The sequence below is a fragment of the Henckelia pumila genome, chromosome 4, assembly GCF_033568475.1.
Source record: "Henckelia pumila isolate YLH828 chromosome 4, ASM3356847v2, whole genome shotgun sequence".
NCBI classification, from domain to species: domain Eukaryota; kingdom Viridiplantae; phylum Streptophyta; class Magnoliopsida; order Lamiales; family Gesneriaceae; genus Henckelia; species Henckelia pumila.
Window position 1 is genome coordinate 151,660,518 of NC_133123.1, and position 52,553 is coordinate 151,713,070.

The 52,553-nt window shown below is 33.2% G+C and overlaps 6 protein-coding genes and 1 long non-coding RNA gene across 15 annotated transcripts; 1 reads left to right on the forward strand and 6 right to left on the reverse strand.

Annotated features, from left to right (window-relative positions):
• Positions 1 to 9,997: 9,997 nt before the first annotated feature.
• LOC140867728 (uncharacterized) lies at positions 9,998 to 11,099 on the reverse strand. The gene is made up of 4 exons (XR_012145248.1): positions 10,937 to 11,099; positions 10,819 to 10,850; positions 10,594 to 10,659; positions 9,998 to 10,510 (listed from the first exon to the last, which is right to left on the reverse strand). It is a non-coding gene; the product is annotated as an uncharacterized lncRNA (long non-coding RNA).
• Positions 11,100 to 20,358: 9,259 nt separating this feature from the next.
• LOC140864158 (bidirectional sugar transporter SWEET14-like) lies at positions 20,359 to 22,153 on the forward strand. The gene is made up of 6 exons (XM_073268111.1): positions 20,359 to 20,493; positions 20,725 to 20,761; positions 20,851 to 21,061; positions 21,144 to 21,305; positions 21,448 to 21,567; positions 21,648 to 22,153. The coding sequence occupies exons 1-6, from the start codon at positions 20,460 to 20,462 to the stop codon at positions 21,927 to 21,929; spliced, it is 846 nt and encodes a 281-aa protein (XP_073124212.1). The 5' UTR covers positions 20,359 to 20,459; the 3' UTR covers positions 21,930 to 22,153.
• Positions 22,154 to 22,955: 802 nt separating this feature from the next.
• On the reverse strand, positions 22,956 to 28,835 carry LOC140862989 (RNA pseudouridine synthase 7). 8 transcript variants are annotated; one of them, XM_073266059.1, is made up of 15 exons: positions 28,674 to 28,835; positions 28,517 to 28,560; positions 28,350 to 28,427; positions 28,082 to 28,182; positions 27,827 to 27,914; positions 26,951 to 27,029; positions 26,206 to 26,288; positions 25,796 to 25,861; positions 25,616 to 25,672; positions 25,310 to 25,438; positions 24,864 to 25,102; positions 24,475 to 24,588; positions 24,192 to 24,264; positions 23,805 to 23,923; positions 22,956 to 23,262 (listed from the first exon to the last, which is right to left on the reverse strand). In XM_073266059.1, the coding sequence occupies exons 1-12, from the start codon at positions 28,777 to 28,779 to the stop codon at positions 24,486 to 24,488; spliced, it is 1,173 nt and encodes a 390-aa protein (XP_073122160.1). In that variant the 5' UTR covers positions 28,780 to 28,835; the 3' UTR covers positions 22,956 to 23,262; positions 23,805 to 23,923; positions 24,192 to 24,264; positions 24,475 to 24,485. The 8 variants fall into 8 exon arrangements, with proteins under 8 accessions (XP_073122160.1, XP_073122159.1, XP_073122157.1 ...); XM_073266058.1 differs by lacking the exon at positions 24,192 to 24,264; XM_073266056.1 differs by having other exon boundaries at positions 23,805 to 24,264.
• Positions 28,836 to 30,929: 2,094 nt separating this feature from the next.
• Positions 30,930 to 34,136, reverse strand: LOC140864161 (protein TAPETUM DETERMINANT 1). Of its 2 annotated transcripts, none has more exons than XM_073268113.1 (4): positions 34,036 to 34,136; positions 32,970 to 33,362; positions 32,682 to 32,786; positions 30,930 to 31,465 (listed from the first exon to the last, which is right to left on the reverse strand). In XM_073268113.1, the coding sequence occupies exons 2-4, from the start codon at positions 33,064 to 33,066 to the stop codon at positions 31,110 to 31,112; spliced, it is 558 nt and encodes a 185-aa protein (XP_073124214.1). In that variant the 5' UTR covers positions 33,067 to 33,362; positions 34,036 to 34,136; the 3' UTR covers positions 30,930 to 31,109. The 2 variants fall into 2 exon arrangements, with proteins under 2 accessions (XP_073124214.1, XP_073124213.1); XM_073268112.1 differs by lacking the exon at positions 34,036 to 34,136 and adding an exon at positions 33,502 to 33,582.
• Positions 34,137 to 37,590: 3,454 nt separating this feature from the next.
• LOC140865454 (omega-hydroxypalmitate O-feruloyl transferase-like) lies at positions 37,591 to 39,525 on the reverse strand. Its single transcript, XM_073270109.1, has 2 exons — positions 39,076 to 39,525; positions 37,591 to 38,463 (listed from the first exon to the last, which is right to left on the reverse strand). The coding sequence occupies exons 1-2, from the start codon at positions 39,523 to 39,525 to the stop codon at positions 37,591 to 37,593; spliced, it is 1,323 nt and encodes a 440-aa protein (XP_073126210.1).
• Positions 39,526 to 42,468: 2,943 nt separating this feature from the next.
• On the reverse strand, positions 42,469 to 43,977 carry LOC140862078 (omega-hydroxypalmitate O-feruloyl transferase-like). Its single transcript, XM_073265081.1, has 2 exons — positions 43,531 to 43,977; positions 42,469 to 43,338 (listed from the first exon to the last, which is right to left on the reverse strand). Exons 1-2 carry the CDS (start codon positions 43,975 to 43,977, stop codon positions 42,469 to 42,471), a joined length of 1,317 nt encoding a protein of 438 aa, XP_073121182.1.
• A 1,941-nt stretch (positions 43,978 to 45,918) lies between these two features.
• LOC140866027 (omega-hydroxypalmitate O-feruloyl transferase-like) lies at positions 45,919 to 49,678 on the reverse strand. Its single transcript, XM_073270884.1, has 3 exons — positions 49,394 to 49,678; positions 48,812 to 49,271; positions 45,919 to 46,920 (listed from the first exon to the last, which is right to left on the reverse strand). The coding sequence occupies exons 1-3, from the start codon at positions 49,438 to 49,440 to the stop codon at positions 46,054 to 46,056; spliced, it is 1,374 nt and encodes a 457-aa protein (XP_073126985.1). The 5' UTR covers positions 49,441 to 49,678; the 3' UTR covers positions 45,919 to 46,053.
• Positions 49,679 to 52,553: the final 2,875 nt, after the last annotated feature.

The following is a 52,553-nucleotide window of genomic DNA, read 5'->3' on the forward strand; positions in this document are numbered from 1 at the left end:
AAGTTAAAGCATATTTTCGTTCGTTGAAGTTCGTGATATTTGCAGTGCTGCTATATCACGATCGAAAGTCGTTGTATCTTAGAGACGATTGCCGCTAACGTTTAGCACTTGGAACGGGCAATTTCGTCTTACGGATAGAGAGTTTCTCTCGTCTCGACTGTGTTGATCATTTTCGTTGCTGTTGATTGCTTCCGACATTGAAGTTTTCAGAATTCAGAATACAAATTACTAACAAGCGCAAGATGAAATTTTGTATTTCTCGGATTCTGAAGATGTCTACCGTTTCATTCACTCCGCTCGCTTCTGCCCCTGCACATGGAGAAAAGCCGCCAAAGTTTTCTGGTGCCGACTTCAAACGTTGGCAGCAGAAAATGCTCTTTTATCTTACAACATTGAATCTATCTAGATTCCTGAAGGAGGATCCCCCCGTCGTCGTTGAAGGCGATTCTGACACCCAAAGGAGGACCGCTGTTGATGCATGGAACCACATCGATTTTTTGTGCAGAAACTATATTTTGAATGGCCTTGATGACACTCTCTATAGTGTCTATTCATCAGTCAAGACGGCCAAGGAACTCTGGGATTCCTTGGAAAAGAAATACAAAACTGAAGATGCCGGTATAAAGAAGTTCGTGGTTGGCAAATTTCTGGACTTCAAAATGATAGACTCAAAAACTGTAATGAGTCAAGTGCAAGATATACAAATCATCTTGCATGACTTATTGGCCGAAGGGATGGAAATCAATGAACCATTCCAAGTCGCGTCTATCATTGAGAAGTTACCTCCTATGTGGAAAGACTTCAAAAACTACCTGAAGCACAAACGTAAGGAGTTAAAACTTGAAGATCTTATAGTGCGACTTCGCATTGAGGAGGACAACAGGAATACTGAGGCCAAGTCAAGTAAAAAGATGATGGAAATCGAGCCCAAAGCAAATCTGGCGGAGTCTAGTACGAGTCAAAAGAGGAAGCGCCCCCATGATGAAAAGCAAAAGGGAAAAGCAAAGAAATTCCAAGGAAGTTGCTACAACTGTGGCAAACCGAATCATATGGCAAGGGACTGCCGACTTCCAAAGAAAAATAACAAAAATCATAAACCAAGGCAAGTGAACATGGTTCAAGAAAGGTATGTACCTTTAGCACTTTCTGATATTGATCTTAGTGTTGTTATATGTGAGACCAACATGGTGGATGATCCAAGAGGATGGTGGATCGATACCGACTCTACGAGTCACGTGTGTGCCGAGAAAGACATGTATTCCACCTATGCCACCGTTGGGGATCGAAAGTTGTTCATGGGAAACTCCGCAACGTCTGAAGTTGTGGGAGTGGGAAATGTGGTGTTGAAGATGACCTCGGGTAAAGAGGTGACGCTCAAAAATGTGCTGCATGTGCCAGACATTCGGAAGAACTTAGTTTCTGGTTCACTCTTGAGCAAGGCTGGATTTAGAATGGTATTTGAATCTGATAAATTTGTGTTAACTAAATCTGGTGTATTTGTTAGGAAAGGGTACCAAGATAGTGGTCTCTTTAAGTTAAATGTAATGAATGTTTCCCGCCTTGAGGCAAAGAATAAAGTTATTGGTTCTGCTTACTTGACTGAAAGTTATGATATATGGCATGAACGATTAGGACATGTTAACTTCAACACGTTGCAAAGACTTGCAAATTTAAATGTAATACCTATGTTTAAAAGAAATCCACAAAACAAGTGTGAGATATGTGTTGAAGCGAAAATGGTTAAAGCTCCATTTCATAATGTCACGAGAAGTACTACGCCACTTGAATTAATACATACTGATGTATGTGATTTAAAAATGGTACAAACACGAGGTGGAAATAAGTACTTTATAACATTCATTGATGATTGCACCAGATTTTGTTATGTATATTTATTGAAAAGCAAAGATGAAGCGATCAACGCTTTCAAGAAATATAAAACTGAGATTGAAAATCAACGAAGTTCAAAAATTAAAATAATTCGAAGTGATCGAGGTGGAGAGTATGTGGCTCCTTTTGAAGAATTTTGCTCAACTTCGGGTATCATTCATCAAACGACAGCCCCTTACTCACCTCAATCTAATGGTTTTTGCAGAACGCAAAAATCGAACATTAAAGGAAATGATGAACGCGTTGTTAATAAATTTTGGCTTACCTCAAAATATGTGGGGTGAAGCGATTCTCTCAGCAACTCACATTCTAAACCGGATTCCAATCAAAGGAAAAGATGAAACACCATATGAACAATGGAAAGGTCGTAAACCTTCTTACCAATACCTCAAAGTGTGGGGGTGTTTGGCGAAAGTAGAAGTACCTAAGCCAAAACAAATAAAATTGGGCCTAAAACGGTTGACTGTATATTTATTGGTTATGCATACAATAGTAGTGCATATCGATTTTTAGTACATAAGTCAACGAATCCTGATATACATGAAGGCACAATTATGGAGTCAAGGAATGCTGTATTCTTTGAAAATATCTTTCCATGTAAAGACAAGAAAGAAATAAGTTCGAACAAGCGAACTCATGAAAACACAATTGAAACTCCACAAAACAACGTGGAACCACGACGCAGCAAGCGTGCAAGAGTTGAAAAATCGTTTGGTCCTGATTTTCTAACATACATGTTAGATAATGAACCAAGAACTCTTCAAGAGGCTTTATCAAATCCTGAGGCTCCTTTTTGGAAGGAAGCCATACAAAATGAAATAGATTCCATAATGCATAATCATACATAGGAGTTGGTTGATCTCCCTCCGGGATGTAAACCTTTAGGATCCAAGTGGATTCTTAAAAGAAAATACAAAGAAGATGGATCTATAGATAAATATAAAGCTCGACTCGTGGTTCAAGGTTTTAGACAAAAAGAGGGATATGATTTCTTCGATACCTACTCTCCGATTTCTAGAATAACATCCATTCGTGTTCTCATAGCTATTGCAGCATTGCATGATCTTGAGATTCATCAAATGGATGTTAAAACTGCGTTTTTGAACGGAGAATTGGATGAAGAAATATATATATAAAACAACCAGAAGGGTTTGTTGTACCCGGAAAAGAACAAAAGGTGTGTAAACTTGTCAAGTCATTGTATGGACTTAAACAAGCACCTAACAGTGGCATCAAAAGTTTGACACTGCAATGTTGTCAAATGGTTTCACAATAAATGAATGTGATAAATGTGTCTACATTAAAGGTACTACAAATGCATATGTAATTGTTTGTCTTTATGTAGATGGCATATTAATCATGGGTAGCAACCATGAATTGATTGTGAAAACCAAGAAAATGTTGAGACAATATTTTGATATGAAGGATTTGGGATTGTGTGATATAATTCTAGGGATTAAAGTCTCTAGACATCCTGCTGGAATTATGTTATCCCAAACTCATTATGTATAAAAGGTTCTTGAACGATTTAATGCCACAAATCATCCTATAGCTAGAACACCTATGGAATTGGGTACACATTTAGCCAAAAATAGAGGAGAACCTGTTTCACAAGTGGAATATGCAAGGGTGATAGGAAGTTTAATGTATTTAACTAACTGTACCCGTCCTGATCTTGCATATATCGTAAATAAGCTAAGTCGATTCACAAGTAATCCAAGTAAGGATCATTGGAAAGCACTAATGAGAGTGCTTGGATATTTGAAATACACTTTGAGTTATGGAATAGTGTATACAAAATATCTTGCGGTCCTAGAAGGATATTGTGATGCAAATTGGATTTCTGACACAAAAGACTCCAAGTCTACGAGTGGATATGTGTTCACTATCGGTGGAGGAGCGGTGTCATAGAGATCCTCTAAACAAACTTGTATAGCTCGGTCAACTATGGAGTCCGAGTTTATTGCTCTAGATAAAGCTGGAGAAGAAGCCGAGTGGCTTCGAAACTTTCTCGAAGATATTCCATGTTGGAATAAACCGGTGTCTTCCATTACGATTTATTGTGACAGTCAGTCAGCAATAGGAAGAGCATAAAGTAGTATGTACAATGGTAAATCTCGACATATTCGTCGAAAACATAATATCATAAGACAATTGATCTCGAACGGGGTTATTTCGGTTGACTATGTGAAGTCAAAGGAAAACCTTGCGGATCCGCTTACAAAAAGTATAAATAGAGATCAAATGTACAAACTACTTGGAGGAATGGGTTTAAAATCCACAAAATAAAATGTTTGTAGCGGTAACCCAACCTTGAGAATTGGAGATCCCAAAACCTTGGTTCAATGGGACAACTAAGTTATAAATATTAGTTTGAGTACTTGGAAAAATTACTTACTCATTCCTGGAACATCCAAGTTGAAATAACCTGCAAAATGTGGTGAGGTTAAGTTTTTCTTTTAATGATTCCTATACCTATGAGGTGGAGTAACGCAGGATACTCTTGATAGGAGATCACCTATATAAGTGCAAAGTATTGGCCGCTTTGATTGCAATACTTATGAATCTAAGATATGGTCCAGGGCCAAAATGGACACAACGTGAGAACAAAATATGTAAGAGTATTGTTATGTAAGTACTATTGTCTTGGTTTACACAAACGGTTGACTAGTTCAAAACATCGTGTCACTATGCAACTAGTAAATCCGATAGTATTTTACTACGGTAGGTTCAAAGCCACAAGCTACCTATCCTAATGTAACAATAACTCAAAATGATTTTCTAGTGAGAATGCTACTATACGTGAAATTCATTCATGTGGGGGATTGTTGGAAATATTGAATGAATTGTGATTGGGCTTGAAAGGGAATGAAATGATTGACCCAAATAGGCTTTGAAGCCTTGTAAAGCTTTGTCCAAATTATTGAAAAATTCAAAAATTTGGTGAAATAAATTGGAGGGAAATGGAGAAATGGTTGTCCCACATTGGAACAACTCAAATTTGTTGTTCACCTTAAATAACCCATGTTTGGTTTATGGGATTGGGCCCTTAGGGCACCTGATGTTTTGTAAAGGGGCAAGACGCTAATCGATGCAACAAACACACGCGCGCGCGGCCGGCTCGGCGAGGCGTGGTGTGGTCTTCTGATCCGATTATTCTTTTTGAATAAAATTTAGACACAGAAACATCTGATAACGTAGATTTCTGATTTCTGATTTCTCAAAATCTCTCCCTCACTTTCTCAAAAGAAAATTTAAAGCATATTTTCGTTCGTTGAAGTTCGTGATATTTGCAGTGCTGCTATATCACGATCGAAAGTCGTTGTATCTTAGAGACGATTGCCGCTAACGTTTAGCACTTGGAACGGCCAATTTCGTCTTGCGGATAGAGAGTTTCTCTCGCCTCGACTGTGTTGATCATTTTCGTTGATGTTGATTGCTTCCGACATTGAAGTTTTCAGAATTCAGAATACAACTTACTAACAGTCTCTAGGTGAGAAAATTGAAGGAATTTGGATGCTAAGAATTGGAAGACTTTCACTAGATTGATGGTCCATTGTAGAGACTGTAGAAATTGAAGTGTTTTCACTAGTTTGATGACCTCTCTTCTTAAAAAAAAAAAGAAGACATCGATGTCTTTTTTTAACAGCAGTTTGATGCTCTATTTTAAAATAATTCAATTTATATCCCTAAACAAATAATAACATAAAAATCAAGCAAGTAACAATAAATTTATCACCCGTATCCCTGAACTTTTTTTTTTTTTCAAAAAAAAAAAATCATCATAGAGTATAAGTTTACATTATGTGTTGATAAAAAAATAATCTTATTGTTTAGATTTTATGATAATGTATTGAACTGTTCATTTTTTATCTACAAAAAAAAATAGATCGAGTATGAACTTTAGGTACCCTAAGTGTGCACAACTTCATTTTTTGAAAATTTTTAAAAGTGAAAAACCCAAGACGTAAATTTATCAATACATATGGAGTCTAACATTTTCTAAGTGAATCCCTCGTATGTGTCGATTAATTTTTACACGTACTATTTATACAAATAGGTTGAAATGATGTGAATATTTGGCCGAACAAGATGGAATAATAAAAAAAAGGGAAATTAGATTAATGTATGTAGTGAATAAACGTACAAATGAAAGGACGTTATAAATTTCCCTATTGAGATTTTGTCATCTCGGCAATTTCTTGAAGAGGAAGACAAAAATTTCACAAAACAAATCTAAAATTTTTTTGAAGAGAGGCATAATTTTTTATTTTTTTTTTGCGTGTGTTAAATAATTGTGTGTGAAGAATCTAGATTGTAACATTCTTTAATGTTAGAACTACGAGTGTTATACGATCATTTAAAAATTCAAAATTACAAACAAAGAAAAATAAATATCTTTTTACAATATCTTAGTCATAAATAAGATATATTTACGTATATAATTTTTTTTATCATCTTAAAGTAATCTTTATTTTAAAATATTCAATCTTATCCTTGTCGATAGTTTCCTTAGCTTAATTACTATAACAAAAACTCAAATGTTTATATATTGAGATGAGATGAGATTAATCTAAGGAAACAGGCTTAGAAACAGAAAAATCTCCTGCAGGTAGATTTTATTCCGATGCAGGGCTCCGCCGCCGCCGCCGCACCTTCTCATAATTCCGACTACATTGTCCGCCCCAATTACTTCAACGCCAACTTACGCAAAAACTTAGAAATTCTGGTAATATTAATCGCCTGTGCCACTGTGGTAGTATCCGCGATCGTCGTCACGTCGTTGATGGATAGATGGACACATCAGTGGCCCTATTTCACGGTAGATTCCTTCTCCCTCTCGAATTTCACCTTCATCGCCAACGGATCCCGCCTGTTCATGGACTCCGAAGTCCGGCTCAAGGTGAAAAATCCCAACGTGAATTATTCTTTGAGCTACGAAAACACCGTGGCCTCCGTGTATTACAATTACGAGTTTCTTTCCCAAAGAGGGATCCCCCGATTCTCTCACGAGGCCGGGAACAAGACATCGCTGGTGATCAAGTTTGCTGCAGATGGGAATATTGTGGATCAATGGGTGGCAGATGGGATCCAAGGGGAGATTGGGAGGAGTGGGAACGTGAGATTCAACTTGTGGTTCATTTCTCGGATAGTGTGGGGTCATCATTCGTCGGAAGACGGTACTTACAGGGTTCTTTGCCGGGATTTGGTCGTCCGGGTTCCGAGCGACGGAAGCTCCGGCGGGCTAGCCAATGAACCGGATTATTGTGTGATTGAGAGAGAAAGCTATTTCATTGAATTCAATTGGGTTTAATTTGGTGCATGCATCAACTTTACTATGTAATTGGAAGCGAGATTTTTGTGTAGGTGAACTTTTTGACACGATTGACTGATCATCTCGTTTAAAAACGAATATTTTGGATCATTTAGTACCTTTTTTCTTCTTCTTTTTTTCTTTCTTTTTTTCAGATAAGACGATGATCGAAATATACTTGACTACATTTGTAAAAATTAAATAAATAATATAATTATACCTTCGTCTATACAATAATAATAATCAGGATGAGACACACATGCACTTGCTACATATATGACATAACATATAGATATTATATATGACATAAACTTAGGGCATCCACAATAGTAAAAAGCTTCGGACAGCTTTTTCGTGCTTCTCACTCCGCCACATCAACGCCACCTCAAAAGCAAACGAGTAATGCTTGCTACATGTACAACCAAATTTGTACAATAATTTTTACACCACAAAAAATTCAATACAAAATTTTAATTTATCAAATCTCACAATACATTGAATGCAAAATCTCACGATATCATATCAAAATCTCACAAGATAATAGCAAAATATCACGACATAATTGTTGTAAATATCGTTGTACGATATATTGATTGTACATCTAGCATTATTCAAAACATAAACCCTCATTCAATTTTTCACTATAACAAAAAAAACTCAATTAACTCTTTTATGGACCCCGCACTCTTCAAATATCTCAAATATCAATTTATTTTATATATTTATATATACATAATTTATATAAATAGTTTATTTTATAAATATTTAATAATTTTATTTCATAACAAATGAATATAATTTTAATTCAATTTCAAAATCTTTGTAACGTTAAATAAATATTTTTATTTTTATAAAACAACTACAAATTTATTTTTTACATTTAATTATTACAAATAAGTCATATTATTCAAAATATGATAGTGAAAATATTCAACGAATCAACATTAATAATAATAATAATTATTATTAAATTATGTATAAATATATATATATATATATATATATATATATACATATAACGGTAATATACTATATATTATTAAATAATATATTAAAATTAATTTTTTTAAAAAAAGTAAAGTGCAAATGGCGCTCCGAACAGTCAGAGCGCCCTTTGCACTGAGGATGCCCTTAACACATTTATATTTTTAAAGTATTTTCTTATAAATGATCTTAAATATTAAAGACTAAAAATCTCAAATATTATAATTTTTTAAAAATCCTGTATATGATATTTAAATAGGTTTTTTAAAAAAAATTAATATTTTTTTATGTTAAATAAGAAGTATTCATTTGAAAATTCAAAAGTGTAGATAACGATAAAAAAAAATATTTGGTTAGATGTGATGGTTTTAGATAAATAAAAAAATTGACGGTAATAGGTTTTTGTGAGATTTTTTTATTAAATTACGATGAAATGTTTTTGTATTTTTATAATTAATTTTTTTGTACTTTAATCTATAATAATTATCATATCTTATCTGCCTTTTAATTTTTTGTAATTAGTAAATATTAGGGAAAACTGCAAATTTGGTCATGTATGTTTTCACATTGCAATTTTGATTTTTTATTTTTCATATTTTAGTTTTAGTCCTGCATATTCTGATTTTTGGCAATTTCGGTTTTTTTTATTCGAAAATGCTGACGTTGCACGTCAGCTCCACATCAGCACTGAATTGGTGTCACGCCGGAAAATGGACTAAAATTGCCAAAAAAATTAAAGATAGCGGACTAAAACTGAAATCTAAAAATATAAAGGAATGAAATCACAAAGTGACAAATATACAGGACCAAAAAAACAATTTTTCCTAAATATTATTTTGTTCAAAAACGTGTGCATGCCGCGACACAAAGTAGATGGTCAAAATATGCCTGAACTACTGAGATATTTATTGTTGCCAATGAAATGCAAAAAGAGATCACTTCAATACTTTTTGAGGAGTGGATAATGGATTCTAAATAAAAAAAAACCACTCCAGAGTGAGTAACCAAAAGGTACTGGTGCTAATAGTCGTTCATGTCAGCAACACGGTGTCTTATACAAGGATTAAATAGCTGAAAATAAGAATCCACAAGCATGTTTCAATGGCAAGCAAAAACCTAACAGGACCAAAAGAAAAATAACATTAAAAGCCTTACATGGAACTAAGCTAAGATTCATAAAAGAAGAAGTTACAATTAAGTCGCCACAATATTTAATTTAATGGGCCTAATATGGGCACTAATTAATATAAAGAAATTTAGATGGATCACTATTTCAAGGGGCCAACATATATGATGGAGAGCAGCAATTGTAGAGTTAGTGGCCAGAGAGTCATGTTTGCTTTCCTATTGACGTCCATATTTTTTTGCTGTTGGAATGGGAGGGAAATTTCTGTAGCAACCCTTGCGAGTTGGAGCTTGAGCTAGGGGCAAGAAGATCTTCTTCTCTGTTTTATTTATTGTTGTATTGCAGTCTTGCAATTACGATTGAGGTTTCATTATATAAAATCTAATATAAATTCTTCTCTTGTCGATTTATTCTTTGTGGGTCGTATCAATGCGAGGATATACGTAGCTGGGATTTGAAATGAAATCAAACCAACTTGATTTTTCATCCAAAAGGAGTGGATTTGGGTTGTGGATATCATCCCGAATCCCTCCTTCCAACCAAATGCACCTTTAGATCATTACAGAACATGGTTGGCAACCAGAATCAGGGGCTACCAATAATGTGACAAATGATTTAGCCAATAATATGGTTAAGTAATCAATAATAGGGATATTGCACAATTTTCCATTCTCTCTGTTTTTCTAACTCCTCACAGCCTACGCACTGTTTCTAAGATGCATTCCTCGATTCAAGACGCCAATGGAATGATGAGCAAAGAGAATATCATAGAATCACTGTGCAAAACTAAAACATCCTGGACAAATCTTGTTAGAGTTTAAAAAGGGTAGACTGTGATTATCATTAGGAGTTAAAAGTTGGAGTCATGCACCCACAAACAAAATTGATATCATCACAGGCCAATTTTTGACTTGACTATGAACTCTCCTTGAAACTTATTGATCAAGCTGATAGGTATATCATGTTAAGCCTATCTTTCTTTCCAGTGTATCAAATTTGTCAAGTTTAACAGATAATGAAATTATAGGCAATTGTCAATCGATGACTGAGTAGTATTGAGATAATAAATACAAAGAAATTCTAATGAAAAAACTAAAAGATATCATGATGTTATACAACAGATAGCATGGTGTAACCTCAACATAACGATCACCAACCTCATATTTTCCTTGATCTTTTCATGTCTTCTTTCAAAGCTATAAAAATTAAAGATGCATTACGTCATATCAAATCAGATAATATCATCACACATAAGAGAAGATTTACAGCACCTACCTACCTTACTTGGCTAAAAAACAACCTATGGTGGCACTGACAAACACGATACCGACACCGATCATTATTCCTGAAATGGGTAATTATATAAAAATAACCTCTGAGTTTTTCATTCGACTTCAAATATTTAAAATAACCAGGTGAAGCCAATATCATTTTCAAGTTTTATTATTAAACAATAATACTTGTATTGCTAAACAAATAATTGGCCATAAATTCCATAGCTGACCTGCGACAGCACCATTTACTTCTTTCCTCCTCCTGAGCAAACAAACAAACAACCCGTCAAAAAAAAAAAAAAAGAGCATATAATAAATCAATAAATGTTGAAAAAAATAAACCACCACCGTGCACGCTCACTGAGGAGAAGACTCATCCTTTCGTGTGGTCGTGCGAGTAAAATCCTCCGACGGAGAATCCTACGAGAAGAAGAGCGAGTTTTGGAGGACGAGACGCCTGCGATCATGGTGGTGGCTGGCTGGCTTGGGGGAAAAGCAACTCGAGGGATGAGTTTTTATTAAGGCTTTGAGCTGGGCCGGGCCGAACCCGGCCCAGATGAATCGATGATAGATTTTTATATACCAAAAAAATGTTTATATATCGAAAAAAAATTCGGTACGATATCCCGAAAAAGCGGTATTTTGGTTCGGTATCCAGCTTTCATCAAAATTCTCTCTCTATATATAATATATAAGTACTATATACATATATAGTGTGTATATATTAAAATTTTCAGCTGTTCAACCAATGATGTCCAACTCATCCCCGACAACTAAAACTCGGTAGTGGGTTTTAGTGATACAAAATTTTTTTTAAAAAACAACTAAAACCCGGTAGCGGATTTTAGTGGTCGGGGACGAGTTGGGCAGGAATGGTTGCGCTGCTGAAAATTACTCATATATATATATATATATATATATATATACATTTTCGAGGATAGTATTTTATATTTTCCGTTTCGTGTAAGTTACACAAATGCCTCTTTTCTACAATACATCCGTTTGTTATTATTATTTTCAATAACATGGTGCAAAGGTGATTTTTGAATTATGGGACATAAATGACTATTGGAATTATTAAATTTGAAGATACTAATAAAGAATAATTAAATGGAATAAAAAAAAAAGGGGAACTACGATTAATGTAGTGAATACTGAATAAACGTTGGCTTATTTTGGTTTAGGTCATGTAAGTTGGTTTGTTTTTTTATTTTCGTCATGTATGTTATTATATTTTGGAATTTAGAAGTTGATCTCTAATTATTTTTGTAATAAATATTTTTTATTCTTTCATGTTTTATCTGCTTATTGGTTTGAGATAATTACAACTAACTAATAAAAAAATATTTTTTACGCTTACACTTTTTTTAATCTAAATAATTTAATAAAATCTAAAATATGTTAGTTTAATGTATTAAATGTAACATACTTTTGTTCTTTTAAAAAGTAACAAACAAACATTTATTTATATCGTTCTCAATTGTAACTTCGATTTTTTTATTTATTTGGCACTAAGTGTTCGCCCACTTAGCACCTATTAATGATCATATAAATAAGTTTCAACCTAAATTAACAAAATTAGCTAAAACACTAAAAATATATTTTAAACATACTTTTGTTCTTTTAAAAAGTAACACTCTAATATATATTTTTATCGTTCTCAACTATGGTTGACTTTTTTTGTTTCGCTTTTTTCGAAAGCAGAGCTTTTTAGGTATGTTTCACTTTTATCACGCTTAATCGCCGCTTAAGTGTGCTTTTTAGAACACTACAAATAAGCAAAATTTTGCTGCTCCCTCCAGTTTCGGCGACGGAGGAAAAATACAAAAAAAAAAAACGAAGTTATTGTACCTTTTAGAACATAATTATTATTTTAAAAAATAATTAGAAGGTCAACATCTAAATTTTAAACCTAATTTATTTAATTATAAAATCATAAAAAATATTTATTATAAAAGCTTAAGCGGTGAAGTTGAAAAGTCAACTTATAAATTTTAAATTTAATTTATTATTTTAAAATAAAAAACATAGGCGCTTATTATAACTTAACCGAGCTTAATTTGGTCAAAACCGTATCTTTTACATTACCAAAATAAAAAAAACAAGTCAACTAATAGGACTAAATCCAAAATAAAAACAAAGTTACAAGATCTTTTCCAAAACAAGCCAATATACAGGACCAAAACCAAAATGAAGCCAATATACAGGACTAAAATTCTAATTTTCCCAAAATTTCCCTAACTCCTCTAAAATTTTCTTGAAGAGAGAGACATAATTTTTATTTTTTTTGCATGTAATAATTAATTGTGTGTGAAAATTCTAGATTATAACATTTTTTTAATGTTAGAACTACGAGTGTTATATGAACATTTAAAAATTCAAAAATTACAGACAAAGAAAAATAAATATCTTTTTACAATATCTTAGTCATAAATAAGATATATTTACATATTTTAATCATATCTTAAAGTAATCTTTATTTTTAAATATTCAATCTTATCTTTGTAGATAGTTTCCTTAGGATGCGTTTACAATGCGTATTGGAAGTATATAGCAGCTGCGAGTTTCCTATCACCAAAAATTCCAATTTAAAAAGTTAATTGAGAAAAAATTCATACTCCCACGTGTTTGATTATGATTTAGTCTGTGTTAGAAAACAAAATGATCATGCACTCCCTTACTCATAAAAATTTTCTCACTTCCTAGTCTCACATATCATTTCCGAGGTTTTAAATAAAAAAAAAAAGGTACAAATCATTGAAAATCTAGTATAAATATATGGATTTCCAATACCAACTATGTGACGATCCGGTTCTTAATCTCTCAAATCACATAATAATCTATGAAACATAAATTAAGGCCAAGCATCAAAACCAAAACCAAAACCAAAAGATTTTTTTTTTTTTATAATTAATGACCTGCGCGCGCGCGGGGTCACCCCTCGCGCGTGCGCAGCTCAATGGGGCAGGAGCCCCATGGCCTGGCCTGCGCGCACGCGAGCAAGGCTTGCCCGTGCGCAGGCCAAGCGAGCAGCAAAAATAAGATCCCTGCCCATCTGCTGTCAAAACTCACCAAGTCCTACTTAGCCATTCTACCAATTCACTCATGCATTCAACATGGTATAAAAGTCATGATCAAGACAACAACATATACATTAACATCTCATTACAAGAGTAAAACATCTAATTTAAATGTGATTACAAGATCAAGTATAATTCCATACTCAAGTAGTAAACACTCTAGACTTAAACTCAAGTCTATCAAGTGTACAACTCCAACTCTAACATAGGATCAACTTATATTGTAAAGTAGACAAGATTCAAGTCTAACAACTATATAACATAACTCTTGATCTTATCAAACAAGTGACAACAACTCAACATCTATACCGGATCATCACGCTAATCCCTAATTCTCTGTTCTTCAAGTTCGCTTCTGCCCTGTTCCACTCTCGCCTATTGCCATGACACATACAACACAACAATAGCCGGATAACTCCGGTGAGAAACATATTTTCCCAGTAAAAGCAACTAACATGCATATCAAATTCTATATATCAAACTCATGATATAAAATAAAATACAATGCATGCTTTAAAATAGGGTTCGCTAAAGAATTCTATCATTTCATCGGTTGGGATCCCGAGAAGAAGATATCGTAACTAAACCACCGACTCTTCCGATCGAGGTGGGGCTACTTATCTTGCTTCTTTAGACTTTGAAGCCACTATATATTCAATTCAGACGCTAGGCTAAGTCAACCACTCAGGCCATACATATATAATCCCTCAAATCATCTAATTGAATGTTTCCGTTCATTTCAAAATCAAGGAATTGGTTTCTCAATATGAATGCAACATATAACATCAATATAGCATCCATTAATATCATAAACTCATTCCACAAGTCATATAAAAGCAAGTAATCAATTAAGTATGTGATTTAGGGAACTCGATACAAACCATCTCGAGTTTTAATCTCATTCAAATAGTAGTCCACTTTTACCTTTCAAATGTGATGTTTAAGGTGTCTTCTAGCTGTTCAAATCTTGTTCTTTCTTCTATCGGTTTCGAAGTCGGACTTCTCGAATTGACATCCCCTATTTATGAACTGAAATCACAGCATATTTACCAAGGAAATATCAGCTTTAACTCATTTCAATGGCATCTCAAACATAAGCAAGCAAAACAGCTTCAATTCACAAGTTTGACGGCGTAACGGTATAATTCGGCATCCCGAAACTCAACTAAATCAATTCTATAACCATATGCATCATATATCAGCTGTATATTACTCAAAACCAGCATATCAGATGTTAAGCATTTCGAATTAAGTGCTGGAAATTTATACAAAACTGATACAACAACCGTCTTCAACCCGACTTCAATAGAACACAACATAGAAGCTCAACAACACCAATTCATACACAAATCTGATCTCTGCCATTTTTGAATTCTCAAACCATGAAGAATCAAAATAAAACTTACATCAATTCAAAGGCCTCGTCGCAAGGATTCCAAAACACTTTTTGGAATCGAATTTGGATAACCGAAACTCAAGATATTGCAATTTGAAGATGAAGAATGAAACTCGGGTTCCTTTCCTTTGCACTCTCGGTTTCTTCCTCTCAATTTCTGATGAAATGTTGTACCAAACACGTGAATACCTTTCAGAATAACAAGCGTCTCACTAAACATAAGAATTTTGTACTTTGGCCCCTAAAGTCTTCACTAATTGCAATTTGGTCCTCAGTTTTTCATTTCATTCAATTTCAATCCTAAATAATTTAAGAATATTATAATTTAAATCAAAACTCCCAATATTCCCAAATTAAATATTCTCGAATTAAAATTAAATAATTTCGGGCGTTACAATTTTCCCCCGCTAAGACACGATTTCGTCTTCGAAATCTCAAATACTAACAGCACATAAGATATATCAGATAACAGAAAGACTAAAGAAGAACTCACATCATTGAAACATCTCAGGAAAACGTTGTCTCATGTCCGATTCCGTCTCCCAGGTTGCTTCTTCAATACCATGACGACTCTACTGAACCTTCACAAGCGGAATAGTCTTCGTTCGAAGTTGCTTCTCCTTACGATCAAGAATCTATATTGGCTTTTCAAAATAACTCAAGGTTTCGTCGAGTTCAGCCTTATCAGATTGAAGCACATGAGATTCATCAGCTAGATATTTCCAAAGCATCGATACATGAAAGACATCATGTATTCCAGATAAGGATGGAGGAAGAGCTAATCGATAAGCAAGAGTGCCTATCTTCTCAAGAATTTCATACGGATCAATGTAACGTGGAGACAACTTCCCTCGTTTGCCAAATCGTACAGTGCCTCTGAACGGAGAAATCTTCAGAAACACCCTATCCCCCTGTTCAAAAGACAAAGGTCGACGTCGATCATTGGTATACTTCGCTTTTCTGTCCTGAGTTGTCTTCATTCTTCTCTGAATAACTTTCACTTGTTCAGTCATATCTCGAATCATGTCCGGCCCAATATCAATTACCTCAGAAATATCATCCCAGTACAGAGGAGATCGACACCTTTTACCGTACAAAGCTTCAAACGGATCCATTTCAATACTCGATTTATAGATGTTGTTGTACGAGAATAGTAATTTTCCGGGCGTTGCAAACTATTTCATATTTGATCTAAAAATAGGTTTTTTTGGTGCATATAATATATATATATATATATATATATATATAGAGTAATTTTCAGCTGTCCAATCATTCCTGCCTACCTCGTTCTCGATCACGGTACCAGGTTTAAGTTCTTTTTTTTTTTAATTTTTCGTATCACTAAAACACGGTACCGGGTTTTAGTTGTCGGGGACAAGTTAGGCAGCATTGGTTGGACAACTGAAAATTTCTATATATATATATATTGCATCTTCTCTATAAAATTGAAAATGTAAATCATAATTTTTACTCAAATTTATTAAATTAGTACTCACAAATTGTTTTGTTTTCGTTCCAAAAATAATAATTTATGGAATCAAATTAATTTACGAAAAATGATTTAATATAAATATTTTGTACCCAATGTTATATATACTCAAAATATTAATTTTTGTACTAACAGTTAGTACTTGAAATGATATATTACTATCATATTTTTAATGTTTTAGTACAATAAAAATATATATACCAAGGAGTTCAAACAGAAATTTCCCTCAAAAAAATTCTAACTTGTATTTGATATTAGGGGTGGCAAAAATTTCGAAAATCCCGACCCTTCCCGAATCTCATCCCATTCCCGTCCCGAAAAAATCTCAACCCGAAATTTTTTCGATCCAAACTTTTGGGATTTTTTCCATCCCAATTAATATCGGGAGCGGGAGCGGGAATAAAACCTTATCCCAACGAGATTTCCGACCCGTCCCGAAATAATATAATAATATATTTTATTAATAAATTTATTAATATAATAAACTAAATATTATCAGGTTTCAACTCATATAATATTATATGTTTTAAGTTGAATATTTATTTTTATTTATAAATATAAGTTTCTAAATAGTATATTTAATAAAATTATTACATTTTTTTTATTTTTTGAACGAAATTTTGAATATGAAAAAAAATTCGGGATTTTCTCTCCCTACCCAATGGGATCCCGAATATTCGGGATCTCGAATAGTCGGGTCCCGAAATGTTTCCGGTACGGGATCGGGAGAAAATAAAATTTCTCGATTTTTTTCGAGACGGGAGTTGGGTAGGGGGTTTACGGGACGGGTTCCAACCCTATTTCACCCCTATTTGATATCACTTATCAGGGACTGAATCACAAATTCCCCATGGAAAGGGGTAAATAGCTGATGGACGTAAAAATAAAAGGAAGTTTCGCTGTTTTTTCATTTAAAATTGGATGGCAGCAAGCATGCTTTCATTTCACGACAAAAATATGAAAAGTTTTTCAGCTTGAAAAGGGAAACATAGGAGGCTTTTAATTTAAATGGTTGTCTATTTACGGTGCTAAATGACACCAAATTATTCCCCTAAAATTAATTTTGACATCTGCCTAATCATTTACCAAATCGGCCAACAATATTTTATTAATAAGATTAATATAGATTTAATTTTTAAAAAAAAATAAGCTTAAATATTTTATAGCTTTTATTTTTTGAAAAAAAAAAAAAGAGCTAGTCCAATTCATATTTTTTTAAAAAAAATTCAAATAATTACACAAACATTATAAATAAAAATAATAGGAGAATACATACTTTAAAATAGTGAAGTAAATTAATCTTAATTGATGATCGTTCCTCGATTAATTAAGTGCCTCATTAGTTGGCTTCCAATTGAAAATTTAGTTAATGTGTAATTATGCTGTAATAAAGCATGTTTACATACCACTACTGAAAACATTTAGGAAAGAAGACTGATCAATTCCTAAAACTGAAGAACATAGAATATATGTACGAATTTAAAGTACTAAGATTGGCATCGTATTTAGGTAAATTTGGTGGGTGGTCAACTTGACCAAGTTGTTAACCTTTTTTTCTCTATTAGAGTAAGATGAATATATAAATAACTTAGCCCCAACCCTTTTTACATCGGGAAAACTATATTTTTTTGTCTAATTAATTAATTGACTATCTTAATCTACAGATTTTCATTGTTTTCAATTCTAGTCATTTTTCATCCTATTAGTGCCGACATGATAGCACCACAAAATAATGATGTGACGCCAAAAAATGATGATGTATCGCGGGACATTGGTGACGTGTTTGATTACACATTAGCAATCCGGTGAAAAGTGAATAAAATTGAAAAAGAAAAATTAAAGGTCATAGTGCTATGACCGTGACTGTCAACTCTACCCATATTTATAATAATTAATAAGTAATAATTTTGGCATAAAATGTAATACTTTTTAATGGATAATTCATATAAGAGATTTATCTCAAAAAAATAACTATTGAGATCATCTCATAGGAATTTGTCATAAAATAATAAGTGTCATATCAATTAGCAAAACTAAAACTTGATTGATTTATATTCGGATAACCAAATGTTACTCTCATGATAGTACCTGAGAGCTCGTTTAAGGGTATAACTTGTAATTTCCCAATATATTTCATGGCCTCCATTGTATTAACCAGTGTTCTAAAAAGATCGAAAAAACAGTGCTTAAGCGTGAAGCATGAGCAAAAAGCTTCGCTTTAGGCAAAAGCGTTAAAAAAGGGGTCAACCCTTTGGTTGGCGCAAAAAAAAACGCGAAAAAGCGTGAAAAACATATTTTTTTAGAAATAATATTTAATTTAAATTTTTATTTTTTTAATATTTTTAACTTTTAAAAATTATTTTAATATTTAATTTAAATTTTTATTTTTTTAATATTTTTAACTTTTAAATTTTATTTTAAATGATAAATATTTAATCATATAAGTTTTTTTCAAAAAAAAAATATTTAATGCGTCAAATTAAATTTTTTTTCGTATATTTACTTTTTTTTTGTACTAAGAGATGAAACCTGACCTACACAAACATTTTACACCCGAAAATTTGTTACTTTGAATCTTACGTTTTTTATAACTTGAAAATTATGTATTTATTCTTAAAATCTTTAAGTTTATATATTATTTATTCTATTAATTAACTTAATATAATTAAAAAATAAAAAACGCTTTTTCACGCTTAAACTTGTTCTAAACTCGCTTAAGCTTGTGAAGCTTGAAACTTGACCGTGACGCTTTGTCACGCTTCGCGTTTTTTAGAACCTTAGTATTAACAGTTTTTTTTTTTATTTACGTCACGTCAATAAATAATCACACTTTATTAATTTCCACGGTCATAATTGGCCTTAAATGGCTCATTCTGTTTGTGGTATTAAACTTAGGATTAATATTCTTTTGAACAACAATTAGAATTTATTTTTGTTAAAGAACATTTTAATATTGTATACAACTTTCATTAGGTTATGAGTATATGGAATTTTATAGTGCATCCAATACTATATATGTTATCATGCATATTATTGAGTTTTGCTGGCTTTTATATATTAATTCATTCTATATATATTCTTTTTCTTATCCAAATTAATCAACTTTATGTAACATGTGATCTTTCTTCATCTAAATCAAAACTGCTGACCTCTTCATCGGTTGTGGCATGCTCTTTGGCATTCCGATATGTCCTATAAAAAGTATTTACTCTTATCGAGTCAAGTGTAATATATATAGTATAGATACTCGATAAACTTTAATGAACTCGTGTTTCGACTTCTCCGGTGTATTTCTAGCTCCGCCGTACCGCCACGGGCAATCATTGGCTAAACTTGCACTAAATTTGAAATTTTCTACATAGAATGATCACATCTAGGGTTTGGCTAGCCAATGAATCATCAAATATTACCACCAAAAAGTTCCTCAAGTCTTAGTTGTAACCCTTAAACCCAATTGGATGGGTGGGTGACACATCAGATACACTGCTCAATGGGGCCCATTTCTCTTCCTATGCAACCAAAAACAAGCTATAGAAATGGTAGAAACCATCCAAATTAGGTTAAATGGAGCATTAGGGATAGAAAAAAGCATAATGGATACTGATAAAATCTGCATTCTTCAGTCTTTAACAACTGTAAAGGGTAACAAATTGGATTTCACCCTCCCACCAATGCAGCATCTAATTATTTTTCAACAATTATTTTAGCTTTTTTTTTTTTTCGCGGGCTGAGTCGGCTTGATTCGATGCCCCGACTCTCCTATATAAAGGCCTGCAACACGATCATTGTTTCTCGTGTTGTGTTAGAACGAATATACGTATATACAACACGCGATATATATATTTATATACATACAGAGAGGCGTAATTCTTGCGAAGATCACGCCTTTCTCAGCCGAAATTCAATATGAATCACTTGGCTTTTGTTTTTGGCCTTCTTGGTAAAACATAGCTTCTTTATTGTTGCAATTTTTTAAGTATCATCACTTACATGTTATTTTTATCCAATGTAGCACTTAAATAATTGGTAATTTTACGTAAAAGATCCATGAATGCATGCAGATGATCTTTATATAACAATATTAATTTTCTAGAGTCATTTTTCCCTAATATTTTCAACATAAAACTAACACAACTTGTCTGCTGTCTTAAATTTTCTTTATATTTTTCAGGCAACATTGTCTCCTTCCTGGTTTTCCTCGCACCTCTGTGAGTTTCCTATCTTTTTAAATTTCTATAAACAGAAATTTATTTGTGGATTTACTGAAAATATTATACATTTTCTTGATTGCATGCAGGCCAACATTTCGTATAATTTACAAGAAAAAATCGACTGAAGGGTTCCAAAGTGTGCCTTATGTTGTGGGATTATTCAGTGCCATGCTATGGATATATTATGCATCTGTTACGCCAGATACGACTCTCCTCGTCACCATCAACTCCGTCGGATGCTTCATCCAAACCGCTTATATCAGCCTCTACATATTTTATGCACCAAAACCTGCCAAAGTATACTTGAAAACCAAATTTTAAAATACATATATATATCATTTATTCGAAAATTTGATCAAGTTTCTCATCATGCATGCAGATACTCGCAGTGAAGCTTCTTGTGCTAGTGAACGTCATTGGTTTCGGTCTCATCGTGCTCCTAACACGGTTTCTAGCTAATGAGTCGAATCGTAACAATGTCGTTGGATGGATTTGTCTCGTGTTTTCCTTATGTGTATTCGTCGCTCCTTTATGTGTTGTCGTAAGTTCAATAATATGGAATATTACTAATGTTATATATCATTATTAATTAGTATCTGATACTAATTTTAATGATATATTCAAGAACAATATTAAATAATTTGTCCCTTATTAACTTTGGTAAAATTGTTTGGAATCTGCAGAGACAAGTTATACGTACCAAAAGTGTGGAATACATGCCATTTCTTCTATCATTTTTCCTTACACTGAGTGCTGTTATGTGGTTCTTCTTTGGCTTACTGCGCAAAGATTATAACATTGCTGTAAGTATTCATAAATATATCGTCATTCCGCCATCGATACGTTCTGATTAGTATAACATTTTCTGTGGATTGAAATACAGATTCCTAACGTTCTGGGATTCACCTTTGGATTGCTCCAAATGTTGCTTTACATGACATACAGAAACGCCAAAAAAGTGGTGATAGAAAATGTCGAGACACAAAGCCAGACAGAAGGACAGGAAGAACACAAAACTCCAGTTGAGTTAAAGGAACAGGTTATCGACATCGCAAAGCTGAGTGCAACGGTTTGCCCCGGAATAACTCCGGTGGTGATGCCGCCCCCTGCCGCCAACGACATTGCACTTAATCTGGACGGAGAGAAAACTCCGGCCGAGAAGTAGACGAATGATGATATTGAGGAAGCATATCACCCTTCGAATGAATCAGTGGATCGATTTTAATTAATTTGGCATAAGCTAAGGTTTATTGACATTATGAGTGTTACTTTATGCTTGATATTATGAAACTAATGTATGTTTTTAAGACCTTTTTTATTCGGTTTGTGTGTGTTGTTTTATCTATGAATTGAAATTTATAAGATGTGTTATTAATGAAGATTGCTACTGATTTATCGTTTTGAATTAATATTGTTAGTTGTTATTATGGTCGATATTATGTTGTTTTGGTAAATTAATATATGGTTAACATTCAAAATGATCGGTAAATATTTTTTTGTCAAAAATGGTCCCTCCAATTTGGGTTTTGATTCTGAAAGTTAGATTATAATTTAGCTTTTGGTCCTTTTTTTCAATTAAATGTTAATACGGAGAACAAGACCAAAAGTTAAAAATAACATAAATTACAAAACCAAAAACCAAATTTCAATATTTATTGGAACAATAGGCAAACATATAATATTATTTGACAATTTTCCCAATTAATATATATGGGGTATTTGTTTGTAAATAGATTAATATTTAATTTAACATTAAAATTGTACAAATTTCATTTTTCATTATTTTTAATTGTATCATAATATACATATACTTGGATGAAGAAATCTTGAAAAAAATATATATATAATTTGAATTTAGAATCTTCTGAAAAAAAATATATATAATTTGAATTTAGAATCTTGACATTACAAGAGGCCATAAAATAAACAAAAGAATTGATAGCTGGAAATTTAGTACATTTTCCAACAATATTGGAACTTACCATAAATACATTAAAAAGGAAATAAAGTGCAGCAGCTTAAAGCCATGTTGCACGCTTTCCCTATTTGATTTCACCTTATTTTAACTTTTACTCATTAAAGAGTACTACTCACTTCAAATATTACATTTTTTTTAAAATCAAATATTTGATTTCAATTTAACCAGGTTTCCTATTTTTTCCCAATGTTTTAAACAAAATTATTAGAAAAGTACACATCATCACTCATGGTCCATAAATTTCATATTCCAAGAAAACACAATTAGGTCTCCTTTGATAAGGTCCGACTCAAATCTTTTGAAGTCAAATACACCTTTGAGCAAATCATATCCCTTCTTCCTCTGCTCGATGACAATAAACTAACGAGACACAGTGCAACTCAAATATTTTAACTATATAACAATCTGAATGTCACTGTTCAATTGACATCCATACATTAATCCGACGATTCATATGTTCTACGACGAGCATTTTCGTGATTCCTTTTATTTCACAGCTTGAGTTCCTCGAAAGCAACACCTATTACCAATCCACATAATTCAAAACCATTGGATCATCATCAAACATGTTTACCCCAACTTGTCATAGGGAGAAGTTTATGTGTAAGCAACAAAAGAACTAACAAAAGAGCCCCACTAATTTTCTTTTTCCATAGCAATAATTTATCCACTTGTGCCAGCTTCTTTTATCTTGAATGAGCAAGCAGCTAACTACGGCACTCTAGTGCTCTTGTTTATTTTAGTCCTAGGCGTAAAATTTCGCAAGGATAACATTAACAGCAGCACCAAAATTATTGCTATTGATCGAGATTCTATGTGTAGTGTTGAATGACTAGAAAGTAGAAATAATTCAACTTTGAGTTGGCCCACCATTTATCAATCTCAACTTGCATCATATTCAGAGGGACCAGATATTTCTCCCAGTACCACATAATGCAGGCAAGTAAAAAGGAGAACAAGATGTCAACTGCACTGATTTCAGCATATTGGGTGACCATTTATAGATTTTCAGCTTAAGTTACACTAAATTGAAATTTGATTGCCATCATCTAAATCCATTACCTTGTAAAGCTAATAGTTCGCGACAAGAAATATCCGCTTGTGAGCGAAAACCAGAGGAAGTGCTGATGATGTTTGTCGAAGAACCTCCTTGGTAGCTCGTCCAGAAAGAAATGGGATATCTATACAAATCATGGCATAAATCATGTCAAGTGAGAAAATTCCAGCAGTGGAATAAATTAGCATATGACTTTACATGTAAATTAGATCAGATTCCCTGCAAGTCCAAGCGTATAATATATTTTGGCTTTGAGTTTTTTTGTGGTTCTATGCTGCAACAGAAAGACATACTCGAACAGAATATGTGGATATACTGTAATCACGAAATTTTTTGAACCGTTGGTGGATTATAAAGTGTCGAGTGGAGTGGAGGAAGAGTATACCACTCACCTTTTTGTTTCACCTGGTAAGGCAAAGCTAGAGTCTATAAAAAATAACAAGACTGGTGACTGGTCTAAGATGGCTGAAAACAAATTTCAATGTTGCATATTTAGAATGAATAAGATTAGCATTGATTATGTAAAGGGAACTCGTACAGCAGATTAAATATTAGATGAATGAATTTAACAGTATATGCAGTTTATACTTGACAATTTACATAAATAAAATCTGTAAGCCTCAAAATTAAAAGAGAACTTGAAAAAAGATTTGATGAAATATACAAATAACTAACATATTTATGAATTAGTCCAGAGAAGCCCAATCAGGATATGGGCACTCGTACGTCCAGCCTGGCCCAGAATATCGAACGCAGTGCAGCCATAAACCCTCTTCATGCCCATCATATCTGCATACAAAAGAATGATGATTGTTTTGCGTTATCCACACATTTAGGGGGAAAATTTATGGAACCACAGAGGAAACTCAAAAACACCAGCACTTGGTCAAATCCAGAAGGATGCTAATTCAACTAATGGATACTTGAAGAAAGCGCCATAAAGTATGAGTTTGATATAGCAGAAAACTGTACGGATGTTTTCATTCAAGATGAGAGATTCAAAAAAATTTAGTGGGAAACTGTATCAAATCACATTCATCTTTCTGTCAAGAAAAAATTCTCACCCTTTAGGTGCCAAATTAGGACAATTCGTACACATAGGATCAATGCAGAAATCTTTGATGGGATCATCTGTAGAGATAGGCACACAAATCTCACAATGGTTAGGCTTTAGGGCGAACTCCGACATAGCTGCAGCTCTGTCTGCACTCAATCCTTCAACAGAACGATGATTAACAGACTCTGATAGGTATAGCATGTCATTAGCTATGGGATGTCCCGTAAATTGCAAATGGACACGAATCTGTAGGAAAGAGTTCAGTTCATCAAAAATGTTGACCAATTATAGAAAAATCCTGTGCTATTTTCAAACCTAAGCCAGGTACATAGCAAGTGTATGCCATGGAATCAATGAATATGGAGATCTTTTAAGTTACAAAACCAACATAATTCCGCAACATAAATTTTTTTTAAAAAAATAAAGAAAAGAACAAAAAAAAGAAGCTATTACCTGGTGGGTCCTGCCGGTGATCGGTTCACAGGAAACAATGCTTTGAATTCCATTAGTGCTAATTCTGGTGAATTTGGTACAAGCAGCTTTCCCTTTTGAAGGACTTTTACAGTTTTGACCATTTTCCGCCTGCACAGTTTTTTACCATGGATTAAAAAAAACTAAAAACTAGCACTGGAACTGCATAAATAAAAAAGACATAAAAAATGATGCACCTGCAACTTACTGGACAGATGGCACTCTAGAATACACGAAAGAAACACAAAGATAGATTGCACAATAAAATCCACGAATTGTAATTTATACCTCCGCGGTGCTCTTTCCTTCTCGAGCATTATAGTTTATATTCATGTTGACAACTAGCTGCCAAGGAAAGATTGTACAATGAAGTCCAATAATCGTCATGACTCAAGAGAATGCAGTGCTGTTAAAAACACATGATCCAAACTCAAAACGTGAACGAAAATATGTTGCTACAATTATTACCTCATTCTCAGGAAACACTCCTATCACTCTTGCAATATACTTTTTCTTCACCTCTCCAGCTTCAATCTGAAACAAACAATTTATTCAATAAAGCGTCGAAATCAGTTTATGTTTCTCAATATATTTTTGTTGGTGTTCAGGTGGTTCATTGAAGGGAATTTTGACATGCAGCATGCTACCTAAAATTGGAAAAATTTTCGAAATGATGTTTATGTGTAACCTTTTAAATGAGGTTTGTTAATTTACTCCAGATAGACCAAAGGGAATAAAAGTTCCAACATGGGAAAAGGGCAAAACCAGGTAAACACGACTTCTTTAAATAATGTGGTGATCCACCAATTGTAGAACTTGGATTTTAAAGGTCAGCTTTTACCATCGGGCAGATTCTAATAATTCCATGTGTTAGTTACCTGCTGCCGGAAAATGTCAGCCTTGGAAGCATTTCTGGCAAGGATAAGAAGTCCAGAGACCAAACGATCTAATCTATGAATTGCTGAAATTGGTGTCAAGGTTGTAAATATGCTAGGTTTTATGGCAATTATGCTACAGAGAAACATAAAATACACATTTACAGCAAATTTCCTAAACGGGTGACTATAGTGAAATGATGACGCCCCTGAAATGGCCACATACCAGTATTGTATTGTATCGGATACTTATCAGACACGGATACTTGATGCATATATGTTGGAAACTTCTACAGGCAACAATAGGGGTATTCATCATCATATAAAATTTGAATACAGCATCCAACATAATCTTATTAATGGTTGTGTCTTGGTCGTACCGAATACCAACAGAGCTGTTTTATATAATTAGAGGCTTATAATCTATTGGAAAAACAAATATAACGTAACACGTGAAAGTTCTTAACAGATATATTTAAATTTTGCGTTTGAATTATTAATTACGTGATACATGTTATAAATTGCATATTCACACCATGTTTAGTATATTGATAGAATTTCATATGTTTGTGAAGATGTGGATATAAAAAACAGTCATCATTTTGTACCGTATCCTAATTTTCAAAAAATTGTTGTATCTTGTACATGTATCCTCGTATCCATAATCTGTGCAACATAGATGTGTAGAGCAGGTATTGGTGATTAAAAATTTGTAAGCTATTGTTCCAAGAAAAGAGAGAAAGGATACGGAATAATGGTGCCAAGTCATGTTCTGCCTGAAGAATACCAACAACAGTGTTCTTGCGATATTGCCCACATGGATGCACCTGCATATATGATTTGCATCCATTATAGGTCATTCATGGTCTCATATAAGAAGCACACGCGATTTTTTGGAATTTACTAACAGAAACAATTTCTGGAATGCAAATATTGAATTTTCAGAGAAAAACTCGTAACATTTACATGACTGAAAATCAGCACGACTACCAATGCAGAATTAATAGCAACATGATCTAAGAGGCATACTGAATTTATCACTAGACCCCCAAAAACAAAGAATTGATTAGTTATGCTCAAACCATTCACTAACAAACCCTTACCAAATTTCTGTGTAAGTTTGAAATATTCGCTGTCTCTACTATACATAAATTTTGGTAATATGAGACAGCTAAGACAAGGATTCAGGAGAGACTATTTAGTGGTTTCAATCAAGCCTTCGCAATATTCACAGAAAAATAAAAAATAAAACTAAAAAAGAAAGAAAAATAGATGGGAAAGACAAAATTTATTTTAATGGACAAAAAATCACATAAAATATCGAATGAAAGGCTTCGCAATCGAGATGATATTTGTGAAAGTATACAAACTCATACCAAAATTGTCAGAAAACATCCATCTAAAAACAGCCATTGGAGAACTCAAATCAAATTTTTACACTCGATTTCCAAAACAGATGCCATATAATTAGTATAGCAAAAAAAAAGAATTGCGAGAGAGCGATACAAGTATTCACTTCACAAAAGTAAAAGCATCCCAATTGCAAATAAGTTTTTGGTTGGTACACAGTATTGGAAGATGATGAAACTGGATAAAACCAACTTAATCAGCTCAAAAAACTTACAGGGACTGACGCTGGCTTACGCACAGTTAAGACATCTGGTTCGGTAAGAAGAATCTCAACTTCCGAAGCCATCACTGGTGGTTCGTGCCTACAAGTGTTTTAACAACTAGAATTATAAATTCACCGTGAATGGTTTTACAAAAGGGTAACTATTAAGTTCCAATGCAACATATATGAGAATAAAATTGCATTAACATCTCTCAGTGCATAGTAATAAAAAAAATTTCTGATATTTCTACTGTCTCTGATACAAACCTGTGCAAGAAATGGCTAATTTTTTGTGAAGACTGAACAACGTATGACACGGGTACAACTTGTCCATCAACTTGTATCCGTCCAGCTTTCACTGCAGATACCTATCATACAATCAAAGCCTCACAAACTTGGGTGCACAAGCAGAATAAAACATATCAATGAATGATGGCTCAGGCATAGATTCCTGCTAACTGAATATAAAATCTGAATAAAACAGCTAAACGTAGAAACAAATTGAAGAAAACATATGTAAAAAACAATCACATACATAATAATCTCGAGGCCTACCCTTGAACTCTTCCGTGAACAAATCAACAATTGTCTTCCCTGCCCATCTGTTTTTAGCCTGAGCACCAAACCAACATTAAAAAAAACACACATTTTTAACCACATTTCCCACATTACACTAGTTTTTACACATATTTGAACACTTACATGTGAGATGAACTCGAAATAGTAGGGGCGAACGTATCTAATGCCTGCGGGGGATCCAAAGAGGGTATATTAAAAAATGTTTTGCCAAACAAAAAAATAAAATTAGGGATTTCTGAATTGAATCGGGCTTTGTGCGTAAGATTTCTGAAGAATCTACCGTCGCGAAAAATGTAATCTTGGCGCTGCGGAGGATTGGCAGGAGTTTGCCACACAATATCCATGGTTTCTTCTTCTCCTTCTCTGCTTAAATTCTTCCTCTTCATGTTAGCTCTGCTTCGTGGTGAAGTGGGCAAGGTTATAGTTTGCAGTCATACCTTGAGAATCTGGGGTTAGCGACTGCGGCTCTTCAGGGTATTTTCGTAAATATATGTTTCATTTTCCGAAAAAAAATTTTAAAAACAAAAACAAAATAATAAAGTTCGATGACATTAATTTATATTGCAGAAAATGATAATAAAGATGCTATTTGGTTTTAAAATAAAATTTAATTTTAAGATTTTTTTAACTACATTGAAAATAAGACTAGGCTGACTCAAAGCAAAATATATGGGAAGTGCTACCGTTCATGGGGGACGGCCCCATGAATAGGAGCCCGGGCCCCACATAAATTTTATTAACTACATTGAAAATAAGACTAGACTGACTCAAAGCAAAATATATGGGAAGTGCTACCGTTCATGGGGCCGGGCCTCATGAATAGGAGCTCGGGCCCACATAATTATGTGGGGCCCGAGCTGTTTGGACGATAGATACTGTATTGGGTGAAATTCATCCGGTGCAGCATAGAATAAGTCAAAATATATACCGCAAAATGCTATCAATGCTTTGCCGAAATGATAAGACATTAATGAATTATATATAGTTGTTTTATTTATTATTTAACTCAAAATATGTTAATTAATTCTTATATTATGTATTATACATCGTTTCGTCTACGATTCAAACGATGTCTTAACATAAAATAATCTTTAATTATATTTTCGTTTTTGTTACTGCGGATAGCAAAACAGGCGACTCATATCTTTGCTATAGCCTTGTTCTATTTGTTGTCAAGTGAGTTGGACAAATCCCCTTCGATCTGTAATTTATAATGTATTAGCCTATCATTTAAGTTAATGGAATATCTACTTCAAAAAATAAAGTGCTATATTATTATATTTGTTTTAATCATCTTAAATTCATTGATAAAAATATTACAAAAATCATCATAAATTCAGACAAATATCATCGGTGTCTTTGTTATTATATCAATTTTCAAGTTTTTTTTGGGTACAAAATTCAAGAATCATGGCTTATTTCGAACTTAGGAATATTGATTTCGTTGTAGAAGTTAGAGTAAATTAATCTAAATAGCATCATCACATGGTAACTTAAATGAACAAAAGTGAAAATATAAAGATAGATTAGATTTCATATACAGCTGTAACACTAACTTTGTATAAAATTGAATGATACTTATTACTATTAACTACCATTTAGTTGCTATGCCCCATGCCTCGCATCACAAATGGGTAAAATTAATATTACTACTTCAATTACGATAATTAATACATTAAGTTTATTATTTTAGGTTACACCATTCATTTCCCTAAATAACATATGGTGGGCCGGGTTATATAAATCTTAGGTTTATTTTACATAAAATATACACATGTATATAAACTATAATGCGTAATAATATACTCATTTTAGGCTTCAAATGTATATCTATTCTATATTATAAAAGATGCGTAAGTTAGAATAACTACCTTGGGGACACCAAAATAATTTATTCCAAAATTACCTTTTTTTTACCATTGTTTTACTAAAAACTTTCCACTAACTTCATGATTTGTTTTTTTTTAAAGACTTTTTTTTACACACACAAAGTGTGTGCATTTTTTACTATTATATAACTATATATAGTAATTTTCAGCTGGTCAACTCCTCCCCGATCACTTTTAGTTATTTTTAAAAAAAAAAATTTGTGTATCACTAAAACACTGTACTGAGTTTTAGTTGTCGAAGACGAGTTGAGCAGCATTGATTGGGCAGCTGAAAATTTCTAATATATACATATATATATATATATATATATATACTCATTTTTTATTAATCAAACTAAGTAGTTCCGTTTAAAGAGGACGGAAATAACTTGTGTTGTAACAAAACGTTATGTTTGGAGGAATAATTGCAATAGTGATCAAATCAAATGAAAAGTCAACATTAAAAAAAAGAAAATAATAAAAAAATTTCATAAACTAACACGATAATAATTAACATATATAATTAATCATCATCTAAGCTTCATTCACAACCAAAATCTGTCACTAAAAATTAATCCATTTACAAATTCTACAAAATCGACTAATTTCCCATCAAGCATAAAGCAAAATAAAGCAGAAAAAAAAAAACATATTTCTCGAGAGAATAATTCAATATATGCCCAAAAATATCACTTTTCCCCTCTTCAATCTGCTTCTAAGATGCTTTACACAACTATGTTGCTGTATTTAAAAATTTTTGGTTAGCAGTGGAATTTGTTTTTTAAAATTAGTAAAAAATCTTGATCTTTCTTTTAATTTCTAGTGTCGGAGCTCGCCCCGGCCGGAAGTCAGCAAGTGACGGAGGAGACGGAGAGCGGGTAGCGGAAGGTGTTGGCGTATTGGAAGGAGAGAGTGCGGCCATTGACGAGTGGTTTGCCGTTGTTAACGAGACAGTCGTCGAAGTTGAGGCGTTTGAAGACTCTGGGATTGACGAGGCGGGCGGAGCTGAACCAGCCGCAGCTGAGGTGGATGGCGGAGATGTCGCAGCCGGAGACACAGACGTTCATTATCTCCACCGTGTACGTTGGGATGCCGCTGGGCAGCGGCTCGGTGGCGCCCTGGCTGATCACTATGTCTGATTTTGAACACCTTTCGCTCCAGATTCTGTTGGGCTCCACTTTCTTTTCATTTCCCTTTTCATCTTCTGTTTTAAAACCTCAACAAATTAATACAAACAAAACTTTAGTGCAAATGATCTTGAAATGGCACTTTTTTAGCAAAAATAAAAAACAAAAAGTCCTATTCTTTGATATAAATTGAAGTTAACGACATTGATATCAAATGTGGATAATTAAGAAACGTACACAACCATTTTAGCATATCTGATATCAAATGTAACGAATCACGAGAGCTACTAATTATGCAACTTTTTGGATTTTGAAGGGTTTTTAATTACACATTATAGCATCATATTTTTTACTCTATTTGCGTGTTAGAAATTAAAGCTACACCCTAATAAAACCCTTTTCCCATAAACAACAAAATGTGTATGAATTCCTAATATTTGGTATTGCTAAATATATTGAAATGTCAGAATTAATTGTATCAATGGTAATGGTTGTAATAAACTTCTTGGACAATGAGCAAAGGCCTTTCGAAAGAGACATCTGAACAAAAAGGGATTTTGCATGGAGAATAGAGAAGAGACTTCATTCAAATTGATGGTTTCCGCTTTCTAACAACTGTCCATGCTCATACACCCTGTCAACATAATATGGGCCATCAAAGAAGCCACCAAAAAGGTCCTTTATGCTTCTGTTCAACAATAATAATATTATTTCATCAGACCCACTAACCTACGCATTAACTTTGCTAACATGCGCCCCTAAGTCCTCATCAATGCACACGTGCATGTGATTCTTTGATATCATAGCAAAGTGATTAAATGCAGCAAAACTCAATAATTAGCCACTCTATTGGATTAATTAGGGCGAAATTATTACAAGGTTATTGAAGTATCACACAGTAGGAGGTGTGCAATACAAGGGGCGCGTGTTGGAAAAAATGACACGTAGAAGGTGCTGTCACCTATATAGGAGGAGGCAGAGCCGTACGCGACAACTGAGAAGAAAAAGTGGGCTGAGGCCGTATATGCCGGTGGCGCACTGCACAAGCCGACGACTGTGGCGAAGTGCGCACAGTGATCAGGAGGCTCCCAGTAGTGTGTGTACTATTTGTTATAACACACACAAAGTGTACGCATGTGTGGATTATATCCAAAAATATGTTTTCTTTCGGCTTCATATTTTTACGGGAAAAATATATTTCTTGCCCGAAAAGTTAGATCAATCAAAGAATGCCAACAAATCAATTTATTTATAATTATTCTAGTTTCGGAAGATGCAAGAAATGGAAATTACCACGATTAAGAAGCTTGCGATGAGTGTTGAGAGAGGGTGTGTTCTGGGTACCCGTTGAATTCTTCTTCACAGATAAAACTGTACCGACCTTCAACGTTTCATGATCTGAAACAAAAAAGGAAATAAACCCAATAAGATAAAAATGAAACCAAATCACAGCAAAGAATAGTAAATATAAAGTGAAATGATACATTTCCCGACTTCCCTCATAAACTACGAAGTTAATGGCTAATGCACAGGAACCCAAGATATAATGTAATAGATACTGTGTTTAGAATGAACAGTGACCTGAATAGATTTGAATGAGAAGGAGCAAGAATGTGACCGCAAAAACCGCAGTAAATGAAGCGATCCTTCGCCGCCGTAATGATGATTCGGGCCTCATTTGTTTTACCAGCGCCGAAAACTTCAACTCCTAGCTGTATTTTTGGCGAAGGGGAACGTTAGGTGAGTTGGATATATGCGAGTCAAGTCGGACCTCTCAGAAGCTAAGCTAGCAAGTATAGCCTTAAACCAGCGGGAATCGAGAAAATCACCGCCAGAGAGGGGAACTGTAGGAACTGCGCGAATGAAGTTCAAATCAGCTTTATATTTCCCTTTGACTGAACTGGAGAGAGAACGATGAAAAGCTTGTTCGACGTGACTTGACAGCTTTGATTTCAATTTCACCACTGCAAATCTCTGAAACAGAACCCCATTTAAACTGATTCAAATCAACACAAACAGCAAACGGAAAAAAAAAAAAAAGGAGAAGAACAATAAAATCAATCATGTATCAAGCAAGTTTCGATATCTGAGCGAAAAACATTCCGATACTCACAAAGGCAAGAACACCAGAGATTTGACTCGGGAAAAGAGAGGTCACGAATGGGTGTTTCAAACATTAGATATATAGAGCAAGACGAGAGTGGGTGTTCGATAAAAGTCTACGTGAAATTTTTCTCAGAACTTAAGCATCAAAAAAGGCAAGTTCCCCGACATCGCTTTTAACATAATCACGGGAAAAGAGCCCACAGCCGAATTCTTTCCCCGAACACAAAGCTCCTTTCCTAATAAATGCAATCACAAAATCAGAAACAAAAAAGCAAAACCCAAAAAAAATATATAACAAAGAAGAAGAAAATCATCCAACAACCGACGAAACAACACCAACACCGCAAAAACCCATCCGTATTATTTATGCATGACACACAAACATGAACATTAACATGGGGACAGGCAGGCTGCACACATAGCATTGAAGTTAAAATGGAGGTGTGCGATCAGAAAACTCAGAGCAGACAAAAATGGCAGAGATTTTTCGCAGCCGCAGCAAATAGCATAACGCATACAGCAGAGATCCCTTTGTTTTCACCTTTTTGCTTAGGCTGGCGAGGGATCAGCTCCGAGAAGTGTGCTGGATTGAATGTGCGCACGCGATTTAATTAGGGTTTTCGTGGGGGAAAGGAATTGAAGAGAAGCCATGAAAGCGTGGGGAGCATTGATTTCTCTGTTCATGAATAAAATGAATGAATGGGGGAAGGAATTAAAGAGAATTAGCTGAGGTGAAAAAAAAAAAAAAGAAAGTTAACCATGGTTAAATTCAGCACGTGGACTCTATTCCATGGTTAGTTGAGGGTTTAACCACAAATATTCAAATTCCAGTACTACCTGGGAAAAGGTCGGGTTTTATTTTACCCAATTGATCCCGATTTCAAATAGTTACGTATTGTTTGGAAAATTATATTTTTGATCATGTAATTTATATATTTTTTTAATTGTTTATCCACAAAGGTATATATGTTATCACACGAGATTAAAAAAAGTGCTTGGGAATCTAAATTTTATAAAGTAATTTTCTATTTTATTAATATTTAATTAAGATTTTAATAGAATACAATAAAATTGTATATGTAGTTAATGATACTAATTTAATAGTGCTAAATTGACGAAAGAATATGAGAGATAACGTTAAATATGAAAACCTTACTATATTTTGGAGGGATGAAAAGGAAAACATGATCTAAATGAGTGAGACGGAGTTGGTAACTTGGTAGTTTTTTTCATTGGAAATTAAGCTAATGTGACATTGATCACAACAACAATGTCACAACAACAATGTCTGACATTACGTCGACAAATTTTTTGGTAAATCGTCATTTTCTGATGTCATGCAACATTTTGATAAGAAATTATTGAAAATAAAAAAAATTACAAATTAGTTCATTAAGACCGTGAATTGATTGATAACACTATCAGATATAAAATTGATTTGATTTAGATAACAACAAAAATGTAATTTTCCACGACTGATAATGATCACGAGATTTTTCGTCAAGTCACGGATAATGAAAAGAGTAATTTTACCTTACCGATAATGATCACGAGATTGTCGACAGGTCCTGGGCCCACACAAGCACGATTTTACGATGGGCTTATGTAACAATTAATCTGTAGTCATTCATGTTCTACGAAAATGATTGATTCAAATTACTATAGAAATAAATTTAAACTTATTATAATTTATAAATCTTTCCAATTATAATTTGTATATGAACAATATTGGACTCGGACTTCTCGTAAACAAAAGATTCCACTTCCAAATTTATTAGGAAATGATCATGAGACAAATTTTAGTATGCGGAAATAACATGGAAGGAAGAAAATTACGAAACATGTGATGTAATTGTCTGATTTCTTTTAAAATTCTTCTATTAACGCTAAAATTGGGTGTCGGATAATAGGGACTCCCTCTGTTTCGGATTTACATATACTACCTTTCTGTTTTTGTTTTTCTCAAATATATAGACTTATATTATATTTAATAATATTTTTTATATTATTTTATTAATATCTTCCTATTAACTATCATTGAAAATTGTTGAACATTTTTTAAATACATTAAATATCGATAAATTGAGAAGTTTATAAATAATTTACTTTTTCAATTATTTTTCTTAATTTGTATGAAAAAATAAAACTATGTAATGGGACGATTGAGTAGCTTTTAGCAGGGACTATGCTAATTTATACTCGAAACTTGTGTGTACTTAACCTAGGCATTAATAAAAATAAGATTTTGATTTGATTAATTTCACCATCTCTCGATTTGCACTAAAAGAATCCATAAAACAAGTTTTGAACGTACGAATTTGTTTCCTCAACTCTCCTTGCTGCAATAGTTAGATTTATGTTGGTTTAAAAAAATAGAATATTTAATTGAAAAATATTATTAAACTCGAATTTTTAAGTTGGTTATCAGATAATATAAATCAAATTTCACCACTTCATGATCAACGAGTAGATACCATCGTAATATAAGAGTGTATAATGTATATATATACCTATATATTAGATATATTTTGCTCAAATCTAATTTTTTTTTATCGCTGGTTAATGTTTTATCTTTAATATTTACATCTAAATTTGTAAAAAAAAACAATTAAAATTTTAAAATACAGTACAAAATTAGATTTTTTATTTAAAAAATATGTAATTTTAATAATTAACTCAAATACATTTCGGCATGAGAGTATATTGTAAATTTTTGGAGTATATAACTCAAGTGTAATTTTTAAAATATTAGAATTTTACTTGATGAATTTTTTGGTATGAAAATCCAACGTAATAACTTTTTAGAAAAAAAAATTATTTATTTGTTAAATAAGGAACTTCAGTGGTGAGTGTTGTTATAATTATTTCACAAATTTTTATTTTTAACTTCAAGCATCAATTTACGAGTGTGTCCATCTAAGACTGTTATGGGCTTGTCCCATCGAGTCATTTTCATTAAGCCCAACTTAAAGTCTATCCTGATTGTGGGCCGGTAGCCCACAACGTTTTTCCAATTTGATTACAATTTTTCTCCCGAGCAAACTTAACTGCTGTCAAAACTGACGGGTGGGATGAATCAACTAGCAAGCAGCAACCCATCAAAATTCTTAACTTATGAGTCGGTCCGTTAGTTGGACGAGTTGGAAAATTAGCAAATCAACCTGTTTATTTGGTGATACGAAATCAATTTTTAGTTATATTTGGCAAGTAGGACAAGTCGATACGTCATTTGATCTAGTTAAAAAATAGTTAATTAATCCGCTTATTTAACGGGACGAGACAGGTCAATCTAACTGACCTTATCCACTTTGATCGCTCTATTTACATGTCTTAATAATGCCTTGATTTCAAAATCCGATTGCTTGCAAAGAACAAAAAATACTTCAAATGAGGGTTAAAAAAATTATAGTTCAACTCAAAATCTAGGACAATTCGATCCGAGCTACACTCCGAGCAGCTCAATTAAAACAAAATTCAAGCTCGGTTTCGAACTTCGATCAAATTCGAATTGAGTGTTACACTTACAAAATTATGTTTTTTTAATTTTATTTTTGTAAAAATGTTAATCCATCAGTCTAGCTACCTTTAATTTTATCATTTCATTCATGTTATACCTTCAATTTTATCAATAATCCATAATGTATATCCAATAAATACTTAAAAACAAGGGAGTATCTAGGGTTGGCATACCGGATCAAAATACCGAGTTTTTGGCATACCGTATCGAAATTTTTTAGATATACAAACATTTTTTCGGTATACCGAATTTTTTTCCAGTATCTATACGGTATCAATATAGATTTTTTCCGTACCAAAATTTCAGAATTTCAGTATCGATATCGATATAAATTTTTTCATATCAATATTTTTGATACGATATACCTAAAAACCATCCTTCAAATACCGGAGGTCCTACGTCATAAAATTAAAAAAAAAATACTAAAAACAAAAAATTGAACATACTCATTTAATCTTTTATAAGCTGAGACATTCCAAGCACAAATTTTAATATAAACTTGCACAACAAAAAACATAGCCAAAACACAACTACTATAGAGTTAATTATAATACAAAATATTCAATTATTCCCATGCATCTATATTTGCAGCACCATATGCTCAAATATCTCCATAGCAGAAACAGGCAATGCAAGAAGGACACTGATTCTATTCCTTTCTTCACCTTGAGGAAGAAACATAACCACTTCTTTTTCCGGCAACATGACCGGCCCCGACGCAACCGGCTTCCCCCAGCCGAAATCTATCGTATGAAACGATAGCCTGGACCAAGAAGTAATAAGCAAAGTAGAAGCCAAGGATGGCCTGGCTCGAGTCACTTCAAAATAATCTATAGCTGATCTCATGTACTCATCAGTCACCATTCCAACAGCTTCTTGGACGAGTTTTACCGTATACGAAAGCGGGTTTTTGAGTAACTCTCCGGCACTGCAGAGAGAGTTTGTCAAAACTATCGCATTCCCAAAGTATCTTTCCGGGACAGGGGGCTCGAATCTTCGTCGTCCGTCGACTGCGAATAGGAGCTTTGTCTGTTGGTCTGGCTTCAGGTTCAGTGCCTGGCTCCGCGCTCGCCAAACGAATGCTGTGAGAGCCTCAAACGTGCTGCACTTTTGTAGGGTACTTTGTTGCTGATCTTCTAAGGCTTTGTTTTTCATGTTCTGCAGTTTTTCGGGGTCGAAACAGAAGCATCTGTATTGAATTTCTTGATTGTTGTAAAGCTCGAAAGTGTTTGATATGTCTTCAATCTCTGCAAACTCATCGTGGGCGAATTCGAAATGGGGAGGGTTTCTTGATCTGAGGATGCTTCTGTCGATTAATGGAGGGCTTTTAAGTGGGATTCTTCTGGCTATTTCACTCCAAGAATTCACAAACTCCATTGCTGCAATCCCATCGGCCATGCAATGGTTCATGCACATTCCAAGAACAAAGCCTCCGCATTTGAATTTCGTTACCTGTAAGAAATTGAAACTTCAACTTCATACATATGCAGCACAAAAGTTCCATATTATAAGCATAATCAACCACACACACATATGGGATAATTGCATATGTACACTACCCTTCAGAAATATCGAGATTGTTAAAAATCTTCTACGAAAAACGAATGATCTATTGGCTCCGTATGTTTTTGAAACTTGAGTACATTCGTCCCCATGTTTTCAAATCAGAGTACCTACACTACCCCTTATTTGTCTGTGTTTCCAAAGAATTTGACACAAGGGATTAATAGTCATATGTGGTTTTCAGCAATATTAGATACTATTACTAGCAGTAAGGGCACACGCATTGCGTGTGTGTAACAAACAAACATCAATTTTTTTTTCTCAAAAGTGGAAGATGTGGGAGGTGGAAAAGTTGAAATGTCATAAAAATCAGCATATATAGTGGATTTTAAGATAGTTAAAATTGTGGTAGGAATTCTGATAGGAGAAAGTAGTTGAAAAAAAATGTGGGTGTAAAAGGTATTTTTGGGCATTTGAAAAACAGATCAAGACATCAATAAATAGTTTCTATAAAGTGCTCAAACTTAATTAATAGTAAAAGATATGTATTATATATCTTACTTGAACCACCAAAGGAGGAATTTCCGGTATAGTTTTTGCTCCAGTAATATCATAAACAAGCTGCTTCCCGAATGTCACTGAATCAGGCCTTGTAATATCTCCCAACTCTCCCATTTCACAATCTGCCTCAGCTTCCACAAAAACAGCTCCTTCTCCAGTACAATCCACTATAAGTTTCCTCTCCGAACTGATCGCAAGACGTCCCGCCAGTGGATAGTAATCCACAAGGACTTTCGATAATGCGTCCTTGATCACTTCAACAACATTTTCATTCCCTTTCTCCCCCGATTTAAAGCAGTATATCGTACGCACGATAACCGCGATATTTTGATCAAGATTCGACAAGAAGTAGACGCCCTTTACTGTTTGATCATGCGCTGGTGTAACAAGAGTTGGCTCCCCTCGTCGCACGAATAGTTCCAAGACTTTGCTGCTATCTTTCTGATCCATATTCGATTGAGATCTTGAAAACTGAGCAAGAAATTAAAATGGAAATTTGTGAAAAGATTTAATCCCTTTTAATGTTTTTTAAAGCCCGTGATCGATCTCTTAAAAGAAAAGTACCTGAATTTGCAGCCTGGATTTGAAAACTGAGAGTATTAGAATTAATGGTACATGTATAACAAGGTGCATGCATGTTAATTTGTTCTTTATAAATTCGAGTTGCTTCCTACAATTTCCATGGGAACCTTTTTTGGAAATGTTTTTGTAAGATTGTGCAAATAGGATATTGTTGACGTAGGTTACTTGCCCGACAACCAAATTATATTGTCAACAAATTAAGACATCTGGTATGTACATGGAAGATTATACGTTGGGGTTACACGTTGCACTTGAAATTATATAAATATCATTAATTTATTTTGGAAAGAATTTTTTCAAGTTAAGTGGAGGGATAATATTGTAATTTCATGTGCATTGTGTAACCCTTTATGTACATGTAGCATTTCCCTAATTAATATTAATCTTTGCATAACTTATCTCATCTAGTCACGCGTTCTTCTCGACATATTATTTATTCATCTATTAATTATTTATTTTACATCAATCAAATCATTGAATTTAAATTATTATATTATCTCTTATAAATAATATTATTAATATTTTATTTATTGTTAAAAGGACAAAATGGTAATTTATCATTTTTATATAAAATTTAATTAATCAAATCAAATAAACTATAATCTATCAATAAAATCAAATACTATATTAACTATCATTTCTTATTTATTTTTTATTACATTATATTACTTATCTATGTATTATTTATCCTATCACTCAAACCACACGATCTACGCTCTACACATGCCATAGATATAAGATATCATGTTAATTATTTTCGAGAAAAAGAACTCAATCAAGTGTTAATAGCTTCGGATTTGCTTTTGGCAGTGCAAGCAGTCACGTCACCAAAAATGATTTAAGCTATGTGGGCCTATGTGTTTCGGAGATTAAAATGGTTATGTTAGAGCTTAGCAATATTTTTTTGTTTCGTGTTAGAAGATCGACCAATGAAGTGGTCTAGTCTTTAGCTAAATTTATTTGTTCATCCTTGTATCTTTTTGTTGGGTGTTTGAGAGTTTTTCTCGTTGGTTGGTTAAACTTTTAATATTTGTATTTCTAGTATTCAATAAAGTTACAAGTTTCCCTGTCAAAAAAATAAAAATAATTCGATGGAAAAAAATAAATTTTAAAAAATATCCAATTTATTAGATTAAAATCAAATTGGAAAAAAAAAGAGAAAAAAGAAAAAGAATGAGCTAAAGAAATATCGAGGATAATTGTATGGTTGGATGTTGGGGTTATATAAGTACCCAAATTGCTTGCTTTGAGATTCTTATAAAAAAATAAATTTATAATATATCATGTTTGTCACGTAAACAATTAATAAATGTGCAACTTTCACCAAGAATTTTTCATCATTAGCCAAAAAATGTTTTAAGAAAATTACAAAATAGATAACGTATAAAAATCTTTAGGATAAAGGTCAAGTCACAAGTGCAATGCACCATATATGTCTCGCTTATCCATTATCTACAAGTTACTATACTTCTAAGGATGTTGGATAACTAATTTGTATTTGTCAAAGACTCATCTAGTCGGAGTGGGGTTTATAAAGCTCGTGCTAGCTATAAATCTTTTACTACAAATGTTCTTAGTGACAGAATTTTCCGTCGCTAATCTATGTTACATATTAAGTAAGAATACCTTAATTGATCTTTGGTATGTTCATTCTCAAATTAAAAAAAAAAAAATCTTATAAAAGTGTCAAATCACAAAAAATCCATATCATATTAAAATCAAACACTTCAAAAAATAAATATTATATTATACACATTATATTTATATATTACATTATCCCTAATATTTAGTGTGGGCCACTGCTTAGCAAGAGATTGACATCATTGCTCATTTAGTAAGATTCGTTCGATGAAATTAACGTTGGTTTACGTAGCTAAATTATTAACTTTTTTGCTAATATATTTATATTGTTTGTTGTAATTGGTGAATGAAGTTAAAAATGGCCCCAAACAAAAAATAATCCACATATATAGGTTTTAAGAAATGCCCAATTCAATACCTATTTAAATTTTTATACACTTATTTATTAAGAAAGATTCAATCCAATACACATTTAAACATTTATTTTTTAAACCCAAATCAACATACATTTAATTTTTTTAATGAAATATTGTATTAAATGAACTTTGTCAAACTAGTTTTTTGAAAACTTATCATCCCCAAATGTATTTGAAGTGTTTCAAATACACTAGAGAATGTTAGTTTTCAAGAAAAAAGTTTGGCTGAGGTCATTTTGCTATATCTCACAATTTATTAAACACTTACTTTTTCGTTTAAACCCTTTATTGTTAGGGAAATATTATGTGTACATGAAGGGTTATACATTGGGTTACATACTACACATGAAATTACAAAAGTATCCCACCACTTTATTTGAAAAAACTATTTCCAAAATACATTTATGTAATTTCAAGTGATGCGTGTAACTCAACGTGTAACTCTTCGTATACATGTAGCATCACCCTTATTGTTAAACCCTAGGCTTGAACACAAATACATGACACAAGGTTCAAAAAGTCAAGCCAAGAAGTAACAAAACAAAATGGAGAGAAATGAGGTCCAAAGTCAAGCCTAGCTTTTCTGAATTGTGGGAATTCATAATACATCTCATGACTTCATATACAAGTGGTAAGTACAAAAAAAACAGAGTAAAAAAAAAAAAAAAAAACCAGTTTCTTGAACACAACCAAGGATTTGACAATTTGATTTTGCTCCCATGATTATACATAACAAAGCATATGATCAATAAGTTAGAATACTTTACAAGCACAAGAACAAAAAAACAGATTCGATTTCGATCCCTTATACATACTATATGATCTGCAGCACCAGCTGTTCAAATATCTGCATAGAAGAAGCTGGCAATCCAAGAACCACATTAACACTCTTCCTTCCTTCCCCATGAGGAAGAAACAGGACTAATTCTTTCCCCGGCAACACGACCGGCATCGTTAAATCCGGCTCCCCCCAGCCGAAATCCGTCGTATGAAACGATAGCCTGGACCAAGTAGTAAGCAGCAAGGTCGCAGCCAAAGACGGCTTAGCTCGAGTCACTTCGACATAATCTATAGCTGATCTCATATACTCATCTGTCATCATTTTGACAGCTTCTTGAACCAGCTTTACGGCATGCGAAAGCGGGTTTTCTAGCACCTCTCCTGCACTGCAGAGTGAGCTTGCTAAAACTATGGCATTCCCAAAGTAATTTTCCGGGATGGGCGGCTCGAATCTTGATCGTCCGTCGACCGGGAACAGGAGTTTTGTTTGTTGGTCTGGTTTTAGGTTCAGAGCCTGGCTCCGGGCTCGCCAAACGAATGCGGCGAGGGCTTCGAATGTGCTGCACTTTTGTAAGGCTTGGTGATCTTCCAAGGCCTTGTTTTTTATGCTCTGGAGTTTTTCCGGGTCGAAACAGAAGGATCTGTAGTGCATTTCTTGGTTGCTGTAAAGTTGAGTAGTGTTTGATATGTCTTCGATGTTTGCGAATTCGTGGTGGGCGAATTCGTGACGGGGCGGGTTTCTTGATTTTAGGATGCTTCTGTCGATGAATGGAGGGGTTTTAAGTGGGATTCCTCTTGCTATCTCACTCCAACAGTTGACAAATTCCATTGCTCCGATCCCATCGAACATGCAGTGGTTCATGCATAGTCCAAGAACAAAGCCCCCACATTTGAATTTTGTTACCTGCAATAAAAATTTTAATTAATTCATAAGCTTATCAATGTATAAAAAAAAAACAATTTTTTTTAAAAAACTCAACTTATTGGACCATTTATAGGATTTAAAAAAAAAAAAAGGCCAGAGGATTAATTTTGTAATTTTCCCAAAGTATAGCATATCCCCAACAAAGTGATAGCGAATATATATATATCTTACTTGAGCCACCAAGAGAGGAATTTCCAATTCACTTTTTGCACTAGGAATATCATAAACAAGCTTCCCAAGTGTCTCTTGACCAAGCCTCTCAATATCTCCCAACTCTCCCATTTCACAATCTGCCTCAGCTTCAACAAAAACAGCCCCTTCTCCAGTACAATCCACTACGAGTTTCGTCTCAGAACTAATAGCAAGACGCCCCGCGAGTGGATAGTAATGCACAAGGATTTTAGACAATGCATCCTTGATCACTTCACCAACATTTTCATTGCCTTTCTTCCCTGATTTATAGCAGTAGATTGTGCGTACGATGATCGCTATGTTCTGATCAAGATTCGACAAGAAGTAGAGGCCCTTTGCTGTTTGATCATCTGCTGGTGGAACAAGGGTCGGGTCGCCTCGTTGCATAGCTAGTTCAATAACTTTGCTGCCATCTTTCAGCTCCATAAAACTGAGCAAAAGAATTATTTCGAAAAAATTCGACACCCCTTTTTATGTTTTTTGATGCAGATTGGATTTGAAAAACCAGATTATTAGAATTACAATGATAAGGGATTGTTCTAAATATGAATATATATAGGAAGAACACATTGAAGTGTTGGGAATAGAAAATTTGATGAGTTTCTGTTAATCAAAGATTGTGTGATACTGATAGTGACTTGGGATCTAACATGTTCATAAGCTAAGATTAACTAATAGATCGGAGGATATTTCTAAAGAAATTCATGATCTGTTTCCTGCCATTCCCCTGCTTTCTTAAACTTTTTTTTTTGGAAATTTACTTTTTGTAAGATTTTGCGAAAAGGGGATATTGTTGTGTCCGACCACCTCCCCAATAACCAAATATGGTCACAAATCAATGTGGTAAAAATATGAGTGATTCTATGTTATACCCAGTGTATATTTTGTAAAAGATGTTTGGACGAACATCTCACTTGAAAACAAACATGTGTTAACTCGTCAATATTTTTTTTCTGTTTTCAAGTGATATGTTCTCGGTTTCACCTGAATATATCCTACAAATATACTAAGAGTATTTTTTTCGATTTAGCATAGAATCACCTTTGTTAAAATTAATTACTAGAATATGTTTTGAGGTTAAAACTCATGCTGCCAAATCATTGTGATAAACTCAAAAAATAAAAATAAAAATGAAAATGAAAATGAAAAACAATGTGGTGACCTTGAAGTACACTTCTTCAACAAAATATGCTTCTTTCACAAACAACGTGAGAATTTATAATATTAAAATCATATGTCAAGAAATATACAATTTTTCCCAAAGAAAAAAGTGCAAAGGCATTTGGGACGACATTTGAATATTTGATAATCACGGGTAGGTAATAACTTTTATCAAGTTACATACGTAGAAGATTTCTTTTTATATATGCAAACAAAAGCTTATGCCTAATAATCTTGAAATTAATTAAAATAAACTTTTGAACTCAATTTGAATTGCACCTAATTTTTATTTTTTTTAAGAGGCTTCTAATTTAATTTTGAATATTATGAATGTTATGTTCGGAACCTTAGTTCATCACAATTCTTCTACTTGAATGAGAGGATTTTATTAGAAGGAATAATTTGATTGGAAGAATGTTTGAAACATATATTCATTCCAGCAATCAAATAAAGTTGTGTTGGATTGATATCCTTGAGATGACGTGGATTTTAAATTATCTGACTTGTTTAGATTTTTTTTAAAAAAAGTCAAGTGGATTTCAAATCAACTACACATCAAATCATGCAATTAATCTCAATAATAAGTGAGATTTATTTCAAATACACACAAATTGAATGTCTTTTGAAATGCGCCCCTCAAATTATTTCTCAAATCAAATCTCTGTCTCTCAAATGTTCGATAAAGCACACATTTAATTTGTCTCCAATACAAATCTTGGGTTTTGAGCACATTTGGATAAGGTGTTGTGCAATCCAACGACTCTACTTACGCAGCACATTTAAGCTCAAACAGACAACCAAATATTTAATGATTTGATTTTTTTTTTCTTTATTATTTTCCCCAAAATTATACACCAAAATATAGAGAAAAATGATTCTTTTAGTACATTAACTTAACCATTTTTTTGTTTTTGTCCATTAATTTTTTAAAATTTTGTTTTAGTACATTAACTTTTAATTTTCGGTTAGTTTGATCTAATTGTTAATGTGATAACTTGACGCGTCAGAATTTTTCGATGTCACGTTAGCATTTTCCGATGTCACATAAGCATTTTTCAGTATAACGTCATCCGTTGTACCAAAATAACCAAAAATCAAAAATTAATGTACCAAAACCAAATTTTGAAAAGTTAATGAACTAAATTAAAAAAAATAAACAAGTAAAAGAAAAAAAAAACTATTTTCCCAAAATAAAGCAACCAAAATCCTCACCCATCATTTATTAATAAAATTCTACAAGTATGAACCTTTATATAAACTTGCATGACAAAAACATAGCCAATATAGAACAAACCAAGAAAACATATTATGCATGGTATCAAACACAATTCTCTTTTGACACTATATTTGCAACACCAGTTGTTCAAATATCTCCATAGTAGAGGCTGGCAACCCAAGAAGCACATTGATACCCTTCCTCTCTTCACCATAAGGAAGAAACAGAATCACTTCCTTTTCCGGCAATCCGACCGGCCCCGACGCAACCGGCTCCCCCCACCCGAAATCCGTCGTATGAAACGATAGCCTCGACCAAGTAGTAATAAGCAAAGTCCCAGCCAAGGATGGCCTAGCTCGAGTCACTTCGAAATAATCTATAGCTGATCTCATATACTCATCTGTCACGATCTTAACAGCTTCTTGGACCAGTTTTACTGTAAACGAAAGCGGGTTTTCGAGCATCTCTCCGGCAGTGCACAGTGCGTTTGTCAAAACTATTGCATTCCCGAAGTATTTCTCCGAGACGGGTGGCTCGAACCGCGACCGCCCGTCGACCGCGAACAGGAGTTTCGTTTGCTGCTTGGGATCCAGGTTCAGTGCCTTGATCCTGGCTCGCCAAACGAATGCCGAAAGGGCTTCGAATGTGCTGCATCTTTGTGGGGCTAGGTGACCTTCCAAGGCTTTGTTTTTGATGCTCTTGAGTTTTTCGGGGTCGAAACAGAAGGATCTGTAGTGCATTTTCTCTGTGTCGTAGAGCTGGGAAGCGTTGGATATGTCCTCAATCTCCGCAAACTCGTGGTGGTCGAATTCGAAGTGGGGAGGGATTCTTGATTTGAGGATGCTTCTGTCGATCAATGGAGGGATCTTCATCGGGATTCCTCTCGCTGTTTCGCTCCATGAATTCACGAACTGCATTGCTGCGATCCCATCGAACATGCAATGGTTCACGCACAGTCCAAGAACGAAGCCTCCGCATTTGAACTTTGTTACCTGCAAGAAAGTTTAGAACTTGATGACATATACTGAGAAATAAAGTTTGCGTAGGCTCTTTTGGTGTTTGATTGATGATTTCAATAGCTCTGTTTCATGTTCTTCAAGTGTGAGTTTGATTATTGAAGATGTTAAAAAACTCTAGTACTGCACATATAGGCTAGTTCACTCGAATACTTTTGTTTCTATTGCAATAACTTCGTAAGTCTCCGTTTGGTTGGATTATTATTAATTAATGTATAATTTATTTTATTTAATCCTACATTTTTTTCACCATATTATTTATCTTTCTATTAATTATTTATTTTACATCAATCAAATCATTAATTATTTATCTTACATCAATCAAATCATCGAATTTAAATTACTATATTACCCCTTTATAAATAATATTATTCATATTTTATTTATTATTAAAAGAGTAAAATGGTAATTTTATATTTTTATATAAAATTCAACTCATTAAATCAAATAAACTATAATCTATCAATCAAATCAATTACTATATTCACTAGCATTTCTTATTATTTTTTAATACATTACATTACTTATCTATATATTATTTATCCTATCATCCAAACCAAACTGAGCCTTAGATCAATAATAAAATTATCTAGTGAATATAGATGCATCGATGACTCGTGGCTTATCTGACATTAAGGTCTCGAATTCGAGACTCAATTGCAATAATCCCTACCCTAACTCAACAAAGTAATAAAAAAATATAGAAATGTCGAGATATATTTTTCTTTATTTGTGATAACAAGACTACATTTGGTTTATTTCATTAAGTTTTCAATGTTTAGTTTTGATACATTATTTTTTAGTAATTTTAAGCTATTTTGATTCATTGCTTACTTGACACCGGAGAGTTTTGGTGTATATGCATCGAAAATTGTTGACATGTCAAATATCACGTCAACAATCAGATCAACAACGAAAACTATGTACGAAACCATAATTTTGAAAACTCAGTCGACCAAAACACAAAACTGAATAACTTAAATAACAAAAAAAATGTCACGTGTACTAAATCACAATTACTGAACAAAATATTATAAATTTATCATATCACGTGAAAATTAATTAATTATTAATTTAACAGCAAATCACGTGAGGAATGTCACCAGCTACATTTCCCCCCAACATTTAACTATATAATATAATATGTTAAAAAAATATAAATATACATAGTCCTATAGCCCAGCTGGATCAGCACTTGTCGTCTATTTACAAAGGACCATGAAGTAGAAAGCATTGCAAACAAGGCCACGTACTTGCCTCGTATCATTTCCTCCATGGCTAAGAAACTGCCGACTCAATCAGCCAATAAAAAATTAGAAAAAGTCAACTAGGCCGATGGGTGCAATCAGAGCCGTTGGATCATACGATCGGATGGATCATATTTATGGAGTGCGTAATGAATAGACACGATCGCGACTCTTTGGGTAGGGATCATGCAGGGTAGATGAGATGTTACTCTTAAAACATTACATTATTCTTTGACTGATTCATAAGAAAATAATTATCGACAGATGAAAGGTTTATATATTTTTATCCGGAGAAATTTTCACAAAATATAATTGAGATATTATCTTAAAGATAGCATGATATTTTCTATCGATCGGATGAATCAGATTATTGGAATCTGGATTCTAACCAGGCAAATCGTATTGATACAAAAGAAAGTTTGTCATGTCATAAATCAAGCATGAAAATACATGAATATCTACACATCTAGATCAGGATCTAACAAACAAGATTCAAATGAGTCCAAAAGTCACGCGACCATTATCCATTCGATGTTACTAACTAAAAAGGCGTTGTATATTAGAAGATGATTGAAAGAACCCGACAAAAAGATTATATAATAAATTAAAAAAATTCTTACTTGAGCCACCACAAGGGGGATGGCCAGCATATTTTTGGCAGCAGGAAAGTCATAAACAAGGCTCCCAAGCGTCTCTTGATGAAGCCTCGTGATATCTTCCAACTCTCCCATTTCGCAATCTGTCTCAGCTTCAACAAACACAGCTCCTTCTCCGGTGCAATCCACTATCAGCTTCATCTCCGAACTCACCCCGAGCCGCCCCGCGAGCGGATAGTAATGCACGAGCACTTTCGACAATGCATCCTTCATCACTTCACACACGTTTCCACTGCTTTTGATCTTGCATGGTTTGTAGCAGTAAATCGTACGTACGAGGACCGCTATGTTCTGGTCGAGATTCGACAAGAAGTAGAGGCCCTTTGCTGTTTCTTCTGCTGGAGGAACGAGGGTCGGGTCGCCACGTCTCACGTTTAAGTCCAAAACATTGCTGCCATCTTTAAGATCCATGCTCGACCAAGATCTAGTAATTAATTTGGAAAAAAAAATAAAAAAAAGTCTTGTTTCGTTAGAAAAAGATGGAGCCCTTCATATGTTTTCATGATCCATTAATGATTAATGTGATGAAAACAAATTAAACCATACCTGTTTCTGCAGCCTGGATTTGGGAACTCGGATTCTTGGAGTGGCATTGAAAAGGGATTGGTGTAAAAATATGAATTTATGAAGAAGTATATAGTGTTATAGCTAGCTAGGGAACAAAGTTTGTGTACTTACTGAAAGTGACTTGGGGACTGGGGTTGTATACTATAGTATAAGATGTTCATAGAAACATATATATGAATATTGAGAGGATATTTGGACGAAATTGATCAAGAGTTGTTTCATGCCTTTTCCATGGTTTTTTTTTTTTTTTCTTTTTGACTATTTCTTGTTATGTATTTGCAGGCTGCAGCTAGCTGGTGACTTGCCCCAAAAACAAATTTGGCCACAAAATCTCTGCAACACAAAAAGAGTCTGCAAGCTTATAAATTTCGCTGCGGCAGATTTGGACCATTTCTTTGGGTATTACCCCAAGTATTGTGATACCAAGGATTGTCCAATCATGTAGAGGAAGCACATGTATATTTGGGTTGTCTAGTGCCCAAATTCCAACTATCCATTATTTTTATCATTTGATATGATATTATTTTAAATGAAATCATCTCAAATAAAAAAAAAATATGGTCTCTTGGATTTAGCATATGAGCAGTGCTCATGTACTAACATAGACAAAGCCAATATATTTGCTAGCTCCATGTATTGCATTCCTTAAAAAAAATATTATGTAGCTCGTTTTATAATAATTGGATCAACCTTTGTAGTTCCCAAGAATATAAACGAACTAAACTACTTATACATTGTTTTTCCTTCTATGATTAACCGATATCGAATGATGCTACATCTACACTTTTAGCCCGCAAAAAATTCAGTACAAACGTTTAATTTGTCAAAAATCTCGTTATCTCTTGAATATTAAGGGAGTGTTTGCAATAGATTGTGCTTTTGTAGAAGTGATTAATTTATAGATTATAAAAAAATTAAGAAAAATCAAAAGTAGTTGTGTTTGAAAACAAATGTAAAAATCTAAAAATCAAAGTTGGGTAGTGTTTGATAAATAAGTGATTAGAGTGATTTTAACAATGACCTTCTCATTAGAATCATTTTTGGATTTCAATTAAGTTAAGCATAAACTAACACATAAGCTAGGTTTAAGAAACACACAAAAATGATTTTTTTAAGCCAAAAGCTAACAATAATTTTTTGTTAGTGATTGCAAACACTACCTAAATATTTTGATATCATAGCAAAATCTAATGATATAATTGTACGTTTAATATTATTCATATAATTAAGTAAGAAGATATTTGGAACAATTTTTACTCAACTCTGGCACGTGACTAATCTTAACAAAGGATCATCTCTCACCTAATAAAGCGAGTGATATATAGCGATTTATGTACATTCGGAGTAGACACTTTTGAAGTATATCAACCACTTCTTGTATTCCCGAATAAATTCTTCCAACAAAAGCATAGACTGAAGGAAACCCACGTATTGGATTAGAACGGTAAAAGCACACCGTTTGATTTGTGCGACGAAATAATTGAAAGATAAATATGATAAAATAATGAAAGATGTGGATAATTAATGTGAGGTAATAAAATGTGTGTTGTTTGGTAGTATTTGAAAATGAATAATAAATTGTATGTATTCCAATGCAATAAAAAAATACCCTTCATGTATATTAATTTTTTCCCACTTTATTTTTATATATATTCAATGAATATATTTCGAAATTTCATTATATAATACTCAATTAATTATTTACATAAATATCAATTCGTGTCTATTAATAATATAATTACATAAAATTTTATTGATTTATTAATTTTAAATATTTTTGCCATGATTATAATAATAATAATAATAAATAAATAAATAATTGTTTTTTTAAATAAATAATAATTGTATGGTAACAAAATAACAATAACCAAAACAAAATAAATGAATAACATGAGAAAGTGAATGATGATTATTATTAAATATATCGATAATAAATAATAAGAACGTTAAGCCACAATATTATTAAAAAAATATTATTAATATTCTTTATGTAATATTGTTTCATTATTATTGTTGATATATAAATTTTCATAATTGTTTTATTATTATTAATTTAATTCTTCATATTATTTTTAGTTCTATTATTTGAAGAAAAAAAAACAATAATTAAACATAAAATAAAATTATGAACAACGATTGACGTGCGTTCCTTCAACCTAGTTGATATTATATTTAATAATAATTAATTAAAAAGGTATAATAGTAATGTTTGCAGTTTTATCCTTGGAATGACAATCAATCACACAGGTGAGAAGTGATAAATTAAACTTCCATATTGAGTGTACTTCACGGGCCCCCTGCGGGCCAACGAGATACTTTACCAAACATGTGTGGTGAATTAATCAGCAGGCATGCCAAACACACCCTGGTATTTTGCAACTATGCCAAGCATGTGGGTGATATTTAATTTTGGGCATTTGGTTGCCATTGGTAGATAAGAAAATTTATGAGGGGATGGAAGCGGGACGTGCATGGGGAGACATATCAGACAACCCAGTTTTATTTTTAAAGATTTGTAATTAGAATTTCAAGAAAATGTCGGTTGACAGAGGTGATCCTCCTCCGATCGATCAGTTCAATCTTTTTGCTTTTTTATTAAAAAAAAAATTAATGCCATTTTCCTATTCTTGAAACAAAAAATTAAACTTATGTACAAGTAATCTTGAAATTAAAATTAAGAATGTATCATTTATGAGATGGTCTTACGGATTTATATTCGTGAAACCAGTCGACCCGATTCATATCTGCGGATAAAAGTAATATTTTTGGTATAGAGAACTCTATTTTTTTTTTTCATGTGTAGGGTCTAATAAGATATAAGTATCATAAAATTAAATCGTGAGACCATTTTATAGGAGTTTTTTGTGTAAATTTAAAGCAACATCTCCGTTGGATTCAGTTTGCTCCTAATTTAGTTTTGTTGGAGCAAATGAAGTATGAGTTATGTCTATAAAACTTTTAAGAGTTCAATTAATGAAATAAGGGAACGAGATCCTATGCTCTTCTCAAAGAACAGCACCTCATGTTGTTCACACAAAACGCCATCGTTTTGAATGCGGTTAATTTCTTTTTAAAAAAACTGAAAGTGCTTTCCTTTTTCAATAACTTTATTTTCTTCTTTTGTTTTTGAGGTTCGTTT

Coding starts and splice junctions, on each gene's coding strand:
- LOC140864158 (XM_073268111.1), top strand. CDS start 20,460: ATGAATCACTTGGCTTTTGTTTTTGGCCTTCTTG. Junction 20,494..20,724: donor TTTTGTTTTTGGCCTTCTTG/GTAAAACATAGC, acceptor TATATTTTTCAG/GCAACATTGTCTCCTTCCTG. Junction 21,568..21,647: donor GCAAAGATTATAACATTGCT/GTAAGTATTCAT, acceptor ATTGAAATACAG/ATTCCTAACGTTCTGGGATT.
- LOC140862989 (XM_073266058.1), bottom strand. CDS start 28,779: ATGAAGAGGAAGAATTTAAGCAGAGAAGGAGAAGAAGAAACCATGGAT. Junction 25,673..25,795: donor GAGTGTTTCCTGAGAATGAG/GTAATAATTGTA, acceptor TTTCCTTGGCAG/CTAGTTGTCAACATGAATAT. Junction 25,439..25,615: donor AAGGAAAGAGCACCGCGGAG/GTATAAATTACA, acceptor AAAACTGTGCAG/GCGGAAAATGGTCAAAACTG.
- LOC140864161 (XM_073268113.1), bottom strand. CDS start 33,066: ATGAGGCCCGAATCATCATTACGGCGGCGAAGGATCGCTTCATTTACT. Junction 32,787..32,969: donor TCTCATTCAAATCTATTCAG/GTCACTGTTCAT, acceptor TTTTTGTTTCAG/ATCATGAAACGTTGAAGGTC. Junction 31,466..32,681: donor TCGCAAGCTTCTTAATCGTG/GTAATTTCCATT, acceptor GTTTTAAAACAG/AAGATGAAAAGGGAAATGAA.
- LOC140865454 (XM_073270109.1), bottom strand. CDS start 39,525: ATGGATCAGAAAGATAGCAGCAAAGTCTTGGAACTATTCGTGCGACGA. Junction 38,464..39,075: donor TTCCTCCTTTGGTGGTTCAA/GTAAGATATATA, acceptor AATTTCTTACAG/GTAACGAAATTCAAATGCGG.
- LOC140862078 (XM_073265081.1), bottom strand. CDS start 43,977: ATGGAGCTGAAAGATGGCAGCAAAGTTATTGAACTAGCTATGCAACGA. Junction 43,339..43,530: donor TTCCTCTCTTGGTGGCTCAA/GTAAGATATATA, acceptor TTTTTATTGCAG/GTAACAAAATTCAAATGTGG.
- LOC140866027 (XM_073270884.1), bottom strand. CDS start 49,440: ATGCCACTCCAAGAATCCGAGTTCCCAAATCCAGGCTGCAGAAACAG. Junction 49,272..49,393: donor AATCCAGGCTGCAGAAACAG/GTATGGTTTAAT, acceptor ATTAATTACTAG/ATCTTGGTCGAGCATGGATC. Junction 46,921..48,811: donor TCCCCCTTGTGGTGGCTCAA/GTAAGAATTTTT, acceptor ACTTTCTTGCAG/GTAACAAAGTTCAAATGCGG.